The sequence below is a fragment of the Ostrinia nubilalis genome (genome assembly GCF_963855985.1).
Source record: "Ostrinia nubilalis chromosome W unlocalized genomic scaffold, ilOstNubi1.1 SUPER_W_unloc_1, whole genome shotgun sequence".
Taxonomy (NCBI): Eukaryota; Metazoa; Arthropoda; class Insecta; order Lepidoptera; family Crambidae; genus Ostrinia; species Ostrinia nubilalis.
In genome coordinates, this window is record NW_026973566.1 from 3,725,852 (window position 1) to 3,797,940 (window position 72,089).

The 72,089-nt window shown below is 38.8% G+C and overlaps 3 protein-coding genes across 3 annotated transcripts; 1 reads left to right on the forward strand and 2 right to left on the reverse strand.

Moving 5' to 3' along the window:
* Positions 1-17,826: 17,826 nt before the first annotated feature.
* LOC135087363 (putative nuclease HARBI1) lies at positions 17,827-19,590 on the forward strand. The gene is made up of 5 exons (XM_063982142.1): positions 17,827-18,342; positions 18,413-18,694; positions 18,849-19,236; positions 19,317-19,450; positions 19,540-19,590. The coding sequence occupies exons 1-4, from the start codon at positions 18,088-18,090 to the stop codon at positions 19,445-19,447; spliced, it is 1,056 nt and encodes a 351-aa protein (XP_063838212.1). The 5' UTR covers positions 17,827-18,087; the 3' UTR covers positions 19,448-19,450; positions 19,540-19,590.
* Positions 19,591-25,251: 5,661 nt separating this feature from the next.
* Positions 25,252-44,932, reverse strand: LOC135087327 (uncharacterized). Its single transcript, XM_063982125.1, has 3 exons — positions 42,947-44,932; positions 25,445-25,506; positions 25,252-25,384 (listed from the first exon to the last, which is right to left on the reverse strand). Exons 1-3 carry the CDS (start codon positions 44,930-44,932, stop codon positions 25,252-25,254), a joined length of 2,181 nt encoding a protein of 726 aa, XP_063838195.1.
* Positions 44,933-65,411: 20,479 nt separating this feature from the next.
* On the reverse strand, positions 65,412-66,819 carry LOC135087328 (tol-Pal system protein TolA-like). Its single transcript, XM_063982126.1, has 2 exons — positions 66,163-66,819; positions 65,412-65,540 (listed from the first exon to the last, which is right to left on the reverse strand). Exons 1-2 carry the CDS (start codon positions 66,817-66,819, stop codon positions 65,412-65,414), a joined length of 786 nt encoding a protein of 261 aa, XP_063838196.1.
* Positions 66,820-72,089: the final 5,270 nt, after the last annotated feature.

Sequence of the window (72,089 nt, forward strand, 5' to 3'; positions counted from 1 at the left end):
CTAAAATATTGTTATACTAATATTTTAGAAAAAAAAATATTTATATTAACTACCAAAATAATATTATAACAATTTTCACACATTGGAACGTTCTTGCAAATTAAGTTATAAGCCACTTTCAAACAAAAAGCCTTTTTAAAAACGTTTCAAGTACATTGGAACATTATTTTTATTTTATTCAGTCCAAAACCAATTAAAAGCATACGATCCAAATGGAATGTCACTTTTTAACATTTAAAATTAGTTATTTGTAAAACGTTCCAAAATGACTGGATCATTATTTTCATTGTATTCAGTCCAAAACGAATTAAAACATAACGTTCCAAATGGAATGTCACATTTTAAGATTTTATTTAGATCTTTTGGATCGTTTTATCATTGGGACCGCTTAATTATTTCATTAATTATTGTCGTAAGAGAGTCAGTGTCTTCAGCACTAGATAGGGTGACCCAAAATACCTAGCTTGGGCTCGAAAACTCAATTTTGACCACCTTGTGGGTTGGAACGTTGTAGCATAACTACGTCCAATTAAGGATGTTAAAAGTTCAGAAAAACCAAAATTATCTTTCAACAGTAATGTGATACCAGAGTTCGATTCCATGACCAAAGAACAGACAATATTTACATGGATCAATAAGATCGAAGAATGCGCAGAGATTTGTAACTGGGACGAACGAGAAATAATACATTACTCGCTCCCAAAATTGTCTGGTCTTGCTAGGTCATGGTATCGAGCTCTTGAGTCGATGAAACATAGTTGGACTGAATGGAAAAAGCTACTCATTGAAAATTTTCCTTGCCGCGAAGACTATGCCGAGCTTCTGACGGAGATGCTAAATAAACGCGTTCGTTACGGAGAATGTCTAGAACATTATTTCTATGCTAAAATCAATCTTCTGAATCGATGCAAAATAACCGGTAGACAGGCGGTAGACTGTTTAATACATGGCCTGGACGTACCGTTAAGATAGGCGCACAGTCAGCACAATTTTCACAACCAGACCAGGTTCATAAATATTTCAGATCAGTCAAAATAGGCAATATACGAGATGTTAGCGCTAAGAAAAATAGATTTGAGAAAAGTAGCACCACGATCAATAAGCAAAATGATCCCAAATCCGGAAGCAGCAACCCAATTAGGTGTTTCAATTGCAACCAATTAGGGCACCCAAGCTTCTTATGTGATAAACCTTTGGTGAAATGCGCAAACTGTGGTAGGATAGGGCATCAGTCTTTAAATTGCCATAGAGACAAAGCTGTTAAAGTCAATAATAGCTCTAATAATAATCAACTACCAGAGCCAACAACTAAAAATGAGAAACAGGTGTCGAAACTTAGTGTTGTACCAATTGAAGTCGAGGAGCCGATATGTGAACCTGACGTTACAGATAAAACCAATGATAAATATATAATGGAAGTTAAAGTTAATGATAAAGTCTTTCAATGTCATATGGATTTGGGTAGCCAGTGTTCGTTAATGAGGGAAACTGATGCTAAATCGTTAAATTTAAAACTTATCACTGACGTGGAACTCCCAATGCTAAGAGGTATTGGAGCAAATTTAGTTCAACCATTGGGTCTCATTGTCACGACAGTTGAAGTCCAAAATATCAAAGAAGTTGTCGACATATATGTGGTTGAGGACTATGTTTTGAACTATCCCGTCTTGCTTGGTCACTCCTTCACAGAGAGGCCAAACTTAATCATCACTAAAACACCGAATAAGATAATATTACATAAGAACCAAAACAATAAAGTTCATCTTATCTCTAAAAACGTTTCAACAATTCCTGTCAACGCCTTACGCGCTATTACGGTTAATTGTGAAACATTAACAGTAGGCCGAATCTATGTCAATGGAACGATTCGTGGTTCTGAAGGCAAAGAATACTATCTGCTGCCTGGGGAGTATAGCGTTGCTGATAATAGATGTGCTTTATTAGTACAAAACGTATCCAATAACGATATTGTTATAAAGGACAACGTACTTATAACGAGAGCTACCGAAATTCATATGACCTCAAACATTTGTGCAGTTTCAATTGGTACAACAGAAGTAGACGACACATTAAATTGCAACCCAAACTTGACAACCGAACAACGTTTGACTCTTCAAAATACGTTGGCTGAATATGGAGATTGTTTCTCAAGCGGTCTCAGAGATTTAGGCTATACTAAGGTAGGTGAGATGAATATAGAACTGGAAGACTCTGAACCAGTTGTGTATAGACCTTATCGTATGCCTCATTCCGAAAGATGCTTAGTTCGTGACATGATTCAGGAGATGGTTGAGGGAGACATTATAAGGGAATCGGCCTCACCCTACGCAAGTCCAATTGTTCTTGTAAAGAAAAAAACGGGTGATAGACGTCTGTGTGTGGACTACCGCGCATTGAATCGTAAGACTAAAAGGGATCATTACCCTTTACCTCGTATAGAAGATCAATTGGACTTGCTAGCGGGTAACAATTTATTTATATCACTGGATCTGGCCTCTGGGTATTACCAAATACCAATTGCTGAAAGTTCACGCCAGAAAACAGCATTCGTAACCCCAGATGGCCAGTTCGAGTATAATCGGATGCCTTTTGGGCTCGTCAACGCTCCATCCGTTTTTCAGAGGACAATTAACAAAATATTGTCAGAGGCTAAAATAAAGTACGCTCTAGTCTATATGGACGACATTTTAATACCATGTAGAGACTTCGATGAGGGTTTAGCTCGACTGAAAGAAGTACTATACTTACTGAGAGAGGGTGGATTGACGCTTAAGATGAGTAAATGCAACTTCTTCTTTGAAAAAGTCGATTTCCTAGGCTTTGAGGTTAGTGCAAACGGCATACGGCCAGGTTAAAAAAAAGTGTGAAGCCGTTTCGAGATTCCCAACACCGAAAAATCAACATGAGTTGCGTCAATTTTTGGGTTTATCAGGATTCTTTAGAAGGTTTATTCAGGGCTACGCGCTAATAGCAGCCCCTTTGACGGATTTATTAAAAAAGGATGTGGGGTGGGTGTGGAGTGAATCTCAAGATAAATCCTTTACCCATATCAAAAATTTGCTATCCAAACGACCACTACTAGCTATTTACGACCCGAAACTTGAGACTCAGCTCCACACCGATGCCAGCAAGAATGGCCTTGCTGGCATCCTACTCCAACGTAATCGCGATGGAGCCCTCCAACCTGTTTCGTACTTTAGTCGCAAAACAACACCAGAAGAGCAAAAGTACCATTCTTTTGAGCTCGAAACCCTTGCAGTTATTGCGTCATTACATCGGTTTCGCGTTTATCTGGTCGGCATCCCGTTCACTATTTTGACAGACTGCAATGCACTTAGATCCACACTCACAAAAAGGGACTTAATCCCACGTATTGCGCGATGGTGGATCCAACTCCAGGAATTTGATTGTACAATCGAGTATAGACCGGGGGCGAAAATGGCACATGTAGATGCCCTTAGCCGGAATCCGATTGAAACCAATTCGAACGAGTTACATATTCTGGACGTCTTGCCAGTCGAACCGGAACAAGACTGGATAACCACCGTGCAATCGGCCGACGAGGAAATTATTAGAATCAAAAATATTCTTAGTGATCCTAATAGCGAGCAAATAGTAGATATTCATGAGAATTTTAAACTTAAAAACGGTAGAGTCTATCGCATTGTAGGAAACGAATTGAAATGGGTCGTTCCCCGTGGGGCGCGTTGGCAAATTTTACAGAAAAACCACGATGACGTAGGACATTATGGCTATGAAAAAACGCTTGAACGTATTAAACAGCACTTTTGGTTCAAGCGTATGAGGCGGTTCGTAAAAAAATACGTTACGGCTTGTTTGGAATGCGCTCATCACAAGGCACTGGGCGGGAAACGTGAAGGCGAGCTGCACCCGATCGAAAAATGCAGCGTGCCGTTTCACACTCTTCACGCTGACCACCTGGGTCCCTTTATAAAAAGTAAAACTGGAAATTGCTATTTACTGGTAGTGATTGATGGCTTCACCAAATTTATTAATATAACACCTGTTAAAAATACAAAATCGCTGACCACCATCAAAGTCTTGAAGGATCACATTAGCTTCTTTGGAGTTCCGACCCGCCTCATCTCGGACAGGGGTTCTAGTTTCACTAGCAAAACATACAAAGACTTCGTATCTGAATATGGAATAAAACATATCCTGAATGCGGTCGCAACTCCAAGGGCTAATGGTCAAGTGGAGCGATTTAACAGGACAATAACGGAAGCATTAGCTACATCGAACCACGGTAAAGATGAAAAAACTTGGGATGAGCGAATTCGAGACATTCAAATAGGATTAAACGGTTCATAAAACCACCCAAAAATCACCATCCGAGCTTTTATTCGGGTTCAACATAAATCACAGAACACAGGGGATATTGAGTACCGTATTGAATGATACCCTTAATATTGTTCCAACTGACGAATTAGAATCTCTTAGAGAGGAGGCCACAAATCGTATCCAAATACAGCAACAAAAAGATATATAACAGACACAGAAAACCAAGCAGAAAGTACAAGGTAGGTGATTTAGTACGCATCGAGAGGAAATTTCCACATGACGGACAGTCACAGAAATTAGTAGTGAAATATCAAGGTCCATATCGCATCATTAAAGTGCTTGAACACGATAGGTTTGTAGTAGAGGATACACCTCTGTCGCGTAAAAACGGCCGACGTTACGAAGGAATTGTGGCTATAGACAAAGTTCAACCGTGGATGAGCTTTGACCGTGATTTCAGTAGTGGTTCGAACGATGAGGGAGATGACAATGAGCTAGCAGATGATAGGTCCAATGTGCGTGACATCGATGAAGTAGAGAATAATGATGAATAACAAGATGTATGTAAATTAGTTTAATATTATAAAATAACAATCATATTTTGTTTATAATTAAATTGATTATTTTTAATTAAGTAGTAATTCGCTTACTTTATGTTTATACAATAAAATTACGTTATTTATACGCGAAGGGACTCGCTTATTACAGGAAGGCCGAGCTGTTAGGTTAATTATATTCACATCTGTATATTTTTTTATTATATTTAAATATTCATATTGGTACTACCGTTCTATTCATGAATAAATAAATAAATAAATAAATAAATAAATAAATTCATGTAGTAACTTCCGGATGGATTCGATAAATTATTTGCTTTATAGTTACAAATATATATTAAGTAATTTTAAAATGAATTATTAAAACACTAAAAATGATCATGTTTAATATTGAATACAAATAGTTTTTATTATAATTTAAGATGGAGTTGAATGTTATTTTAGTAATTAATGTCGGAACTTCCGGTTACCGACTTTGGTGAATTCTGGCTGTAAAATAGACTGTTAAAAATTATAGAATAATTATTTTTATCACTATTACACAATTTTAAAGAAATAAGTCTATTTTCAATACTTTAATAAAATGTATTACTATTTATTTCATAAAAGTTCACTTGTTCCGTTTCCGGCCACGCGATATCGAAAAACAACCGCCATTTTTGCAACCAGAATTCACGGCATTCTTTCGCGGACTTCGGTCCTATTAACTTGTGATTCTGAAATAACGAGGATAAGCTACGATAAGATTTTCATAATCATGTATATGTGGTAAAAAAAGCGAATAAAATCGTTTGTTCCTGAATTTGTGTTTGGACTTTTTGGCTGCCGCCAAAACATTATTGAAGTGTTACATAGCCCTGGCTACTTCTATGTTCTTAAATGTTGTGTCGATTTTAGAAAATACTACATCCCATCTCGTTAACTACAAGCAGTTTTCTCAATTGTTAGGTCGGATCCGGAATATCGTAGCCGTGGCCTATTAGAAACCGGTTTCTGTTCTGAGTAGTCCCTGGGAATTAGGTAGTGCGATAGTTCTGGGTGGTGCAGTAGGATCTGGCCGTGTGTAGCTAAGAGTATGAAGTCATTGGTTGACTTATGCCCGTTTTCACCATCAATCCCTAATTTTTAAGTGACCCGTATGAAAACAAATTTCCTGTTATGTGTTACCATAGGGGTCACTTAAAAATTAAGGATTGATGGTGAAAACGGGCATTAGGCTCCCGAGGTAGGGTATCAAAATGTGGGCCGCAATTGTGATACCTGGGACTCATTCGATTTTTAAAGTAATTTTTGGCAATGATGATGTACCACATGGTCTTAGTGACTTCAATGTAGCAATTATTAGTAATTGTGAATAGTAGTGATTGGATTTCTAAAAGCTAGGTAGTTTCTCATAGATAGCTATGGTTACTAGTTAGTATCACTAGACATCTACTTGGATGGCTTTTATTTTAAAGAGTGGATAGAGTATAGGAAACTAGTTGTAGAAAGAGTATCTAGTAGTACTTACAGTTAAGTTTCCTCATTTCTGAAAGCACATAAGTTGCTTAAAATAGAGGACCGTGTCATTTATTTTTTCTTTTTTTTCCTACTTGGCTACCGCACATTCTATGATGGCATAGCATTTACCAGCTACTTTCGATTTGCTTCGTGACACCAAATTACAAAATGTAGTACCGACCGAGTAGTAAATACCGAGTATCATATAATAAAATAATAAATAAAATCATTTATTTGAACATGCTTACAATTTGTATATTTTAAAGACTGTAAACGCTTGAAAAGGAGGCTGACAATAGTGACTGAGTTTCTTGCGCTGCTTCTTCTCAGCACTGGCCCATTTATTGTCCCGAAGCAGTGGTAGGGTTAATATTGGGACGTGTAAAAGTGCTTTTTTAAAGCCTATTTGCAAAAATAAATGAATTTTATTTTAATTTTACAGATTGGTGCATATTCTGTCGCATGCGACGTGCAAAAGTTCTTGTTCTTAGAGTTTTATTTTTATTTAATTTTTCTTTATTCAGAAAACCACAGCTCTTATACATAACAGCAGCATAATAATAATACAAAAGTTATGTTAATTATTATTGCTACATTTAGTTTTAGACTTTACATATTTTTTACAACTCATATACCATGACAGTAACAATACAATAAATAAATGTCAGGATACAAAATTTGAATTGCAAATGTCAAAAAAAAAAAACTTTTGAATTAATTGTAAATGTCAAATTAAGTTACATTACCGATTTTTTTTTTATTTGTGTTGAGCGGCTATTCTAGTTCAATAAAGTCCTAGTATCACTGCGACCGTTATCGATCTATTGTGATCGCCGCTGTTTTCCTTACAGTTCGCCTCCGAGTCCTGCATCCATTAGGAAGTGCAGTATCTTTTGGGGGGCGATATGTTTTACATCTTGTGGGCTTAGGATGTGTTTGCCCAGGTGTAAGCTCCGCTTGCGCATCAGAGGTCCGCAGTCCGTGAGAATGTGTAGTGGCGTTTCATCTGCCTCTTGGCACATCCTGCACGTTCTTGTTTCGGACAGTCCCATAGTGGACAAGTGCTTGTTTAAGCTGCAGTGTCCAGTGAGGGCTCGAACTAAGATGCGCATTTTGGTCCTACTCAGTCCTATGATCTGCTTAGAGCTTTTTCTATCATAGGCTTTTATGAGAGCTTTGGAATGAGTTAATCCTGGCGTGTCTGACCATGCCATAAAGGATTTGTTTAAATAGATGTTCTCCAGGGTCATTCGAGCGAGACTTTTGGGAACACCACAAAAGGGTTCTGGACCATATTGTGTTCCCTCCGCTCCCGCTCTGGCTAGTTCGTCGGCATTTTCATTGCCCTCGATTCCCGCATGACCTGGAACCCATCTCAGCGTTACTCTGTTCCGTTCTCCTAGAGTATTTAGTCGACTCATGCAGTTTTCTACCAACTTTGAGGTGATTAAGTTGGAGTTTAAGGCCAGCAGCGCGGCCTGACTGTCTGAGTTAATGTAAATTATGTGGTTGGCATAATTTTTTCGCAGGTTAGCTTCCGCACATTCAATAATGGCGTAGACTTCTGCCTGAAAGATAGAGGCAAATTTGCCCAGGCTTTGAGATAGCCTAAGCTTCGGCTGCTCTCCATACACGCCAAAGCCTACGTTAGGGCCCATTTTTGACCCATCAGTAAACCATATAAGGCTGCCCTTCTCACAGGTGACTTGCTTGTTCAGCCAGTCCTCCCTGTGTGGTATTTCCACTTTGTAGTTCTTTTGGAAGCTACAACTTGGAACCATGATGTCAGAAGTCATGCAAAGAGTAGGTGTGCTCTTTATAGCCTCCAGTAATGTTCTCATTCTCTGGGATATGCAATGGAAGCCCCCCTGAGCGTCTATCCTGTAGGCACTTGCCTCCGCCTCCTTAGCAATGTGCATACTTAGGGGCGTTAGGCACAGTAGTGCGTTCAGGGCCGCCCCAGGTGCGGTTGACATTGCCCCAGTTGCCATGAGACAGGCAAGCCTTTGCAGACTACCTAGTTTATCTGTTACTGTCTTTTGGCTGGTTTTGTGATACCACACTACAGAGGCGTACGATATAGTCGGCCTCACGATAGTGGTATACAGCCATAAGACAGATCGGGGATTCAAGCCCCAATTGTTGCCCATCATGCGGCTACAGGAGCCTAAGGCAATTTTTGCCTTTTGTATGATGTTATTAAGGTGAGTATTCCATGTAAGTTTCTGGTCGATAGTGACGCCCAGATATTTGACTTCGGTGGAAAACTCGATCTCTTTTCCATTTAGAGAGGGTTTGACTAGTTTGTTCAACTGTCTACGCCTGGTAAATGGAATAATGACAGTTTTATCAGCGTTAACTGATAAACTGTTTCTTTTGCACCACCCACCTATGGTGTTTAGCGCTCTTTGCATTATGGAAGATATTGTACTTTGGCAGAAGCCCCTTACTATGACAACAAGGTCGTCAGCGTACCCTTGAGTGTCAATGTTGAGGTCGGCCATTTTATACAGTAGTGTATCAACCGCCAGAGTCCAGAGAAGGGGCGAAAGCACGCCCCCTTGCGGGCATCCTCTGGTGGTTGTAACTTCCATAGTGGTTTGAAGCAGAGATACCTTAGCTCTCCTGTTGGAGAGCATCGACTCCACCCATCTCGTGGTCGTCAGGTCAAGGCTTTTTGCAACCAGACCTTCGACCAGCAGTGTAGTAGGAGTGTTGTCAAAAGCTCCCTCTATGTCTAGAAATGCGCAAAGCGCGATTTCCTTGTCTTCCAGTGCCTTTTCGACCCTGTCAATCAGGCTGATCAGGGCTGTTTCCGTAGATTTACCTCTGCGGTAGGCATGCGGTACATTACCGATGTCACATCATTCTATTATTTAAAAGGTCATTCACTGTATAATACATTTTAAATAACAAAAAGTCATAAACTGTACTTTTAAAATTTGTATACATACAATGTAATAGTCTCATACGTTGGTAATTTAATTCAAATGTAATAAAGCACAGTTATAGAGCTTTGCGGGGCAATACCTTTAAAACCTTGATAGTAGTCTGAAAATACCTTATCACGTCAAACTGATGTTGATTATTGCTGAAGGGGTCTCATCTGCTCTATTGGGTGACGATCTGGGCTAGCATGGGAGAGCTGTGGGGGTCTTATCTACCATTGTGGATAATGATCCCGCACAATGTATTTTGTTAGTGGAATAAGTGACTTATGACTTATACAAGACTCATGACTTGCGACTATGACTGGTAGAGCTGTGGGGGTCTTATCTACCATTGTGGATAATGATTACCGCACGACACACGACTTGCGTATGACTGTGACTGGCTCCCGTGTGGAGCGCTCCTGTGTGGAGCGGGGCTCCTGTGTGGAGCGGGGCTCCTGTGTGGGGCGGGGCTCCTGTGTGGGGCGCTCCTATGTGGAGGTGACTTATGACTATGATTAGGCTCCTGTGTGGAGCGGGGCTCCTGTGTGGAGCGGGGCTCCTGTGTGGGGCGGGGCTCCTGTGTGGGGCGCTCCTGTGTGGAGGTGACTTATGACTATGATTAGGCTCCTGTGTGGAGCGCTCCTGTGTGGAGCGGGGCTCCTGTGTGGGGCGCTCCTGTGTGGAGGTGACTTATGACTGTGACTGGCTCCTGTGTGGAGGTGACTTATGACTGCGACTGGCTCCTGTGTGGAGGTGACTTATGACTGCGACTGGCTCCTGTGTGGAGATGACTTATGACTGTGACGGGCTCCCGTGTGGAGCGGAGCTCCTGTGTGGGGCGGAGGCTCCTGTGTGGAGCGGGGGCTCCTGTGTGGAGCGGAGGCTCCCTTGTAGAGCAGAGGCTGCCTTGGGTAGCGGTGGCTGCCTCGGGTAACACCGGGTTGGGCAACCTGCGCTAGGTATTCGGTAACTAGTGTCAATTTTGTGTATAGAAGATATAAAATACAATTTTAGTTTTATTGAAGAATTTCCTTTGTGTTGATCATTTATAAGACCTTTGAGTAGTATGAAATCTTTGAGTAGTATGAACCCTTTGAGTAGTATGAACCCTTTGAGTAGTATGAACCCTTTGAGTAGTATGTACCCTTTGAGTAGTATGTACCCTTTGAGTAGTATGTACCCTTTGAGTAGTATGTACCCTTTGAGTAGTATGAACCCTTTGAGTAAGTAGTATAAAAACTCTGAGTAGAAAGGACTTTCATTTTTGAAGTCAGGTTTGGCCGAGCAATATAATCCATAAATTTTATCTCATTTGCAGATGATTCTCAAGAGTACTCATCACCCAAGGACGTGTGAAGCGTCAGGAAGGCCGTGTCGTAGAATATTGATTGTCATGTAATTACTTAGTAATCATTTTAATAAAAATAAAACCAAATAATAATAACAACATTAATTTTAAATGTAATAAATTATAATTTGATTTATTGTAAATGTCTAGTTATGTTATAAAATAGTTTGCAGTAAGTAAAAGGAGTTGTATTGACCGTACCGAGACAGGTCGGGTGCTACCTGCTAGCCGGTTTGGGTGGGGATGGCTGTATAAAAGAACGAGCACGACCGTAGTCGTGGCATTCTGGCCTTACCCGCCGCTCGGTATTAGGCATGGAAATGATTGCTATTTTTCATTCATTTTCATTCTATGAAATGATGATTTTTTTTCATATGATTTCACATGCGAAATTTCACAGGCAATGATTTTTATTCGCAGTGTTTTAATGTAGCTCTTTCATTTAATGAAGTATGAATTATGAAGAATTGCTAATTAGCTAAAATATGAAATATAACAATATCTGTTTCATTTATGTCGCACAACAAAAAACTAACAGTTTCACAGCACATTGATAACCGCGCGACTAATGAAAATCATTCATTTCATCTGCCTGCTATCTAATGAAATCACACGAATCATGACAAGGAAATCTAAACCTTACACCTTTGAGTTTAAAGTTCATATTTAAAATGCCCAGATTCGTCCGTCATCACATCTCTTGTCCTTTTCTAACACGCACATGATCAAATCATTCCTTCTTACTCGCTCGGTCGCTTCGCAGAGCTGCGCTCACGAACTTCGCTCGAATGAATGAATGAAATTCATGTGATTCGTGATTTCGTTGATTATGAAATTATAGCAGTCTATGTGAAGTAAAATAGCAGGTGTGATTAATGAAATTCATTTCATATGATTTTTCACCTGCTATTCATGAAATGTTCCATGCCTACTCGGTATTGTTGTCTCGGTCCTGTGTGTGAGACTGCTCGAATATTGTTATTATTGTATTCTTACCGAAATACAACAATCTATAGTGAAAAAACTATACATCGTTTTATTTAACTTCCTGGTGAAACATAATGTCTTGCCCCTTCTGACCGTTCTCCGACATATTATTTGAAACACCGGAAGTTTTAAGATATTTATTAATTTTAACATTATGAATAATATAACGAAAGCAGCAATTTTGCAGTGAACATGCTACGCCATGTTCAACAATATTGAAATAATTTATGGTTAAAATGTTATGAATTAATAAAATTTCCTGAGATGGATTAATACAAACCGGAAATTCCTAATTCAGTACTGACAATCTCATTATAGAAACTCAATAATATAATAATTCGTCCATCCTGACGAAATTTGATACCACTCAAATTTTCTTATTAATAAATTAGCATAATTATTCATGATCATCATAATTTGTATTGAAGTAAATTGCTACTTTTATACAGTGCAAACATACTCATCTGATTTAAAAAAAAAAAAAATAGAATGCTTCTATAAAAATATAGTTGTAAATTATTTATGACTAGCGGCCGCCCGCGACTTCGTGCGCGTGGATCTCGTTTTACCCCCCCTTCATCTATCTTACGCGGTTCAGATTTTTTCATACAAATGTTTTTTCCCGCTAACTCCCGTTCCCGTGAGATTTTTGCAATATCCTGTTGTAACTAAGCTGTAAGTTTACTAAGGTACCTGCATGCCAAATTTCAAGAGTCTATCTTACGCGGTTTAGTTTTTTTCATACAAATGTTTTTTCCCGCTAACTCCCGTTCCCGTGGGAATTTTGCAATATCCTGTTGCAACTAAGCTTTAAGTTTACTAAGGTACCTGCATGCCAAATTTCAAGAGTATATCTTACGCGGTTTAGATTTTTTCATACAAATGTTTTTTCCCACTAACTCCCGTTCCCATGGGAATTTTGCAATATCCTGTTGTAACTAAGCTTTAAGTTTACTAAGGTACCTGCATGCCAAATTTCAAGCGTCTAACTTAAGCGGTTTAGATTTTTCGTACAAAACGGATTTTCCCGCTAATTCCCGTTCCCGTGGGAATTCCTAAGTATCCTATAACCTGCCCAGGAGTATGAAGAATAATTATACCAAGTTTCGTTAAAATCCGTCAAGTGGTTTTTGTTTCTATAAGGAACATACAGACAGACAGACAGACAGACAGACAGACAGACAGACAGACAAAAATTTTACTGATTGCATTTTTGGCATCAGTATCGATCACTAATCACCCCGTGATAGTTATTTTGAAAATATATTTCATGTACAGAATTGACCTCTCTACAGATTTATTATAAGTATAGATTAAATGAAATTTAAAATAAATGTGATGCAGAAAAATGATGAAATAGAAAAATAAATTAATTGATCCTGTGGACTGAAGACTTCAGCAACGCTTCAGTCGTTTTCGTGTCGCTGCGACGGTGCGCTCCATTCCTGGTGTCCTGAAATCCATAAAAAAAATCCATTTTAATATCACATACTTTTTTTCTATAATTTTACGTAATTACTGTTAATAAAATGTCTAGTATTTAGTGTAAATAATGTAAAATTCAAACATTTATATTGTAATAATGAAAATATGATTAAAATATTTAATGTAAATAATAAATAAAATATGTGGACTGTAGTAATTATATAGCTTATTAATTAAATATAGCTTTTTAATTATTGTAAATGATTATAATATAAGTTAATATGAATTTATTTTATTATGTACATAATTATAATAAAAATTGTATTTTACTTGAACAACACCTGGCTTTTTAATAAAATAATGCTAATCAACATAATCAACGCCTTGTTAAGACGGCCATACAACACCATAATTTATTAACCCAATATTCCTTTACGATCAACACCAAGGCCAAACATTTTTGTAACCTATTATTTAATTCAACTTTGGTGGCCCAATTCAACGCCCAAATGTAGACGGCCCTTCAACGTCTTATAAGACGGCCTTTCAACGCCCTTATAGGCGGCCCATTAATTATGGTGGCCTTGCTTTATATACAAAATTATCTCACCCCTCTATTGATCAAAACTTAATTTTAATCAAAACTTAATTTCTAATGCAATGGATACATTATGGAAAATATACATAAATGGCGATAGACTATCCTTCTAATAAATCAATTAATTCCTCAGTGCTATCGACTTGAGATTCATGAGTATCGCTTGAACAATCAAGATCATCATCAACAAATTTTCTTAGTGAATCCGAGGCAACAGTAGCTTGATACTTTTTATACCCCTTAAGACCTTTGATTGATGTAATGATGTACCGATCATTTCCTAATACCTTTTTAATCTTATATGGACCACTGTACTTTTCTTTTAGTTTCCTAACTGCATCTTTGTTCTTATCCTGAGCTCCTTTCCATAAAACTAAATCACCCGATTTGTAAATAGTTGGAGGTTTTCGCTTCGCATCGAATCGTTTTTTCATTGATTCAGAAACCTTTTTAATGTTACTAGATGCTATTTCCCGATTTTGAATAATTGTTTCTTCAGTGTCAAACGTGTTTGTGGATAAGCCTTGTAATATTGAACGAATAGCGTGGAATATTAAACGAAATGGCGCGAACCCTGTCGTAGAGTTAACGGTATTGTTAATACCCCAAGTAACTTTGTTAATACATTTATCCCATTCATGCTCATCTATGGTACTCTTATTAATGGCCTCTAAGAGAGTTCGGTTGAAGCGTTCTGTACGAGCACACTCGACATTTTATATTTCGCCGACACCGCATTTTACCGTCAACGCTTAACTCAATTGTTGTATAATTTTCAGTGCAATAAACACGCTCATCGGTGACGGACACTTTCATTTAACATTCCGCTCCCGAACAACTTATCCTATTTGTACTCAACTACTACATTCTAACTTAACTACATCAACATATTACTACTTACCACCAAGTGTAAGGGAACTAACCCCTACATTTCTTCGAGCCGGATCTTTCATCAGAACCTAAAGTGTGAACGTGTGTGATTAGTGATAAATCTGCGGTAGCGAATCGGTTTGTCTGGCCTCCCGGAAGAGGGAATCCCCGGGCAAATTGAGAGTGCGCACATATCGTAGAGGCATCTCTACCACATACCACACCACCGGAACAACAGTTCAACAACATCTCAACATCTGAAGCCACCAACTTTAACAACATGGAAAAATTACTTCAGAAACAACAACTCGTAACGGAGGGGATCGAGAAGATCGTGGTCAACTTTAAAAAGGACACCTCACGCCGCAAGACACCGGAGTACGCCCAAAAACGCCTGGAAGCTCTGGAGTCGCTATGGAGTGAGTTTGAAATCAATCATAAACAACTTTTACTGTCTGTAGACCAATCAGACGACTACTTTACTACCAACGCTTATCAAACTTTGAAAAGGACGTACCTATCCATGAAGGACGCCCTCCAAAAACTTTTGGAATCCAACATAACCGCTGAACAAACCGAGGCTGGAACATTGTCGAAATCGGACGAACTCATCAACCTACAGAACACCAACTTTCGAGCCTTCTCTCGTATGGTTTGCAACATTGACATTGAATCCATCACCGAGAAGTGGGAACTCGAAGACAAGCTACAAATGCTACAATCCCGTTGGAGAGTCATCGACGATACACATTGGCAAATTGACAATGTTTTAATCGGTACCGACTTAAACTACGAAGAACAATTTTCAAAACATGAAGCAGAGTTTGAAACCACCAAACGAGAACTGCATCGCAAACTGAATGCTACCACCCACCAGCAACGCTCTCTGCCGCCCATCGAGATACCCACATTCACCGGAAACTATGCTCAGTGGCCAACTTTTATGGATTTATATTGTGAAGCAATCCACAATAATGCCATGCTAACACAGGGCCAAAAAATGCAACATCTCAAGGGAAAGCTCAGAGGCGAAGCAGAGCGCATTGTTCAACACCTAACTGTGTCAGCAGAAAACTATGAAGCCTGTTGGGAAATCCTTACCCACCGCTATAACAACAAACAACTACTTTTTACAAGACAAATCCAAACTTTCATGAATCAACCATCGATACAACAACAAACCTCGTACGAATTGAAACGACTCTACGACACCAGTTTGGAAACTATACATGCAATACACAACTTGGGTATTGAAACAATAACATGGGACCCCATCCTTGTTCACATATCGTCAGTTGCAGGTTCACTTGGGGTAACTGACAAAATACGGTTTTTGAGTTAAATATACAGCTTTTCTTAGTTTTTTCTGCTCTTTCGAATGGTATACGTAAAAAAAATCTAGCTTTAAAAAAATTACAACTACACGGACATTTTCAGGTGTGAACTTTTCAGATTTCCTTCACAATTTTGGTGTAACTGACATTGTAATAATTTTACCAGGTTGAATTGGTGTATCTGTAATAATGTAAAAATTTTGCTACAAAACTTTGCAATTACACTGATTTGCTAAGGTTTATAACATTAAATAAAATAGGAATTTAGAAAGTTTTAAGGCATATTACATTATTATTATACCAGCAGTATCAGTTAAAGAAGATAAAGTTAGCTCAACAAAAGAAAATATTGAAATTGAGCAAACTATCCAGCCAACTAGGCGTCACTGCGCGTTGCTAACATTAACCTGTTGTTACTCTGTTACCTTTACTGTTGTAGTACTCATGACCTTAATTCAACATTGCTATAAAGAGGTGGGAAATTAAATCCATTTTGTTTTCAGTTTAAGTTTACCCCTAGAGCTAAATACGGTATTGGTAAGTCAAAGCTTAAAAAAATATTGAAATTACATAGTTTCACAGTAATACTTTAGTTATTTCAATATTTCTGTCTTAAAAAAATTAAATACACATATTTTCTTAATTTTCGTGGCTTTTTAAACATTTTTTAATGAATAAAATAAAAGTTACTTGTAATAAAATTTAAAAAAATAATAAGAAAACGACAAAATGTTACTTTTTACATGAATTCTCTTATTTTTTAATACTTTTACATAAATTATACACCAACTAAGTAAACAAAACCCAGCAAATGCATCAAATTATTTTAATTTGGGCAGTACTTACACCAATTTGACCTATGTTTTTTCCAAAAGTATGGTTTAAAATTAGTGTAACTGTCAAAAGTACAAAAATACATTGGTGTAACTGCAATTTATTTCCTTAACTAAGACATATTAGATAATTCTTTTTATTTAATCTAAAACCGCGTAGAATTCTAAGCATTTCTGTAAAAACAGATCCAAAAAAGGTTAAATAGGAAAAAAGTTATGTCCGATTTAAGACGAAAAAAAACTTTAAACGGCTCTACTGAAAAACTGTATTTTGTCAGTTACCCCAAGTGAACCTGCAACTGACGATATTGACTACCAAACTTGACTCCGAGACATACGCTTCATACATGGAAACTAGAAAACAACCGAGAGAACTCCCTAGCCTTGACGAATTCATGGAGTTTCTACAACGTAAATTTACCGCTTTGGAACCTATAAACAAGAAAAAACAACAAAACACATCTGCTGCAAAACCTACTCCATCGAAGGACAACACTTCAACCTCGCCTAGAACACCATATGCGAGTACTTCAAACAAACCTAAAAACTATTTCGGCAAAAGTTATCACGTCAACGCCGAAAGAATTTGTCCATTGTGCAAAAGCGACCATTTTCTGCTTTATTGCCAATCGTTCAAGCAAATGTCATCGGAGACGAAGTTGAAAACAAGTTCGCAACTTAACATATGCACTAATTGCATGATTTGCATGTACTCACACAATGGCAAGAAGTGCACCTCAATCAAACGATGCCGCGTTTGCAACAATCAACACCACACTTCATTGCACGACGTATTGCGAGAAGTGGACTCATCAAATTCGCCGACAAACGCGACACCGCAACTACCTACGACCTCCACGAAGTCACAACGCAAGGCGAATCATGTTACCGGCGATTACAATGAAGTTTTACTTGCTACAGCCCAACTAAAAATTAGGTCAGCTGATGGAACCTACCTAAAACTGAGATGTTTGCTTGATCAAGGATCACAAATAAACTTGATAACAGAATCAGCTGCTCAACGTCTAGGGCTGCAACGTAGAAAACAAAACGCAACTATATCTGGAATTGGATTTTCGACCAATCAAAGTAACGGTACGATTCAGCTTGTGTGTGAATCACTATTTGGAGACTACCGGTCTTATTCATAATCATTTTTCACATTTTATCAAATGCTTATTAGAGGTTTATAAAACGTTTGATAAAAATTGTTATTCATAATCGTCATTTAGCGCTAAAATCCTCTTATAACTGTGTGATAAGTTATCGAGAGCTCGGGCCTTGTTTAAAGCTCTAATAAACCTATTTTAACCTAACTTTTATAAATGTCATTTCATATGAATGTCACTTCGTTGGTTTATTTATTCAAAATATCCTTGCTGTGATCCTTGCTTGTGAAAATGAATGCTATAAATGCAATTGTGCATTTAGCCAATAATGCCGACCCAGCGCGACGTAGAAAGCTCTACCGCCAACGAAGCAACCCATTCGATTTGCGGGACCTAAATTTTAAAATAAAATATAGGTTCAATAAGGACACAGTGCGCACCATCATAGATTTGGTGGAAGATGATCTGGTTCAGAGCGCTAGAGGTGGTGGCACGTGTCCTGAACTGCAAGTTTTAGTGGCCATAAGATGTTGGGGACGTCGTGAGGTAAGCACAAAAAAGTGTTTTATTTTATCCCTTTGTCGTGGCTGCTATAATTATTTTCATACATTTTCAGGTACAAGATGATGCTGGTGACCTCCATGGCCTAAGTCAGCCGACAGTGAGCCGGATATGCGCCAGAGTCGCGCATGCAATCGCGAATAAGGCAAATTCCTTCATCAAAATGCCTATCACTATAGGAGAGCAGGAAAGAATTAGTGCCAAATTTAGAGCAATTAAAAATTTTCCTGGGGTGATAGGAGCCATAGATTGCACCCACATTAAAATTAAAAAAACCGGAGGTGACATGGCCCAGTACTATATTAATAGAAAAGGCTATTATTCCCTGAATGTTCAGGTAAAATATATTTTGATTTTATACAGTTTACAACAGAGAAAGATTTGTTTTAATAATGTCTATAATTTTTACTTTGTATGATCTAAATTTTAGCAACATTCAACACTATATTATTGGATGGATTACCTACAGGATACTGTTTTTTTTATTTTAGGTTGTCTGTGATGCTGACCTCAAAATAATGGATATAGTGGCTAGATGGCGAGGCAGTACACATGACAGTCGAATTTTTATGGAGAGCAATATAAAACAACGATTTGAGGATAGGCAGTTTAGAGGACGCCTTATTGGCGATTCGGGCTACCCTCTTCTGCCATATCTATTTACACCTATTTTAAGGCCTAGTCGTCCAGAAGAAGAAGCATACAATAATGCTCACATCTCAACTAGGAACACTGTTGAAAGGTGTTTTGGGGTGTGGAAGCAGCGGTTCCAATGCCTACTCCATGGCTTACCAGTAAGCCTCCAAAATGGAAAAGCTGTGATCATAGCATTGGCTGTATTACATAATATAGCCATTGATATGAATGACACATTGTTAGGTAAATGTTATCAATTTGACTGTACATAAGGAATACAAATCTTTATGACAAAATGTTGACAAATTCATAATATTTTTCAGAACAACATATGGAGCAGGTCCCTGAAACTCCGCAACTTTCGACGGAGAACAGTGTTCACGACAACCGACCTTCATTGTTGAGGCGTAGGTCGCAGTTGATACTACAAAATTTTATAAATCAACATTTTTGAATGGTACTAAAATACATTTTGATAAATTCCAACGATTTACTTTTATGTAATGTCATTTGAGTTCATGAAAATGTTGTATTTTAATTTTTCAGATACTGTTCCTGGCATCTTAATGAAAATAAAAAGAATATTTGATTGAAAAATACCTGTATTTCAATTTTCAGTCCAATTTGTTACTATCACAAAAACAAAACCTGTAGTTCTCTTTAAAAAAGCAATTATTCTGCAAAAATTCAAAACAAATTACTTTATATCACTAATTTAAGTACAATTAGTTTCAACAAACTTACTTATTAAAAATCACAGTTCAATTCTTTAAAACAAAGAAATTGCTTAAGTATAAACGTTTCTATTCGGAGGTTATCAACCTTCTACATTTAAAACAAAATAACCATAATTTACACTATTATTATAAAGGCGAATGTTTGTGACTAGGCATATGTGTATTTACTTTATATCACTAATTTAAGTACAATTATTAAACTTACTTACTAAAAATCACAGTTCAATTCTTATAAACAAATAAATTGCTAAAACAGATAGATTATATAGTCTCGAATAACATATAGGCTTCTTTTTATCCTGGAAAAATGCACAGATCCTGTAGGTTACAGAAATAGTAGTCTACGCAGGCGGAGTCGTGGGCAACAGCTAGTTAATAGTAATCTCAAACTCTTATTAAGTTATGACTAGTAAACATATTCATAGCCGTCTAAATATATTGCAGAAACACAATCAAAATGCGGATTGGAACTGCATAAAATACAAATTAAAAACAAACAGAAGTAAGGGAGGAACTAACTTATTATTTAGAATCTGTTAGTACTTGAAAAACTTTAACATCAAAAGACTTATTATTCTTTATTAATGTGAGTGTAATATTTAAGTTTTTCCTGTAATAATTGATGCTCAAGATCCAAGTTTCTCCCTTTCTTCCGTTCGTTTTCCATTTGAACTTCATGCAGTTCAATCCGGCATTTTGATTCTGTTTCTGCAATTTCGGAAATCCTAACTTTGCTTAAATCAATTAAGCCTTCTTTGTTTAACAGTTTCCTTTTTTTTTTGATTGCTGGTGCTTTAAAATTAGGTTTTGCTTTATTTTCTTTTGCCTCTACTTTTTTATTTTCTTTATCTTCCAATATGCCTCTAGTAGTACAAGCATGTGTATCTTCTATTTCTTCATCAAGTACCACCAATTCATATTGGATTTCTTCATTATTTATCAATTCCTGATCTTGCGTATTTTGAGTTGATTCCTCCTCTTGAATGTTAATTAATTCACTTTTATTTGAGTCCGAGTCAAATCTGTTAACATCGACTACAAATTCATTGGGCAACCAAGATGCTATATCATCAGCCCTATCGTCAGGCACTGATAATGGTGGACCACCGCCAGTTTTAATTTGAGCCTGCCTAGCAATGGTCTTGTCTTTCTTCGCACTGATTTTTATGAGGCTCCATTGCGATTTTAACTGGGTAATGGAGCGGTTCATACCAGCGCACATTGAATTAAACCTGAAAAAGAAATGACAGGATTTTGAATTACAGGTAAAGGCAAAATTTTATATTGAAGGCAGAAATCAAAAGATGTACCAACGTTGTTTGTAAATCAGCCCAAGCCGCAACCTTCCGTTTATTCGTGTTAGTGTCTGTATTTTTATTTTCGATTGCATTTACTCTTTCTTTCACCAACTCTTTCAGCAAATACTGAAAAGCAAACACTAGGCGTCAAACATAAATAAAACCATGCTACAAAAATTAGTAGGCACTTTATCAGGCTAAAAATAAGTACTACCTTATCTTCCTCCAACCAGTTTTCTGATCGTTGCCTTTTAGGCGGTCTGTTCTCCTTCGTCATGGACATAATTAGTATCCGATGTAACTAGCCGGGTCGTCGTAAGAGCTTATTGCAGAGTACAGGGTAAGAGGTACAGAATCCAGAACATACAATCCCAAGTTTTATAAAAGTTTGATAAAACTTGGGAGTTGATCGAAAAAACCGAAAACTTTATTAAATTTTCGTGCCAAATGTCAATGTCAGTAAGTAAAACGTCACAGCTGCCAATTTTTTGTTTTTTTTTTCTGCGATTTGTCTATGATTTTACATGGTCCATCAAGTTAAATCACCAAAAAAGCTGTTTTCGTTCATTCTTTTTGTATAGTCTGTGGAAAGAAAATATTAAACTCTGTTTTAGCTATCAAAGGTTTATAAACGATTATGAATAACGTTTTTTATCAGAGGTTTATAAGAGTGTTTTAAGCCTATCAAACGTTTTAGCTAATGTAGGTTTTAAACCTATATTAGCATTTTATTATGAATAAGACCGTACACGTTTACAACTGAAGCACTCATCATGTCCAAAATGATGACCAACCTCCCCAACTACACATTTGACAAGCAACAATGGCCTCATCTACGCAACATCAACTTGGCCGATCCAGATTACAATGTTTCTCGGCCAATTGATATCTTACTGGATGCTGGTATCTATGCAGATATCATCATGGCGGGCATACTACGAGGTTCTCCGGAAGCACCCATTGCACAACAAACTAAACTTGGGTGGGTGTTGATGGGAAACGTCAAAACTTTCAACTGCCACGTCATTCTCAACAACATTGACGATATTTCACGATTCTGGGAAATGGAGGAAATCATGGAAACACGCCCTGAGTCACCAGATGGTCACTATTGTGAAACTCTATACAACAACACTACACGCCGACGGGACGATGGGCGCTATGAAGTGAAAATCCCCATGAAACCGAATTATGAACAACATTTGGGCACAACAAAGCCACAAGCCATTGCCCAGTTCAAACAACTAGAGAAACGACTAGCTAAGGATGAACAGCTGGCTTTAAAGCTACAAAGCATTCATTCATGAATACCTGGAACTTAATCACATGAAGAAATGCACAATATCACGCGAGCCCAGCTGTATTCTACCTCATCATGGAGTCGTCAGACCCGATTCCACTACTACTAAACTCCGTGTCGTTTTCAACGCTTCTACCAACACATCGTCAGGTCACAGCCTCAACGCGTTGATGGAAGGTGGCCCAAACATTCAACAAGATCTTCAAGCTATCATTATGCGCTGGAGAACCTATCAGTTCGTGTACACAGCTGACATCGAGAAGTTCTACAGGCAAATACTAGTACGTGAAGAAGATCAACACTTACAAAAAATCGTGTGGCGAGATTCGACAGCAGACCTTATCACAGAGTACCAACTTTGCACTGTTACATACGGTACGAAGGCTGCGCCATTCTTAGCCATGCGCACTATTAAACAACTTATCAAGGATGATGGTCATGAGTACCCTCTCGCCTCCAACATTTTGGAACATCAATTGTACGTGGATGACTTGCTGGGCGGAAGCAACACAATCGAAGTGGCGCAAGCGACACAAACTGAACTTATCAACATGATGAAAGGCGGATGATTCAACCTTCGCAAATGGGCTAGTAATAGTCCTTCATTACTACAAAACTTACCTGAAAATCTCATCAATCAAAACATGATCAACTTTAAACATGCGGAAACAAACAAAACACTCGGTATTAACTGGAATCCGAGCACAGATCAATTTACATTCAAACACAACGAAGACGGCAAGGCTGACGTCACAACAAAACGGGGATTGCTATCGGACATATCCAAACTGTACGACCCACTTGGATGGCTATCACCTGTAACTGTGAAAGCTAAATTACTATTTCAACAAACATGGTCTTCAGAATTAACCTGGGATGAACCCCTTCCTGAAAACATACAAAGAGACTGGCATAAATTTCGACAAGAACTTCCCCAAATCGATAACATACAAATAAATCGATGTATGGGAAATACGTCACAGACATTTGTACTTCACGGATTCAGCGACGTATCTGAGAAGGCCTATGCGTGCGCTATATACTGTAAAACAACCGATGCACAAGGAAAACACATCATCGAGTTAGTAGCTGGAAAAAACAAACTTGCCCCACTGAGAAAACCTATTTCATTACCAAAACTGGAACTCTGTGGCGCCGAGCTCCTATCGAGACTAATGAAAAAGACCTATGGTCTTTTTCATTAGTCTCGATAAACATTCAGAATTTAACTGTTTACGGATGGACTGACTCAACTGTGGTACTGGGATGGTTACATGGCGACCCGTCTCGTTGGAAAACCTTCGTTTCTAATCGAGTGGTGAAAATAACAGAAACCATGCCTGCTGCCTGTTGGAAACATTTAAAATCCGAAGACAACCCTGTGGACTGTGCCAGCAGAGGACTGACACCATCACAACTCATATCACATCCCCTTTGGTGGAAAGGCCCCCTCTGGCTAAACAGCAACGAACATCCAAAACAAGAAACATTTCATACTGATGCTGAACTGAAAAAGATAAAACAAGTTTGTGTGTCTCAACAATCCGCGCCATTAATTGAGTCACTTCTACATAACAATAGCTCTATGGCGCGTGTAACACGAATCCTAAGTTGGATATTTCGATTCATAAACAATGCACGTGACGTCAAAAATGCCAAACAAACATCGTACTTAACAACGAGTGACCTGAAAACCGCACAAAATGCAATTACACCGGTCAACAAAAAAGAAAATTTTTTTTGCGCATGGATTTTACTTATTATATTCTGATTATATAAGTATATTTATATAAAAAAGTGCGATTACAAATCGAAAATATTTGCTTTTTAAGAAGTTATAGCGATTTGAATTTTCCATCTTCATAGTAGAATGTCTCTAAAGATGCACGTCCCATTCTCATTGTGATATATTTATAAATAATTATGGGGGCTTATTCGCAAGAACAAGGGGCACGCTTTCATCAAAATATAGTGAGATTTGAGAGACGACGTTACCAAGGCCAGTATACTGAAAGCATGATAGGGTTAGATTTTTATGCAAAAAATCTTCTATGGAACATGACAGGAAATTAGAACTTTTCATTTTTAATAAATATTTGGACTCTATTTTAAATCTTCTCTTGTGAGAATGAATCTTAAATGGATGTTTGGTATGTTTTAATAATTAGAAAGAATGAAAGAAAGAAAGAAAAAAAAATATTTGGCAACAAATTGAATCATCTCTATGTTCATGTTTCATACATTCATTGATATGAATTTTTCTATTTTTTACACATAAAAGCAAATTCAGAACAATTTTTTGTTGTTATTCTTAATTCTAGGTCATAAACCAATAAAAATAAGCTATGCATAACCCGTGCGCAAAAATGCTGTAGACAGTTGTTATCAAGGCAATACAAATTAATCACTTCGCTGACGATATTGCACAATTAAATAAACACAATCGGGTGAGATCAACTAGCAGCATTCTCAGTTTGAACCCCATCCTGGATGAAAACAAACTCCTACGTGTCGGTGGGCGACTGGGAAACGCAAACTTGAGTCAAGAACAAAAACATCCTATTATCTTGCCCTACAATGACAAGTTAACGGAGTTATTGATTGATCAAGCTCACAAGACGACCCTACACGGAGGAGCCAGATTAACTCTAACGTATCTACGCAATAGATATTGGATAATCAGTGGCCTACGAGCAGTGAAGAAACAACTTTCACGGTGCATCACGTGTCATCGCTTCAAATCTGCACCCAACCATCAACTCATGGCAGACTTACCACCAGAACGTGTCACCCCATCCCGACCGTTCACTCACACCGGTGTTGATTTCACTGGACATGTGGAAGTCAAAGCAAATAAAGGCAGAGGCATCAAGACATTGAAAGCCTACGTAGCGGTGTTCGTATGCTTGTGTACGAAAGCTCTTCACCTCGAACTGGTGTCCGATCTCAGCACAGCTGCCTTCTTGAACGCCTTGAAACGTTTCTGTGCCCGTAGAGGAAAGCCCCAACACATATACAGCGATAAAGGCACGAACTTTGTGGGCGCGGCACGGACTCTGGAAAAGCAACGAAGTGAGGCACTGGAATATTACATAAACAATGACGTCATCACTAACCTGTCTGAGTGGGGCATTGAATGGCATTTCAATGCTCCTTCCTGGCCCACGGCTGGCGGTCTCTGGGAAGCAGCGGTCAAGAGTCTCAAACATCATCTCAAACGAGTACTCGGGGACTGTACAAGCTAGCGCGTGTACACGTTCGTTTAACGAGTGCATACCTACTATTTGAAGTGAAGCTACCACTCATAAACAATGAACAATACGAACTCAACCGCATCATTCCTATACCACAAATAACTGAAAACAGAGAGAAACATATTGAACCTACATCAGAATACCTCGCTGTCAACCTAAGGAGAGACATGATAGTACTTCTAGAAGAGCGAGATGTAACATCCTGCATATCATTGCAAGATAACAAACTATTATGTGTTATAAATCAACCTATTTATAACATAAAAGTCGCCGACACATTGTGTGAGGCGCAATTATTAAACAATGGCAACTTATCGACATGCCGTACAAGAGTATCAAATTGCAACGACAAGTGGGTGCGATTACACAATCGCGGCGCGTGGCTATTCTCCTGTTGCGAAGACTGCACTACGCGCATTTTCTGTACAGCTGGAGTTACGTCACAACACCTACGCGGCACGGGAATCTTATCACTCGGCCTCGGTTGCATGCTGAAAGGAGACAGTTTCATCATTCACGCGCGCAATGACTACCACAGTGAACTAAAACTAACAACAAGCGAAGAAACAATGTACATACGCGAATCGAGCATAAACCACATACTCACTGACTTCAATCACACATTTGTCCCTGAAGACCACAAGGAAGCTCTAACATTACTGAAAAACAAAATTGACAACATCAAGGAACAACAAGAAGCTTTAAGTGTTCAATCACTCACACACGAGAAACACAATTACGTATTGTACTCTGTAATGGGATTCATCATTGCTGCATTCCTTGTGTGGGGGACTCTACGCTTAAGAAGAAGGTATCGAGGCTGCAGCGTGAACCGTCGAGAGCAGCAAGACTCGAGCAGCGCCGCGCAGCCGCTACGCACGAGGCACAGCGAGCAGACCGCGGATATCGATAGTGTAGACGAGGTGATCGTATCTGCTGCTCGTAAACTAGATAAGGCGTCATCGCCATAAACTTTTATTTTTCTTCTTTTCTTAAAATTTGGCAGCATGTACGAGCACACTCGACATTTTATTATATTTCGCCGACACCGCATTTTACCGTCAACGCTTAACTCAATTGTTGTATAATTTTCAGTGCAATAAACACGCTCATCGGTGACGGACACTTTCATTTAACATTCCGCTCCCGAACAACTTATCCTATTTGTACTCAACTACTACATTCTAACTTAACTACATCAACATATTACTACTTACCACCAAGTGTAAGGGAATTATCCCCTACACGTTCAACTTGGCCATTTGATCTTGGAGAAGCTATGGAGTTGGTGACATGTTTTATTTGGTAAGTCAAACAAAATTGCTTAAATCGTTTGCTGGTAAACGCAGCACCGCTGTCAGAAATGATTCGCTTAGGGTAGCCAAAATTACTAAAAATCTCTTCTAACCTTTGTTCCGCTTCCACGGATTTTGTGGTTTTTGTGGATCGTGCCCAGACGAATTTTGTGAAGGAATCTACTACCACAAATAGATAGGAAAAACCGTTACTGCTTTTGCAAAATGGACCTAAATGGTCAATGTGTAAAGTATGCATTGGTTCTGCAACTTTTTCGATTGGGTGAAGGCATCCTTCTTGTCTACCATACTGACCTCGTTTAAAGAGACAATCTATACATGCATCTACATATTTTCTAATGAAACGAGTCATGCGTGGAAACCAACAATTTTCTTTAACTAGTTTTTCGCATTTTTTTAGTCCTGGATGACCTATGTCATCATGATATTTGCGCATAAAATTCCAACGTGCGGCTTTAGGTACCACTAGTCTCATCTGTCCTATTCCTAATTTTCTATATACCTTGTCATATAAAATAGTGTAATTATTAATGATATCTGGATTATCATCACCACTGCAAAGTTTCTCTTTGATAATTCGAATTGCCTCATCCTGGTTTTGCAAACACACTACCCAGTCGAATATATCGAGCACTTGTACATGGGATACGTCTAATGGAGATCTACTTAATGCATCTACGTGCTTGTGGCTGGTACCAGGTTTATGAATTATGTTCATATCGTATTCCTGAATACTAAGCCACCATCTCGCAATCCTAGGCAGAAGATCCTTTTTTTCAAACGTGTCTTACGGCGATACAGTCGGTAACAACTTTAAAATGAATGCCTGCTAAATAAACTCTAAACCGTCTCAATGTCTCAACCACAGCTAGCGTCTCGAGTTCAAAAGAATGATATAAAGCTTCCTCTTTGCTGGTTTTACGGCTAAAATAGGCTACAGGTCGAAGCGCATTTTCGTGCTTTTGTAATAGAATGCCTGCTAAACCCTTACTAGAGGCATCTGTGTGCACTTCAGTTTCCGCTCGGGGATTATACACTGCTAAAATTGGCCTACTAGTCAAAATTGATTTTAAGTTATCGAACGACTTTTGCTGTTCTTCGCCCCAATTCCAAGTAAAATCTTTTTTCAAAAGTTTATAAAGATCATGTGTTACAGACGCATAATTTTGAACAAATTTTCTGAAGTAACTCGTTAAGCCTAAAAACATTCTAAGTTCATGGACATTGGTTGGTTCTTTGTATTTTGTAACCGCTTCGATTTTCTTTTCCCTCGGCCGTATACCTGCTTCACATATGTCATATTCGAGATAATCAATCCGAGTTTGAAGGAACGTGCATTTTTCAATATTCAAAGTTAGCTTTGCATCACGTAAAATTTGTAATACTTGCTCTAAAACCACTAGGCCCTCTTTTTCCGTAACGCTTGGAATAAGTAGGTCATCAACATACGGCAAAACTTTATCAAATCTTAATGGTCCTAAAACTTTATCCATTAGCCGTTGGAATACGCACGGTGAATTGGCCAAACCAAAGGGCATACGCAAAAATTCGTAATGCCCTTCTGGTGTTACGAACCCTGTCTTAGAAATGGAATTACTGCTCATGGGAATCTGATAAAATCCTTGTGATAAGTCTAAGCTAGTGAAGAATTTCTTGCCGGAAAGTTTTTCAACTTGTTCCTCTATTATGGGTAATGGATATTTATCCTTAATTGTCATGCTATTTAATTTCCTATAGTCAATACATAGTCTATAATCCCCTCCCTTTTTTCTAACCAAGATAATGGGACTTGCATATTCCGAAGTGGACTCCTGTATGACTTTATTTTCTAACAAATCATCAATTTTTGCTCTGACTATCTCTTTTTCGGCCATAGATAAACGGTAAGGACGATAACAAACGGGTTTTTCTGTATTTAACTCGATAACCATTTCAATTTTATCCGTGCATCCTAACTCTGTAGTATTCTTAGAAAAACAATCACTGTACTTTGTTAGCAATTCTAATAGTTTATTTTTAACAAGTGGATCTGAACTACCGCAATTTACCTTATCGGTGTCAATAGTGAAAACTGAATTGTCAGACCGAATATCAGAATACCTTTCCTCAGCGAGAAATTCTTTTTCATCACATAACAATGCTCTAGCTAAGATTTGTCCCTTTTTTAATGATAATGGCCGCTGTGATGTATTGGTAATTTCTAAGATTTGTTCTTTGCCGTTAATGATACTAGCAGGAAAAGTATAATTTACCCCTTCATAATGCCTAGTACAAGAATCAATAAATAAAACATCATTTAAGGTAGCATCCGATACGATACCGACTGACATGACGTGATTTGGTGGTATTTCAGTGTCATCTTTACATTTTATTGGAAATTTCAGAATTTCATCGCAATACAAGTCCGATTTAAATACCTCTGATGTTAAAGATTCCTTTTTAGAAATTGTAAATTCAGTACCAGATATAGTAAAAACATAATCTGGGTCATTAATAATTGGTTGACCTAATGTAACATCCATGTCAGCCATAGACACATCAGTTACAATAAGCTTTGTTTCGAATTTGTTATCATCTATATCAACATTTACATCTACAACTCCTTTTGCAGGAACTGGAGTACCACCAAAACCACCAATGAACATGATATCACAAACCTTTATACGCAAACCAAGTTTCTGACAAAATTGAGAGTTAACTACGTTAATTTTGGCCCCCGAATCAAAATAAGCTCTAGTAGGTGTATCATTTAACAATATAGTTTTAAAATAAATGCTGTTTACCTCAGAGACCATGTGAACAGTTTCACTAGGCGCAGTTACAGTCGTTGATGAAGAAGTGCTTGGCTTAAACCAACATTTATCTGACTGATGGCCAAATTTTTTGCAGTGCACACAATTAAGATTGTTCCTATTTTCCTGGCACCTTTTTACAGTGTGACCAGTCTTTTGGCATAAAAAGCAGATTACCTGCTTTCTTGGTTCTATGTTGCGATTATATCTAGAGTCACGTGATACTTCGTTAGTAGCCTGACTTTCAAATCGGAAGGGAATCCTAGGTTTTATTTCTTCCATTGCCGATAAAAATTTAGAATACAAATCACTTGGTGAGGTATAATTTCCTGCGCGAGCTGCCGTCCGCATGTGAGCCGGTAATCCATCAATTATGCACGCAACAGCCTTTTCATTATATAATTCAAGTCTATTAAGCAGTGTCAACTTTTTATAAAAGTACTGAGTCATATTTTCGTTAACCGACTTTCGTTTACTCAACATATCACGAAGTAGTTCGACATAATCATCTCGTCTTGGAAATGCCTGAAGGAGTTCATGTTTCCACTCACTCCAAGACAAGTCATAATTAGACAAAGACGTGTGCCATACTTTGGCCATACCCGACAGCCGTGATTGCATAAAGTATGATTTTGTATTATCTGACCAGCCATAGATTTTACCCAACTGCTCTATTTTATTTATCCAATTAGTCACAAATATATCGTTTTTCTCAGGATCAAAGAGAGGTATAAGGTCAGCTTAGGTTGCCACATTATCATAAAGAAATGGAACGGACTCACCGCGACATCTTCGTTTCTCCCGTACAGGTGCGGCGCCGGTGGACGATTCAGAGCTCGTGTCCGTACTTGGGTCGTATCTCCGAGGCCGCCATCGTTTTGCAGAAGATGCATCATCTTCAGTTTCTTGTGAAGCCCTTTTACGCCTTGACGTGGACATCCCACTTCTGAAAATTGTTAAACCTCGAATTAGACACACCACAATTATAATAAATAAACACACATAGCAATAAGTATTTTTATTTGCCAAGGACAAAATGACTGTAATATTATAATAACTTATTTATTTTAACACCTCTAATCGATTATGAATCTTATAATTCTCCTCGAAATAAATGCATAACAATTAACATAACGGTTTGCCAAATTATTTTACACAACACATAGAAAAGGAACCTCAATTTTCTATTTTAACTGCACAGCAATATAACATTATTCTAATTATGATATTGAGTCAAAATAAAATACTTATCTCGGACAGCGTGACTGCTTGACTTGGAATACTATAATGCCCCCAGTCTCCCATCCGACCTCACTTTTATATCTTTCCAAGATGGCGTTTCCCTCAGTGTCCATCGGACCGGAAACTGTCCGTTATTATTAAATTTAATTATTCTTTATTAACTAAACAATTATAATTTTAAACAGTAAGTGATAATTTATATTTATACAATTTTATAAATTATTAATAAGATAAATGTGTGAAATTGTAACTATCTCAATAAACTACGTCATTTCCCAAAATTACAAAGTTATTATAAATCCTAGTTTGATTTAAATATCAACTTATCAGTTATTTCAATATATTCCAATATATTTATATGCATTAATAAATATTTAAAACAATTTTACGGGATAGATTAATATATTATTTGAAACACCGGAAGTTTTAAGATATTAATTAATTTTAACATTATGAATAATATAACGAAAGCAGCAATTTTGCAGTGAACATGCTTCGCCATGTTCAACAATATTGAAATAATTTATGGTTAAAATGTTATGAATTAATAAAATTTCCTGAGATGGATTAATACAAACCGGAAATTCCTAATTCAGTACTGACAATCTCATTAGCTACTCATTATAGAAACTCAATAATATCCTCCTGAGACCCCCGGTGTCACTCGTGACACTTGTGTATATATTTTTTTTACAGCGCCATTTATTAGTATTTATGAAAATTAATAAAAGTGTGTGAAACGTTGGAATATGTCACATATCCAAAAAATTGCTATGCCTCGCACGAAAGGGTTTTTGATTTTGTAAACATTAATTGAAATTTTGAATTCGCGCGACCTCCGACATGACACATTCCAAAAAAAGAAAATATTATTTAAAACAAGTTTTTTGGTATTGTTTTGTGTTTTCTGTGTGCTACGGTAATATATCTCTCAGATTGTGCGATAAAACTATTAAAATGTTTCTATTGTAATAAGTATTTTCGTCAATTAATTCGAGTGTCACTGGTGACACTTTGGGCACTCGTGATTTGAAATATGGTCCTTTTTAGGATTGTCTGATGGTAACGTCAAGTCAATTTTATGCAACTTTGATGATACTGATGATGAAAAAATTGATGCTCCATCCTCAGATATCATCCTCTCCCTGGATATCATCCAAGACCAGAGTACTTGTCAATACCAATCAAATGAGTCAAAACTCGACAGAGTTACATCGTTTAGTCACAGAGTTTCTATGGCTACCTTCCGTCTCCATCATCAGATCAGCTCCATGACCTCATTATATTGAAGTCTCATCTGAGTTACATGTCTATGCAAAATTTCAGCTCAATCGGTTGGCAGGAAGTAGCTCTAATTCAGCTTCCAAGATTTTACTCAAACATACATTCACACATTTATAGCAAGTTAAATTAAAGTTTGTAGTAACAAGTTCAATAAAAGCTGTTAAAAAGTAAATCTTATATGATTCTAAACAATTGCAGATCAATTTGAAACTGAAATCACCTATTTTACCATACCTGAAGTAATTAAAATATTAATTAATTTAATGTCTTTGAAACCCGTAGTGTCACTGGTGACACCCCCCATTTTGGCGTATGTAGGGGGGCTAGATTTTTTTTCGCATTTTTTGTTAGTTGTACATATTAAACTTAGCCTGCCTTCCAAAATTCAAGACAATCCGACAATTTTTAGGGGTCTGGGTCTCAGGAGGATATAATACGTTACATGTTGGTCCTCAAAAACAAAAGAAATGAGCACCAAATATTCAATATTGTGATACTTTTTTAAATAATTCGATTTGTATAAATTATTTTTTGTCTATATCAAATAATCTTCAAAATAATTATGTTATGGTACTTATTTTTATTAAGTTGTAGTCAAAGGATGGAAACTATTTAAAGTCACTTGATGTTCAAAGATTTTTTTTTATTAAAAAAGCATACTTAACACGTTCACACTGCGTTATCGGGTCGAATTGACCTTAGGTGCTGGATGCGTTGGTGCGGGATGGATATATTCGGTCTTTTCAGTAGTACGAAAGATAAATATTGTTTTGCAATTGTTTCGTCAAACACAGTAAATATTTGGAAAAAAAAAACTTATCAATTCCTTACGACCCGATGTCGCACTAAAAGTAAACAAATATCGTTTAGTGCTTTTATCGTGTCTAATCAACCCGTTGACAGATGACTTTGTGGTCTCTGATCACGGTCGAGATCGGTATACTAAGAGAAAATCAACCTTGCGATTTGAAAAAAATAAAGAGGTAAAAATTATGATATCGGGTTCGCCTCTAGTCCCAAACTAAGCAAAGCTTGTAATTTAAACAAACATGGCAATGTACCATTCTGCTTGCTTATTGGCCGCTAAGCCCTTGGCCAACTCAGTAACCAATGACGGACGATTGTCACTCAACCACAAAGTACCGCGTAAATTAAAAGATATTTTTTAATTAAAAATATTAACCAATAATATTTTTTGTTAGATCAAATATATTTTAAAGTTAAGTTATACATAGATCGAAATGTAATATTAGGTGATCAATATTAAAAGGCAAACTTGATATAAAAATCATCAAATTAACAAAATTAAAGATCAATAACTAAAAAAGAGGATCAAATATTATTTTTGTTTACCAAATATTAAAAGAGTGTGTTAAACATAAATATTATGTTACCTTTAATGAAGATCATTTATAATTTATCCGTAGATCAACTAATATAGACCCAATAATTAATATAAAGATAAAATATAATAAAAAACATCATTTATTTTTAAAAGTGCACATACAAAAAAGATCAATTAGTTTTTAGAGGATCAAATAATAGGTTCTATATTGGCTCACATAAAATTCTAAATCCTATTCTTTGTCTTACTACCGATTTGTGTTCATAATAATCTCTCTTCATAATTTTATTTTTCATACTTTTTTTATTCATACATTTTTATTACTACCATCGGAGCTCATAACAGTTAGTAATCATAATTTTTTTATCAATACTGTTACTACCAAGAACCATTTTAAATACATAATTTTTATTTTCAGATCTTTTTTCTTCATAACATTCATTGATCATATTGTTTTAATTAATAATGTTGTTACTAAGAACATACTTCAACTCATAATGTTGTTGTTCAGAATAATTTACTTTATAACAGACATACTCGTATCTTTAAAAAAATCATATATAATTTAATAGAGTAGATAAGCATGCAGAGCATGCAGCATGAAAGCAAGCATGCAGCATGCATTGGTATCTCCTCGTCTCCGGCGCTGCGGGATGTGCAGCCCTTCCGCCCTTGCGTAACGAGGCTCAGGCACCCACGCTTGCTTTCGCAGCTTCGGCTTTTTGGATCGCCATCGGCGCCTTCGGCGCCTCGGCGACCAGCCTCAGCCGCTCCAGCTCACCCGGGCGCCTGAGCCTCGTTACAGCGGGCGAGGGCTGCCCTCCCTCCGCGCCTCCGGCTTTTAAATTACACTCTAGGGGTAGGGCAGACAAGACTACGTGGAGTCGGTTTTGGAGCGATTCGTTTCTGTCACGTTAGTTTTGTGGCACAAAATATTGCCTGTTTTGGACCATTTCAAATTAATTTAATGTTAAAATACGATTTAATACGAATATAGACATCATGGTTTTCAATAATATGGAATACACTTATGAGTAATCAGTTTATGAAAACAAATATTAGGATACATCACATTTATGAATATTATAGTTATTTATTCGAATAATTATGAGTTTCGATCATTAGTATAGAAAAATATATGAAAACAAATATTAGTAAAAACTAAGTGTATGATTAGTGATATTATGAATATCAATGATTATGTTTTTAAATATGTAGGTTTTAAATTTTTTATGAAGAATGATCATTATGGTATCAAATTGTATGAGAAATATTTTCGGACCTCCAATGATAGGAATTAAAAAGTTATGTAAGAAAATGCGCTACCCAAATAATATTGTCCCGTTAAAAATTATTATTCTAATGTGCCCAAAATTCAAGTTTCTGTGACTGACTACCGTACAGTCAGTCACAGAAACTTTTGTCACCATGACAGAAATTAGTAGTTGACATACTGTGACAAAAGTCACCCGTGCGCGCGCGCCTTACTACCTGCTCTGCCTGCACTTGTACCTACTTGGTAACAGGGATAATAAGGATATGAAGTTTCGGTTATGGATACGGTCACGGATATGAAATCATTTCAGATTATCCGAAAGTTTCGGATAATTTCGGTTACGGAATTATTAGAATTTCAAAAATGTAGGTATAATACAAATAGCAAGATGCTGCGTGAGCGTGACCCACATAGCTACTTTATGTACCAACTAAGACGACACCTATGTATGATAAAGGTAAAACAGGCTGGCATATTAGATGGTGCCAGCGAATGCCAGACAAGTTGGTAACAAATATTAAGATTTAAGGTACAATTCCAAGACGGGCCGCAGACCGCAAACTGCAAAACTATGAAATCGGCAGCGCGGCATTGCAGCTGCGGCGTGTATACTGCAGATTTCATAGAGTTTTGCAGTTTGGAATTGTACCCTTAGACTCCGCCTTTATCCGAAACTATCCGTAACTTTTGAATCAGTTTCGGTTACGGTTATGGATATTTTTTATTTCAGATATCCTATAGTTACGGTTACGGTTACGGATATCCATAACATCCCTGCTTGGTAAGATGGCCCTCTCCGTCCCGCTCATACCTTTTAAAATGGCTTCTCCACCTCACTTAAGCCAGAAACTTGAATTTTGGGCACATTAGAATAATATTTTTAACCAAGGTAGATAAAGTTAAAAACGGGATTATTTCCAATAAACAAAAATTGTCGACAATTACAGCAAGATTTTACAAAGTGTTATACCATTTTGAAATCCTTACTAAATGCGCCAAATTATGACGTCACTTGCCATACTCGCGTAGTACAATTTTTTTTCAGTACAGTCAGTTTAATAGTGTCCGACCGAATGTTCGGTTTCGGTTTCGTTTTCGGTTGAGTTTCGGTAAAAACACGAGTTTCGGTTTAGTTTCGTTTTCGGCGGCAAACTTGCCGAAACTACGACCGAAACCGAATGTGCATTCGGGAGTTTCCGCGCTGTTATCGGTCATGTTCGGCGCGTTGAATGAGTGGATGAATCCGATCAGAGCCAATGTCGTGATTCGCTCGCTTGTTTGTTTGCTGTTAGTTTTGTTTTGTTGTGGTGGCGAGTTTTCGAGTGATTTATTTTGAATTTGGTAAATTTTATCTCGTTTTATGTCGTTATAACATAAGAGCGGGTGTAAACATAAAAAAAATATTCAATATGACTGATAAAAGTATAATCAAGTTTAATCTAACTTATAATTTTTTTTTGGTTCGCAAATGCTATACGTAAACAAATATTAGTTACTAAGTAGTTAGTAATGACTATAGTGCATTTCATGCTGATAATAAGTATTATGGATTCAGAGTTTCAAAGTTCATTTTAGTATTTATCACCAACGTATCCAAGTGGCAAGTAGGTACATTAGATACTAACTTACGTACTACCAATTTTGTTTTGAGAAATTATTAAGGTAAAAGACCCGACCATGGGACGGGTTATGTAGATGTCCTGAATAATGCGAGTAATTAAAAAAAATTCTAGACTATAAATCCTTCTTTTTCTTTTTTAATACATAATTTGATACCTTTTAGAGTAAAAAGGCACTGCATAAGTTCAATTTTAATGCAATTTAAAGAGAAAACAATAAAGACTGACTGATTATAATAACGTTTTCTTTATTTTTCCCTCAAAATATGAGCCTTGTAAGGAAGTTTCGGTTTCGGCCGAAATAGACACCGTTGCCGAAATTCGTTTTCGGTTTCGGTTTCGGTCGTAAAACTAGTTTCGGTCGGACACTACAGTTTAAACTAGGCAAAATTTTTATTTTGATTTTTTTTTTGGGAATAATGTATTTTTTTCATCCAAGTTGGAGCAGCTGGTTTTGTAATTTTGATAAAAATTTAGAGAAGCATTATTCAGGGTTACATAACAAAAACAAAATTTGGAAAAAGTGAAGATTTGTGGCAACACGATTGTAGGCGATGTAGGTCGATGGGTGAACGAAAGATGATGAGAAGATGAAATGAAAGTCAGATTTGTTGTAGAAAAACCGAAAGGCGCGTCCGGGGGTGCGTACGTGGGGTGCGTGACAGTTTATACAGTGTGTCCGGGCTTGTAGTGATCAAACTTAAATGGCGTAATCTATAGACAATTTTATCGATGAAAATACTTCAAATTTGGGGCTTGACCCATTTTTCGCAAAATTACGAGGATTTAAGTTTTTAATTTTTAGTTTTCACCTCTTCCTTCAAAAACAAGTGAAAACGTGGGTAACTTAACATTAATAAGCAAATATTTGATATCATGCGATAGTCAATAAAATTATCTATTAGTAGAAGTAGAAAACGGACACAAGTTTCATACATTTTATGGAAGTAAGAATGGATTGAATTAGAAAAAGACATGATTTTTTTCACTTCTTTTTCAGTTATTTTCCAACACAAGAAAAACCAGGTCGTTAAGGTATGTTTTATTTGCATTGTATTATTAGTATTTGAGCTATTCTACAAAACGAATGCAAATTTATTAGTCTACGTCTATTAGTTTTGACGTAATTGTTGAACAAAGATACCCCTTCCCAGCCGGTTCCATAGCGCGTCGGAATAGGTTGTGCGATTCTTTCAGGCAGTGCATTTTCGCATGTTAGCAGCGCTATGAAACCGGCTGGGAAGGGGTATCTTTGTTCAACAATTACGTCGAAACTAATAGACGTAGACTAATAAATTTACATTCGTTTTGTAGAATAGCTCAAATACTAATAATACAATGCAAATAAAACATACCTTAACGACCTGGTTTTTCTTGTGTTGGAAAATAACTGAAAAAGAAGTGAAAAAAATCATGTCTTTTTCTAATTCAATCCATTCTTACTTCCATAAAATGTATGAAACTTGCGTCCGTTTTCTACTTCTACTAATAGATAATTTTATTGACTATCGCATGATATCAAATATTTGCTTATTAATGTTAAGTTACCCACGTTTTCACTTGTTTTTGAAGGAAGAGGTGAAAACTAAAAATTAAAAACTTAAATCCTCGTAATTTTGCGAAAAATGGGTCAAACCCCAAATTTGAAGTATTTTCATCGATAAAATTGTCCATAGATTACGCCATTAAAGTTTGATCACTACAAGCCCGGACACACTGTATAAGTTTACATGATATAAATTCATTTCAATAACTTTCATATTGTATAATAAACGTATGTTATAATAACACTTGATATAATTTTTTTAACATATAATGTTTACTTCATATAATAAATCATTTCTAATAATATCATTTCAGATACCAATCACAACGCATAAAGACATTTGATATAAACCTTACTTAATCTAAGACTCATTTGATGTAATTTTGTTTGATATAAATATTATTTCACATAACCATTACTTGTAATAAATATTATTTGTTATACTCTTTAATTGATATAATTTCTGATAGATATAACTTTAAATATGTTCTTCTTTAGCTTGACTTATAAATGACTTTAGTGACAAAAACGAATCGCCGTAAAACCGACTCCACGTAGTCTTGTCTGCCCTACCCCTAGAGTGTAATTTAGAAGCGCGTAGGCACGGAGGGGCGAGGCGGCCCGCGGGCTGAGGAGCAGGTGGAAAGCCATCTGCGACGATTAGCACGCGAGGGACCGCCAGAGCCCCGCAGTGCCGGAGCCGTGACAGAAGTCTCAAGTTTTTAGTCAAATTTGCATGCTGCATGCCTGCATGCCTGCTTGCTTGCCTGCTTGCCTGCTTGCTTGCTTGCTTGCTTGCTTGCTTGCCTGCTTGCTTGCTTGCTTGCTTGCCTGCTTGCTTGCCTGCTTGCTAGCTTGCTTGCCTGCTTGCTTGCCTGCATGCTAGCTTGCTTGCTAGCTTGCTTGCTTGCTCGCTTGCTTGCTTGCTGCATGCAATGATTATTATAACAAATGAACTTGATATAAAATTATTATTGTTATATGATTTAAGTTTTATAGGAAAATAATTTTATCTCATTTGATTGTTCGACATTTTATTTTTATATGATTTGAATGTTATTTGTTTTAAATAGTATACATTGTAAGTTTTATAGAAAATATTCATTAAATCAAACCATTTTATATCAGTTAATAGTTATTTGTCTTAAAATTATTCGTTTTAAAATTATATTATTCGTTTATTATTGTAAATAATTATTATATTAAACTATTTTATATAATTTGATGTTATATCCTCTAAGTATTATATGATATGTAATTATATCATACATTACACACCCGCGTACGTGCGTTCGCGGAAGTTGTTGGATCACGACTGGGGCGGCTCTCGGCCGCGTGTGCGGCGCGGTGGGCCGCGAGTGGCTTCTGACCATAAAAGGACAGAGGCCTCCGGCCAATCAGCGGGCCACAGTAGATAAATCAAACAGTACGGAAGGTGACGGAAGCTTCATACAAACGCTCGAAATCAGACTCACGCACACAGACGCACGCTTTACACGAGCTCTAAGCGAACCTCGCAGTCCATCCGTCGCGAGTGTCGCGCGTTGTGTTTTTAATAATAATTTTATTGCAAGCACTGTCCGCTGTATTTTTAAAAACATGCCACGAGTGTATTGCGTAGTATACGGCTGCTTGAACTCGGCATCTTCAAAACCAGAACTTTCATTTTTTAAACTTCGTAATAATTCTGAATTGTAAAAATTATTAAATATTACTTTTTAAATAAAGTTCTTACATCTCATTTAGTAATAGTTCTTTTTAAATTACGTAATTACGCTTTTTAACAATTTATGTGTTCTATTTGATAAAGTAATTTGCTCCGCACGCTTTTGTACTAAGTGATGAACTGTATTTAAAATGAGGCAATAGCTATGTGAAAGTAAGTATCCGGTATTTTATTTATGAGAATAGAATATCTTCTACCGGCCTCTAATAGTACTTTTAATCAATTTATTCGATTATGTATTCGATTTTTATAGAACCTCATTAACGTTTTATTTTTTTGTTAACTACTTAGTCAATTAATTTATTCCATTAGGTATTTGATAATTAAAAAACCTAAATAAACGTTTTAATAAATAAGTAAGTCAGAACCTTATTAATTTTATAAAGATTAAGAGTGCCAACCCTAACACTCAGTTGAAGTGTAGGTATTTAACTCGCCGAAAGGGCTGAGTTTCCGTACTGCTTTAGCTCATATATCTACTGTGAGCGGGCCGCATCGCTAACGGCTAGCTCTAGCATGTTCTAGGCGCGACAATATTATTACCTACGCGCACCCGGAGTTGCGTATTATTTATTGATACCAAACCAAACATAAACATGTAGGTAAACAACCGTAACATCCAAATGGGATATAAAACATTCAGTTTGGTAAGTATAGGTAAGTAATTGCAGATACATATAGCATTTTAAAGACATAAATTTCAGTTACTAAAAAAGGCAAATGGCAGGACTAAGTTAAGACAATTAGAACTTAATAATAATTAGCTTAAAATAGGTAAAATCAGATACACATTATAATCAAAAGGAAATATAGTAGGTAAGATATGTAAATTAGTTTAATTGCAAGTAAAAATAAGTATCTTACGTAAATCTATCGGCTACTAATAAGGGAGAGTCCCCTAATTTGGACCAGTTTTTTTCAATCCTATTTTACACATAGTTTTCTTTTGTTTTTGCTAATATCCATGGTATATAATAAAAGATACATTATTCAACTTACTATTTCATAAGTATTAATTAACATGATTGTTGTATATTTGGCACAAATCAACAAAGTACGAGTTTAGAGCTTCGGTCCAATTTAGCCAACCGGTTCGATAATTTGTACCCTCAGATCATAGAAAGAGAATAGATATGAAGTCGCGCGTAACTACAACGAGAACCAGTGTCCCCACATTTCCCCCACCACAGCTCCCACACACACATTCAACTGTGTAAAAACAAAGCGACTGTGAGTCTACGACAACATGTGCAACCGGCTTAAAAGTGCTGTGATTGGCCAGAAGGCGTGCCTTATGGCCAATCAATGGCCGCGTTACGTGACGCACACTAAGAAAATGCTAGTGAGAGAACAAAGATAAAATGGAGTCGATAAGATATCGATACTTTAAATCGCTAGGGGCAAGGCTCGAAACTAGTTTCACAAAATGCTTATGTATGAAAACCTTTTTATTATTATACGTTATTATTAACTACTATCACGCATTTACTTTTTAATTATGGCGATCTGCGTAACGCATATGTTTATCAAAAATAATGCCTATATTAGGCTTTCAACTAGCTCTTATAGTAATTACATAGTTAACAGTTACTAATTACTTCTACTGTTATTATTTTTTTTGTAAAATCTTATAATCGCAAGTAACACATCATTTTTTTATTTAAAATTACAAAATAGAAAATTATAATTTACTTCTATTTATCGATAATAGGAAACCGCATTAGAACACGAGCACGGCACTATGTTACGACCGGCACATGCGGCCGTACTGTGTATTTTCACACGACAGTGGATATCGGAAGAAATTAAATACATTGCGCAGTAGTTGAGCATGACATAAAGTGGTTGCTAACTAAATCGTCAATGTACAAGTGTGTTAGAATTTTTATCACCACTGATTTCGATATCGCAGTAACTGTTACGGCACTGAATTCGTTCGTAAAAATGTTTAGTTTTTTTTATTTATAAGCAAAATACCAATGGATTTGCAATACTTACATGTAGTAAATGACTCCATTGTTCCTGTAGTTCTTCGTTTCACTTGTTTTATTGCACGTAACGACGCATTATCCAAAATATCGGAGAACATTTCCTTAGTACGACTGAATCGCGACTAACCTAGCTACGCGGCCGATGTTCGTTTCTGGGCATATCGCGGAGACACGCGCCACGCCCCCGTTTCACATCTATTCCCTTCTATGATCTGAGTTTGTACCACAGGGTTACTAAATTGGATTTCAATAAATTTCAAGCCTATAAAAAAACTATGGCAAAATATTATACGATACATTCTTAACAAATTAGGAAACGAAAAGGAACAGTAGTTAATAACATAGACAATCGATATTGTTTTAGACGTTATCACGATTTTGAGTACAAGTTTTGTAATTCCAATTATCGTAACGCACACTTGTACCTAATCTACTTTGCCAGTCTTTTGCTTTCATTTATTGTTAGTCAAACATAACTACGCTATTATAACTTCAAAATATGATTTACTAAAAAAAAATTCAAAATCCTTTGGTAAAGTTCCATACAACTTGATGTGGTACAATTTAGCCGACTAGGTGATAGTGCTTTTAAAAAATCGGTAAAAAATATAGCTTATAAATACCGAAAAATGTTTCAAATAATTGCAATCCACACTAATTTACGCTTCTAAATAATACATTAGAAACACCCTGTAATTAAATTTAACAAAATTACAAACTAAACATGTATTGTCAAAAGTTACTTGAAAACAATGAAAAAATACTTTTCAAAATAAAACACACGTGTTTGTTGTCACGGCAAAAACCACATGGCCGATATTAATTGATTTTAGTTGTGTATCGCTGAGTGTTGCAATTACAGACATTCAACAAATACTTTACGAAATATGAGGGTGGTACAATTTACCCGGCGGTACAATATACCGAACTCTCCCCTACCTACTACTGGTGGCCATCGTTAACATCCTCCCCCCTAGTGTCGGCTTTGCGACACTCATTACCCAACAGTACAGCTACGCGCGTCACTGGTCGCTTCATCACACCGCTACTGGTCCTAACATCTACTACCCTAACTCGGCCGTCCTTACCTGGATAGACGTTTTCAATCACTCCCTTACGCCAATGGTTTCGGGGTGAAGCGGGATCAACAACGACTACTACATCTCCTACTTGTATCGGTACACTTTCGCGTTGCCATTTTGGGCGTGGGATAAGTGTTGGCAATACCTCTTTCACCCAGCGGTTCCAGAAGAGATCAGCGAGGCGTTGCGCGGTTCTCCACTGCTTTCGCAGATATAAATCTCCGTCATTGAAGACACCTGGTAGGGGCAAGTTTGATGGCGATCCGATCAGGAAGTGATTAGGTGTTAATGCTTCTTGGCTATGCGGATCTACTGATACGTGCGTTAGAGGGCGACTGTTCACCATATTCTCTACTTCCGCCATTAGCGTTGTAAGAACTTCCTCCTTCGGTGATCTCTCTTTGAGTACAGCCTTGAGCGCGGTCTTGACACTGCGTATTAGGCGTTCCCATGCACCTCCCATATGGGGGCTCACTGGAGGTATGAAGTGCCAGTCTACGCCTTTGTTGACTGCTTGCATAGCTACAGCATCTTGGTCCAGTTCTCGAAAGGCCTTTACAAGTTCGCTGTCTGCGCCTCGCATATTCGTTCCATTGTCCGAGTATATAGATTTCGGCCATCCTCGGCGTGCTGCCATCCTGCGAAGTGCCATTATAAGTGCGTCAGCTGTTAGGGACGCTACAAGTTCAATATGAACAGCGCGTACTGTCAAGCACGTGAACAGCACTCCGTATCGTTGCAGCTTTTGTCGGCCGGCGGTGATCTCGATGGGGCCGAACAGGTCAAGTCCACAAATTGTGAATGGTCGCTGATGGTGGGTTAATCTAGCTTCGGGCAGGTCTCCAAGCCTAGGCGGATTTGGCATTGCTTTGCGTATGCGGCAGACATTACATTGGCTGGCAACCGTGCGAACAGTGGGGCGCAATCGGAGAAGCCAGTACTTTTGGCGCAGCTCATTCACCACCAGTTCGTTGCATGAGTGTGCGGCGCGGACGTGATAGTGCTTCACTATGAGTCTCGCGGTCTCATGTCGTCCATCTAGAATGGCAGGATTCTTTACCTCGTCACTCACAGCCTTCGCGGCGTCTATACGGCCGCCAACCCTCAGCAAACCGTCGTTGTCCAGGTACGGGGTGAGTGACCGCAGTCTGCTATCGGCTCTCAGTGGTTTGTCCTGCTTGAGAAGGTTAATTTCTTCTTGAAAGCTTTGCTCTTGTGCATGACGTATCAGAAGCTTCTCCGCCTTTTGCATCAGCTCATCGGTTACAACGGTAAGTTTCTTCTTTTTGCATTTTTCTATGAACAATAAGACAGTTGCAGTGGCACGCAGCAAACGCAACCAGCTGGAGAAGCGTTGGGGATCTGGTACTGGTAGGTCGTTTTTCTTATTCATTTCATGTAATAAATTTACTTTTTCCAAGATGTCATCACTAATCTTTACCTCTTTCACAGGGTCTCGCGGCCATAGCGCGCGCTCGTCACGAAGAAACAGAGGACCGGTGAACCACACACAGTCTCTGCTCAGCTCGCAGTCGGCGATGTTCTTTGTAATCAAGTCAGCTACATTCAGTTCGGAAGAAACGTAATTCCACTCGGAAATTTTGCTCAACTCATCGATCTCTCCGAGTCTGTTAGCAATAAAAGTCTTGTAGCTTCTTGATTCGTTTCTTATCCAGTGCAACACCGTTGTAGAGTCAGTCCAATAAAAGGTGGCAGTGGGTTGCAGGCGGTGCTCCTTTTTAATGCCATCTGCCAGACGACATCCAAGTAACGCGCCCTGCAACTCAAGTCTAGGTATTGTTGTGGATTTCGACGGCGGTGTCACTCTGCTCTTACTGCTTATAAAGGAAACGACCACTTTGCCGTCGTCGCACCTTTTTCGCCAGTAAGCCACCGCGGCGTAGGCGTGCGGGGATGCGTCACAGAACACGTGTAGTTCTAGCCCCGTCTCACTCGCACTCATGTCTTCGGTAATAGGGCTCGCGTCCTGCGGTATCGTCGTAGCGTTCGTAGATGCAGCTAGGCTCTCGTAGTCGCTCGCAGTCGTAGCAGTGTTTTGTTCGAGACGGTTACTCGTAGCAAAATACCATCTGGGTATGCGCAAGTTGTCAACCTTTTTTAACTGCTCCATCCATTCGCGAAAATAGCAAAATAAATCATCATTGATTTCGTCGTCCCATTTAATATTTAATTTCCAAGTCTGTTGAATTAATATTTTACCTTTAATCGTGACAGGGCCTAAATAACCATGAATATCGAAAATGGACATAACAATGCGTAGAACCTCGCGTTTAGTAGGGATTCGTGTGAAATTCAAAATGTCTGCAGGTATGCGTTTCAAAGATAGGTCAAAGGCTAACTCGTCAGAGACCGGGTACCAAAGTAATCCAAGTGTGCGCTCGGGGGAATTACTCACCATATTCTTCTCTGCATTCCCGCTCAAATCTTCCTTTGGCACATCTTCGAGTACTTCAGGGGCATTACTTATCCAGTTTCTCATATGAAAACCTCCTTGTTGGTGGATGTACGATACCTCTTGCACCATCTTCTTCGCGCTGCCTGGATCTTGCAAACTGTCAATATAATTGTGCAGGACGACTACAAATCGGCCGAGCGGAACCCTAAAAATATCAATAGAAACCGCAGTAAATACGTATACGCAACTATAGCTATAGATATGTAATAAATCATCGGCGCTCGGAAAGTACCAAAAAAGACAGAGACAGCGCGAGCGCGCAAAGGACAGCGATAGTACGCGCGCCCGCGATAACCGCCCTTAGCGCATACGCAATAAGGCTCATATCCGGACGCCTTATAGTTTGTTTACGACTCCCGCGAGTTCGAGTAAGTACTTGCGTATTCCCGAATACGGGCGGACCGCGTATTATTCTAGAAAATAGGCGGGCTTTTATCCCAACTAATATTATAAATGCGAAAGTAACTCTGTCTGTCTGTCTGTCTGTCTGTCTGTCTGTCTGTCTGTCTGTTACGCTTTCCCGCTTAAACCTCGCAACCGATTTTGATGAAATTTGGCATAGAGATAGTTTGAGTCCCGGGAAAGAACATAGGATAGTTTTTATCCCGGTTTTTGAAACAGGGACGCGCGCGATAAAGTTTTTCTGTGACAGACAAAATTCCACGCGGGCGAAGCCGCGGGCGGAAAGCTAGTGGGTATATAAACCGGCTGCCGGGCCGAACCTAGCATAGTCTCTTCCAAGTAACCGAAGTGAATAGTCTTCTGAAACCAACCGAAGAGAATAGTCTCAAGACAGTCTACGAAGAACAGTCTACTCTCACCGAGCGCATAGTGAAGATAGTTAATAGAAGAACGACTACAGCATAGACCTCGGACACCGTTATAGCATAGCGACTTCGGATACCGTATAGACCGGACTCCTACAGCGTGTGACATCGACCGCACCGTGTTCACCGTATAGAACGTCATTCCGCACACCGTATAGAAGCCACGAGGAACGAAGACGTGGCAACGATCCACCACCGATTATAGTATAGTAGTGCAGCGATTGGAGACACCGTCAGCGGAGCTTCTACAGTCTACAGTCCACCGCTCTCCGTTCACCGCATCCATACAGCCCACTCCGCTCATCTACTCCAGTCACAGTTATCTGGCCTCCGATAGTTCCGTACAGTTTTCTAGCCGGATAATAAACAGTCCTGCACATTTTTCTGGTCCTTCGAGCCGGATCGTTGTCTTTTACCTCGAAGACATAGAACCTTCGAGAACACCGAAGCGGCCTTCGTGAAGTGGCATAGTATAGCACAAATAGAAGATGCCTGTGACAAGATCGAAGAAAGGCAAGGTGAAAACATCACAGCCCGCTACTACACCGCCGATGACGTCATCACCGGAGCCGACTATGGAACACATGACGTCATCACAGTCCGATACCGCGCAGGAGGAATTAATTCAGTTGGAGCCTCCATCCGTAACAGACGTCACAGGAGAAGAACAACGCTCGACTGCTTCACCGCGAGAACCACTCGCGCATACCGATTGCGCCCGTCGATTAGCCGAGGCGGAGGCAGAGATAGCCCGCCTGAAATTAGAGCTTGCCATCGCCCGCCGCAAGTTAATAGAAATAGAGGGGTCCGAAGATGAACAGGGTGACTCGGCGTCTTTGAAAGGAGATGGCGACTTACAACCGCCATCCCCTGTAGCCGTAACCGCACCGCAGCCGACATCATCGAAGCAATTAATAGATCTCACAGAACTCGCGACAGCCATCGCAACCGCAGCGCGCACCGGACAGCAACAACAGTATGTGGCAGAATTGCCGAACTACAGTGGCGCGCACTACGATTGGCTCGCATTCAAAGCAGCCTACAATGAAACTGCGAGTTTCTTCAGCGAAACAGAGAACATCGCACGACTCCGGCGGTCACTTACAGGCAGAGCAAAGGAAGCCGTGACCTCCTTGCTAATAGTGAACGCGAAGGCGCAAGACATTATGCGCACACTAGAAATGCGCTTTGGCCGGCCGGACTCTATAGCCCTGTTCGAGATCGATAGTTTGCGGCGCCTACAGAGACTCGTCGACTCGCCGCAACAGATTTGTGTGTTCACCAGTAGAATTCAAAACAGCGTAGCAACTCTCCGTGCTCTTGGGCGAACACACTACCTCTACAACCCCGAGATAGTCTACAGTTTAACCGACAAGTTAACTCCAGCACTACGCTACCGCTGGTATGACTTCGCATGGGAGCACACAGAGGAGGAACCGGACCTCATAAAGTTCAGCCGCTTCATCGAGCACGAGGCCGAGAAGTGTGCCAAGTTCGCCGCTCCCGAACCGATCTTCGGAGAAGATAGATACCGACACAGCAAACCACAGAACACCCAGCGTGTATTTCACATCGAAGAAAAAAGAAGAATACAGAGATCGTCGTGCCCAGTGTGCGACGGCAACCACTCCGTCACCGACTGCTACAGAATGAAACGAGCCGACAGCAGCGACCGCTGGGAAATCGCAAAACAGAACCGCCTATGCTTCCGCTGTCTTCAACCCTGGAACAGAGCACATAGGTGCCCAGGGATTCTGTGCAAAGTAAATGGGTGCAGAAAGACACACCATAAGTTGTTGCACCACGAAACCGTTACGCCTACCGAAAAAGTGAACGCAATAGTTTCGCCTACGCACGTCGATGAAATTGCCGATAGAAATCCGTCAGGCGCTCATCGAGACCTCAGAACAAAGATTATTAGAAATCGAACATCATCGCAAAACCGGCAGGAGTCATCGCAGAATAGAAACCGACGGGAGTCATCGATCTTTCCATACCGGCGGGAGGCACCATGGCGTGATAATAGAAGAGAACACCATAGAAAGTCCGTCAACCGCACATCGTCCGTTTCACGCCAAACCTCCAGCGTCAACCTATAGAAGATGCAGTAACGAACTGGAGATTGAAGACTCCAGTACCGGCAGCTACAGTACCGCAAGATAGTCACCGAAGCAGTTATCTTCGTCACCGTTTCGCCGAGCAGAGACAGCAGTCGTCCTGCTAGCTGTTTTTCTGCATCGACGAGTCCGTCGCTGCACGGCGGGAGTATGTGCAGGACGACTACAAATCGGCCGAGCGGAACCCTAAAAATATCAATAGAAACCGCAGTAAATACGTATACGCAACTATAGCTATAGATATGTAATAAATCATCGGCGCTCGGCAAGTACCAAAAAAGACAGAGACAGCGCGAGCGCGCAAAGGACAGCGATAGTACGCGCGCCCGCGATAACCGCCCTTAGCGCATACGCAATAAGGCTCATATCCGGACGCCTTATAGTTTGTTTACGACTCCCGCGAGTTCGAGTAAGTACTTGCGTATTCCCGAATACGGGCGGACCGCGTATTATTCTAGAAAATAGGCGGGCTTTTATGGGTATATAAACCGGCTGCCGGGCCGAACCTAGCATAGTCTCTTCCAAGTAACCGAAGTGAATAGTCTTCTGAAACCAACCGAAGAGAATAGTCTCAAGACAGTCTACGAAGAACAGTCTACTCTCACCGAGCGCATAGTGAAGATAGTTAATAGAAGAACGACTACAGCATAGACCTCGGACACCGTTATAGCATAGCGACTTCGGATACCGTATAGACCGGACTCCTACAGCGTGTGACATCGACCGCACCGTGTTCACCGTATAGAACGTCATTCCGCACACCGTATAGAAGCCACGAGGAACGAAGACGTGGCAACGATCCACCACCGATTATAGTATAGTAGTGCAGCGATTGGAGACACCGTCAGCGGAGCTTCTACAGTCTACAGTCCACCGCTCTCCGTTCACCGCATCCATACAGCCCACTCCGCTCATCTACTCCAGTCACAGTTATCTGGCCTCCGATAGTTCCGTACAGTTTTTAGCCGGATAAATAAACAGTCCTACACAATAATCATCCATATATTGACTTGTATTTATGGCGTGAACGGCTGTTGGCATTTTGTCTTGGAATCTAGATGCATTTTTGGATTGATTTATGTACTGCGCTACAAACGGAGAGCAATTCGCGCCAAAAATAAGTGAAGTCATTGCATATTTCTGTACAGGTTGACCATCCCTGCCTTTCCATAAGAATCTTAACGCGTGTTGATCTTCGTCTCTAATTTTTATACACAAAAACATGTCTTTTATATCGCCTACCACGGCCACTGGGTACTCGCGGAATCGACTCATAATTCCATACAACGAGTTCAATAAGTCAGGGCCATGCAATAAAAAGTCATTAAGTAATGACCGTCAATAAGTTTACTTGTATTATCTCAATTGCATTATGTATCAAAATACACTTAATTAGTGAAATAAATGTGTAAATATCGTGTACAAGTGTTTGCAAAACTGGACTTTGTGTAAACACATAGTTATAAGGAGATAAAATCGGCGACCAAATTGACAGCTACGACCAACGTACAAAATTAAATCGGAGCCACCGTTTAAACCAGGGGAGTACTGTTTTCAAATACTGTTTACTTTAGGTCTAAATATTTTAAATATTAATTTTGTATTTCAAAATAATTGATATTGCAATCTGTTTGAGGTTATATTTTTGTGGTTTTCAATCATTAAACATTGCTTTGTCACTTTCTTTATGGGAAGTAAATTGCAATCAAACAGTACAACAATATACTCCACAAACCTCATGAAAGTGAGATTCTATACAATTCATTACGATTCGGCTCTGTTGTGCCTCTCTTTACTTGACAATAAGTGGAAGTAAAGTTGAAGATAACAACACCTTGGCCGCAGACAAACTTACTCAGCACACTCAACAATATACTTTTTGACACCCCACACATCTTTTGTTTGTTTGATTGTGTAAATTGTTAATAGTAAGATGTAATTTTAAACCTTGTTGAAAGCTAAAAATATTACCCGCAGAAAAAAAATACAGTATAGTTTTCAATATTACTATTTGATTAATAATAATTTATAAAAAACTTTTCATGATAGTTGCATTTTGTGGAGTTAAAATTATAACTAAAGCTTAAAATTTCAAATTATAACTGTTATAACTCGTACCCCCTATTTTGCATAAATATCCACTGTACACTTCCTTTGGATAATTTCAGACAAAAACCACATTCAACATGCTCACACGCAGAGCAGCGGCACAAGCCATTGAGCTGAAACTTAGGAGGGCACTCGAGGAACTGAAACAGAGTCAGGAAAGCTGTAACCAACTCATTAGGGAAAGAGAAGAGAGTGAGGAGAAAATTACCTATATAATAAAAAAAAATACTGAACTGAAACAAGAATTGGCAGAACTGCATGGCCGTCTCCAGGAGGTAACCGAACACCGTGATGAACTACTGCATACAATCAGTACCTTCGAGCAGTGCAGCAATATCTTTGAGCAGACCTTGATGCGCAACAATGAGTTAGAAGCTGAACTGAGGGACGCCAATAAGACCATACTGCACTTCGAAGAGGAAAGAAAGCAGCAGGAGTTCACACACACTCTGAACCTATACGAAGAGCTAATTGGAAGCCCTGGTGGACGTGCAGTGCTTCCAGACCTAAATGTATCTTGCGACACCAAATTATCTGAGAACATTAGTCAGCCATTAACTTTTTCTAGTAGAAATAAATTTAAAAAATATGTTAAAATTAATAGGTTTATATCTAAAACAAAAAAATTAATAAAACAGCAAGAACAGTTTCACAAAAATATTCTGTTAAGGAAAAAGAATTTAGATTTAGTGGACAGTTTAGAAATCTACCACAGTAAATTAGTAGAGAGTAGGTCCACTCATAACTTGGACGTTGAAAGGTTGCAGGCTGAAATCACAAACTTGCATGACTCGCTTGCATCCATAACAGCTAAATATAATTCAGCCAGGGAACAAATTAACGAACATATCCTGGCAGCAAACAATCTCTTAGATCTAGGTAATCCTACTACGGATTTTAAATCTCTGCCAAATATACCAATGCCAGTAAGTCAGCAACAAACTGATGGCGGCTTGCGGCCTTCAATGTCTGCAAAAACTGAATTTTTAAATGTAAAAAAGTCAAACAATGTAGTGTTATTCTCAGATAGGCTAGGAGTTGGTTATGGCCCTATATTGCATAAAAAATTAAATTGCAAAATTACAAATAATTGTATGCCTGACGCATCCTTTAGTCTATTAATAAATGACATAAAAAAATGTAAACAATTACATAGCAAATCTATTTTAATTTTAATGTTTGGAAACAGCCAGAATATTAGTAGGAAAAATATTTTGCATAATTTTTCCACGCTGGCCAGCCTTAATGTTGAAAAGATATTTATTTGTGCCCTGCCATACTGTCAAAATGGCTCCTCAGATAATAACAAAAGTATTCACTCACTGAATACTTTATTATATAATTTGACTGTTCGTCATAGCGACAAGTTTGTCTTTTTCGACACTAATAAATTTATTAATAACTAGCGGCCGCCCGCGACTTCGTACGCGTGGCGTGGATCCCGTTTTACCCCCTTCATCTATCTTACGCGGTTTAGATTTTTTCATACAAATGTTTTTTCCCGCTAACTCCCGTTCCCGTGGGAATTTTGCAATATCCTGTTGTAACTAACCTTTAAGTTTACTAAGGTACTTGCATGCCAAATTTCAAGCGTCTAACTTAAGCGGTTTAGATTTTTCATACAAAAGGACTTTCCCGCTAATTCCCGTTCCCGTGGGAATTCCTATGTATACTATAACCTGCCCAGGAGTATGAAGAATAATTGTACCAAGTTTCGTTAAAATCCGTCGAGTAGTTTTTGTTTCTATAAGGAACATACAGACAGACAGACAGACAGACAGACAGAAAGACAGACAGACAAAAATTTTACTGATTGCATTTTTGGCATCAGTATCGATCACTAATCACCCCCTGATAGTTATTTTGAAAATATATTTCATGTACAGAATTGCCTCTCTACAGATTTATTATAAGTATAGATAAGTTCTTAATGACAGGCAGTTCTTTACACCTGCCCCAAAGCATGAAATTAAAACTTGCTACTTTGTTAGCATATAATATTAACTGTGTTACTAACACAAAACTTATTAAACATTTTGATATTATTAGTAGAAATACTAATATTTCTGTGACGACCTCTGATTTAAACTGAAAGGGACGACAACAGACAGGTCTTTAAAAGGTTTTAATATTGTTCATCAAAATTTACAAGGCCTGGCTGGCAAAGAATTAGAATTAGAATTGTTTTTAAAAAAGTACAATGTTCACGTATTATGCATAACAGAACATTGGCTGAAAAAATATGAATTAATGTTTTATATAGGTAATTATACCTAAAGTTTGTAGTTCGTTCACCAGGGAGTCGGCTATTAGAGGGGGGTCACTCATACTATTAAATAACCAATTTAAATGCAAAGAAAGGAAAGATATTGTTTCACTCTCAGTCGAACGAACTATTGAGCTTGCGTGTGCAGAGCTAGAGCAGTATACAGGGTGTCCCGTAATGTAACGTCAAGCCGGAACTGGGTGTTGAGGCAAGTCTGTTGTGCTGGTTATCAGAAAAATATAAAAAAAAATCTATGTGGCATATTTTAAAAATAATAGGCATTTAAAAAAAATCCAAAAATTCTACTCCAGGTGACGGTCCTTTTACTCGTGTTGCCACAAATCTTCACTTTTACCAAAATTTTTTTTTGTTTTGTAACCCTGAATAATGCTTCTCTAAATTGTTATCAAAATTACAAAACCAGCTGCTCCAACTTGGATGAAAAAAATACATTATTCCCAAAAAAAATATCAAAATAAAAATTTTGCCTGGTTTAAACTGACTGTACTGAAAAAAAATTGTACTACGCGAGTGTGGCAAGTGACGTCATAATTTGGCGCATTTAGTAAGGATTCCAAAATGGTATAACACTTTGTAAAATCTTGCTGTAATTGTCGACAATTTTTGTTTATTGGAAATAATCCCGTTTTTAACTTTATCTACCTTGGTTAAAAATATTATTCTAATGTGCCCAAAATTCAAGTTTCTGGCTTAAGTGAGGTGGAGAAGCCATTTTAAAAGGTATGAGCGGGACGGAGAGGGCCATCTTACTAAGCAGGGATGTTATGGATATCCGTAACCGTAACCGAAACTATCGGATATCCGAAATAAAAAAAGTTGTCTGGCATTCGCTGGCACCATCTAATATGCCAGCCTGTTTTAACTTTATCATACATAGGTGTCGTCTTATTTGGTACATAAAGTAGCTATGTGGGTCACGCTCACGCAGCATCTTGCTATTTGTATTATACCTACATTTTTGAAATTCTAATAATTCCGTAACCGAAATTATCCGAAACTTTCGGATAATCTGAAATGATTTCATATCCGTGACCGTAACCGAAACCGGTATAATATTATTCTAATATCCGTAACCGTATCCATAACCGAAACTTCATATCCTTATTATCCCTGTTACCAAGTACAAGTGCAGGCAGAGCAGGTAGTAAAGGCGCGCGCGCACGGGTGACTTTTGTCACAGTATGTCAACTACTAATTACTGTCATGGTGACAAAAGTTTCTGTGACTGACTGTACGGTAGTCAGTCCCAGAAACTTGAATTTTGGGCACATTAGAATAATAATTTTTAACCAAGGTAGATAAAGTTAAAAACGGGACTATTTCCAAAAAACCAAAAATTGTCGACAATTACAGCAAAAATTTACCAAGTGTTATACCATTTTGGAATCCTTACTAAATGCGCCAAATTATGACGTCACTTGCCACACTCGCGTAGTACATTTTTTTTTCAGTACAGTCAGTTTAAACTAGACAAAATTTTTATTTTGATATTTTTTTTGGGAATAATGTATTTTTTTCATCCAAGCTGGAGCAGCTGGTTTTGTAATTTTGATAACAATTTGGAGAACCATTATTCAGGGTTACATAACAAAAAAAAAATTTGGAAAAAGTGAAGATTTGTGGCAACACGAGCAAAAGGACCGTCACCTGGAGTAGAATTTTTTGATTTTTTTTAAATGCCTATTATTTTTAAAATATGCCACATAGATTTTTTTTTATATTTTTCTGATAACCAGCACAACTTGCCTCAACACCCAGTTCCGGCTTGACGTTACATTACGGGACACCCTGTATAATTATAAGTGTGTACAAGCCCCCATCTGCAAATTACCAATTATTCGAATCCACTATGGAGGAAGTCTTAAAAAAGGTATTTAAATCAAATAAGAAAGTGGTTGTATGTGGAGATTTTAATATAGATTTATTAGATAATACTCAATATAAAATAAGATTCTTAAACCTGTTTAAATCTTTTAACTTATTAACACTTAAGGACTCGCTAATGGGTCTAACGGACCCAGTACTTCAATTTTTGTGTAATAACTTTTCAGTTTTGACGTTTGCGATGTTGTCGCTCTTAGTACCTTTCCACGACAGTGTAGCACGGCCAATAACGGCCGTACTCGTCAAATACTCCACTGCATGTGAGTGTTACAAACGAAAAAGGTGTTTTTGAGTCCGCTGGACCCGGTATTCAAAGTGATTTTTTTAATGTTCTATGCTAATTTCACATTAATTGTTATTTGTTATAAGTAGGCAAATCATAGTAGTTTACGAAAATATACATGGTATTTTTAAAAATAATTAATTACAGAAATTTTCAAAATTAACCTTCATTTTGCCAAAAAACCTTAATTTTTTTAAATAAGTTGTTATTTTAGAAAAAAAGCAATAAATAACACTATTTGGTTTACTATTGTGTTTCTTTAAATCATATTATCCTTCTAATAAAATAGTTTTCACTTTTATTAGGTGTTTTTGAAAAATACATAGGATTTTATATACTGGGTCCAACGCACCCGGTAGCGAGTACGGATGTTACAAATTAAGGCGCGAGTCCTTAAGTGTTAAACCTCTTCAATGAGCCTACTAGAATCACTCCAACATCAGCTACTTGCTTAGATAATATTTTTTGTAACTGTAATATTCAGTGTAAATCAATAATTAATTGCCTTAGTTCAGATCATAGTGGACAATTGGCCACATTTGAACACCATCATGTCCCTAGTACAGTGGATGTTGTTTGTAGGCCAATAACAACTAATCGAATTGACAAATTCAAGAAAAACATTTGTGATAGTATTGATAAACTTATAATAAATGACAATAATGTTGATCGAATGTATGAGGATCTATTCAGTGTAGTGAGTGATGAGTTCAAAACCACATTCCCACAGAAAAAGATCCGAATAAATTCGATAAAATGTAAATTTGACGACTGGGCTACAACCGGCATTCACAAGAGTAGAAATAAAATGTATGAATTATATAGACTTAAAGCTGATACGCAAGATCCGAATGTTATAGAATACGTTAAAAATTACTCGAAAATATTTAAAAAGGTTTGTGTGGCTGCTTAATCGAATCATCTTCGAGACATGATTTTAAATTCTAATAATAAAGCTAAGGCTACTTGGAACATAATAAATAAACAAACATGTAAAAATAAATCGAAGGATAACACCTTCTCACTGAAAGTCGGGAATGAAGTAATAAATTCAGATACAGATGTTGCAACCACATTTGAGACATTCTTCTCAAACATTGCGTCCGAAACAACTAAAGCATTGAATTCATCGCCAATTCTTGCAGAGTCTCTCTTAAAATCTAATGTCACCGAGTGCAAGTCTCTACTCCAGTTCAGGCATATAGATTGTAATACAGTAATTAAAACCTTCAGAGAATTGAATATGAAAAAAACCGAGGACCTTTGGGAAATCTCTGTCAGTATTATTGGGACAATTATTGACACCATAGCTCCTCACCTTGCATTCATTTTTAACACATACATTGATCAAGGTTGCTTTCCTAGTTTAATGAAATTAAGTAAAATAATCCCATTGTTTAAGGCTGGTGATAAATGTGACCCCTCTAATTTTCGGCCGATTTCTATTTTACCAGTACTTAGCAAAATTTTTGAGAAAATTATATTTCATCAACTTCTTTCTCATTTTATTTTCAACAAATTACTTCACAATAAACAATTTGGTTTTACCAAAGGTAGAAGTACTACTGACGCTGGAGTAGCACTACTGAAACACGTCTTTGATGCTTGGGAGAGTAAAAAAGACGCTGTTGGTATTTTTTGTGACCTTTCAAAAGCGTTTGATTGTGTAGACCACCAAACCTTACTAAAAAAATTGCGACATTATGGTGTTTCGGATGAGGCACTTGATCTGTTGAACTCGTATCTCACAGGCAGAAAGCAAAAAGTTTGTATTAATGGAACTGAGTCTTCTGGAGCACCTCTTACCATGGGTGTGCCGCAGGGATCGATATTGGGACCTTTGCTATTTCTTATTTATATTAATGACCTTCCCTACTTTGTAAAAGATCTATGTGATATTGTGTTATTTGCTGATGACACATCTCTCATTTTCAAAGTTGATAGAGGTAAAGTAAACCTTGATGATATAAATGACACACTCTCACAGGTTTTGCATTGGTTTACTGTTAACAACTTATTGTTAAATGCAAACAAAACTAAGTGCATTAAATTTACCTTACCTAATGTGAGGCAGGTTCCCACACAATTGATGGTGAAGAATGAACCATTAAATAGCATAAGTTCCACAACATTCTTGGGAATCACTTTAGACTCTAAACTTCAGTGGGGTCCTCATATTGAAACCTTGTCAGCAAGGCTCAGTTCAGCTGCTTTTGCAGTGAGAAAGATAAGGCAATTAACTGACATTGAAACGGCAAGGCTAGTTTATTTTAGCTATTTTCATAGTATAATGTCATACGGCATATTGTTGTGGGGCTCAGCTGCGGACATTGAAACTGTGTTCGTTCTGCAGAAGAGAGCAGTGCGGGCCATTTATAACCTTGGACCCCGATTTTCCTTGAGAGAATTCTTTAAGGAGATTAATATACTGACAGTAGCTTCACAGTTCATTTATGAAAACCTTTTATATGTTCGCAAAAATATAGAGCAATTTACTAGAAAGAGTGATTTACACAAGTTCAATACAAGAAACAAAAATAAACTTGCCGTTCCAAATTTCAGACTGCACAAGATTGGTAATTCATTTATGGGGAAATGTATTAAACTTTTCAATAAATTACCACAAACTGTTGTAGAATTGCCCATTCATAAATTTAAAGCACATATCAAAAGCACCTTAATGAAAAAGGGCTACTATAAAGTTGATGATTATAATATAAAGGATAAAAATGTTTGGAATGTTTAACTACCTAGCTCGCATTAATACTTATGACTATAATTTGTATATTTTAAAGACTGTAAAACCTTGAAAAGGAGGCTGACAATAGTGACTGAGTTTCTTGCGCTGCTTCTTCTCAGCACTGGCCCATTTATTGTCCCGAAGCAGTGGTAGGGTTAATATTGGGACGTGTAAAAGCGCTTTTTTAAAGCCTATTTGCAAAAATAAATGAATTTTATGAATTTTATTTTTATCTAAAATCTCAATCGCAAGTAATTCGTCTTTGTTTCTACGCGGTTTACTCATTATTCCTAAAGACTCCAATGAGAAATAATTTCTGACTAACTCATGCAATTGTACATCATGTTCGTTTTGATCGTGTTGTAAACAAAATAACCTATTCTCTAAATTGCCTAAACACTCGGGGTCGAGCTAGGGTTGCCAGGTCCAAAATCACAAAAGCCGGACTTTGTGCTTCATTTGGCCGGACATTTTACCCTAAAAGCCGGACATGTGACGGGGGGGGGGGGTGCAATTAGTGTCAGCTCATACTATCATCATCGGACTCATCGGTTGCTAACCAACATCCTGATGCGTGCGCTTAATATGATTCTGTGGCTCGACTTTCGCCTGGCGCGGCAACCAAAATAAAAAGCCTAACAAAAGCCGGACAGGCCGGACAAGGCAATATTTGGCCGGACAAGTCCCTAAAAAGCCAAACATGTCCGGCTAAAGCCGGACGCCTGGCAACCCTAGGTCGAGCGCGCGCGCCACCGTAGGTATGCCTTCGGCGTCGGCAGGCGCGTGGGGCCCGAGAGGGAGCGGCTCGCACGCACCGAGCGCGAGCGAGACCGCGCTACCGGCCAGCGCGTCGGAATGCGCATGGGGCCCAAGCGGGGGCTGCTCGCACGCACCGAGTGCGAGCGGGACCGCGCTACCGACTAGGACGTCGACACAATCACACGAAGCGACGTTTTGAGTCGGTTCGCGGCGGAATTCGAAACACAAGTTAGTGGTGAAGCGAACAGATGAATTGTTTACCTTGTTCGTAGTCCCGTGCACGCACCATCCTAGGCTCGTTTTCGTGATGTATGGCTCACCAGATTTCCCCTTTATACACACAGTAGGAGCAATCAAATCATAATTATCTTGCCCAATTAATAACATTGGCTGGGCGTCACATTTGCACAAATCAATATTTACAGATTTATATTTACACCAATCAATATTAGGTACACATTGCAATGGCAAATTGAGTTCGGAAATTTTTCTTGCTTGTAACTTAAAACGCTTACTGTCTCTATTTGCGATTTCGAAGTTCACAATTTCCGTCTCACATGTCAGTTCGTTAGAGTCCCATGCACCACGAGCGCGCATGGTATGAGGTACTCCATGCAGTCCGACCTCATCCGCGAGTCGCGACGCGATTAACGTGACGGTCGAACCGTCGTCTAGTAAAGCGTGCGTGTGCATACTGCCTTTCGGACCGAACACTGTAACCGGCACTATTTTCAGTAATACTTGAGGCACGTTTTTGCACTCAAGCGCGGTATTTTTTTTATTTATTTATTTATTAAGGCATACACAACAGGTAACAATCAAGGGATACAACGGTAGTTACAAATAATTGCAATTATTACAGAATAATGCTTATAAATCTAGATTGCAACCTAAAAACGTGTACACACAGCATGCAATAACAATCACGTAAACATTGTGTTATAGAGGTAAAAGTAACACAAAAGTAAGCTGCGCCTATGAATTACCCATAAAGACAAGTAATGCACAGGTGCAACCCGTTCGCTATAAAATCATAAAAGTTAAACAATAGTAACAATATTGAACAGGTGGGCGGGCAGGTATAAAGAGGTCAAAAGGTCTCGCAAAGGAAAATAAAAACAAATAATATTGCGTTAGAATTCACAAGTTTCACTATATACTTACTACTCACAATAGCAAACAAGCAAAGAGAGAACAGTAGCTCAGCCGAGGATACGTTTGACGGTTCGTCGAAAGGTATTATGATTCGCTACAAATATATCGAGTGTAGCGTACTGATCCGCTACCTCTTCCGCTACCGCTTATCATCTTGCGCCAGCGCCTAAAGTGGCATGATGATCAGGCGATTTCACCATCTACCCATAGCTACGACAGCGCGCCGGCCTGCGCTCCGCCTACGCACAATATGGATGCGTGCGCGCTTTTGTCTTAAGCCACGCCTCCTCGACCGCACGCAACATGGCTGCGCGTGCGCTTTTGTTTAGCGCCCCGTCGGGTCCAAACGACGTCACAAGTGGGCAGTGCCCACACTCGTATCTCCAAGATGGCCGCAACATTTTGTTGCTGCACGCCACCTCCACTTCCACGCATATAAAAGGACGACGAGCCACGGGACGACGACTTAAGGTCTGTGCAGGAAGTGTGAGCAAACACCGGACTGGCGTAAGTCAACACTGGACGGATGCAGGTTTTGTAAATTGTCAACTTATTTCTAAGTGACAATTTACTTTTCCTTCCAACTAGGTGGTAGAGTCGGTGGATGTAGTGGTTCGCACGGTTCAAGACGCGTCTGAGGTGCGGAGCGAACGATAATCTCTGGTCGAGAGTGACACCTAAATACTTGGCCTCACTTTTCCAAGGAATAGTTTGGTCAAATAAGGTGAGATGGGTGGGGACATTAGGACGAGTGCGAACCGGAGGACGTTTCGCAGACAAAGCCCTAGAAAAGTACACTGCTGCACTTTTTTCGGGATTTACCTCGATACGCCACTTCCTGAACCATTCGCCTAATTGTGTGACTGCGCGTTGGAGCGCCAAGATGACGTAATTCCGATTACGTCCGGACTTGTAGAGTGCGGTGTCGTCCGCAAAGAGGGCTAAATCCGTATTCGGATATTTGGGGATGTCATTGACGTACAATGAAAAGAGGATGGGCGAGAGCACGGAGCCCTGGGGGACTCCGGCTCTTATGGGGCGGGGGGAGGAGAGGGAGCCATCTACTCGGTAACGAAAGGTGCGATTCGATAAAAAGTCACGTAAGATGTGCACGAGACTGTCCGGCACACCGAGTTCGTAAAGCTTGTAAATCAAGCCATTGTGCCAGACTTTATCGAATGCCTTCGCTACGTCGAAGAATAGCACTCCTGTCCCTACGGGTGGCTTAGCAGTGAGGCCGCTAAGTATGTGCTCCGTTAAGCGGTGCACCTGTTGTACGCAGGAATGTGAGGCGCGGAAGCCAAACTGTTCGTTTATTAAGAGATTATTAGAAAAAACATAATCTCTTAATCGAGAGACAATTATACGTTCGTATAACTTACCCATGGTCTTTAAGAGACTGATGGGTCTGTAGCTTGTGGGGTCAGCCAGTTTCTTACCGGGCTTCGGGATGCCAATGACTTCTGCCTCTTTCCACGCGTCGGGAAAGATGCAGTGAGACATAGCCGCGTTGAAAATAGCAACCAAGAGGTATACTAGGGGGGCGGGCAGGGCCCTCCAAAACAAATTCTTACGCCGAGCCGCGGATGCCCCGTGGTTCGTGCGTAATACGAATCTCCATAGAGATTTCGAGATCCCATCGATTGATCACTTTATGAAAGAAGCCTCTCGCCGCTACTTTGATAAAGCGATCAACCACAAGAACCCTCTTATCGTTAGCGCCGCCACGTATACACCCCAGAAAGATGTCGCTGCCCAATACCGACGACCTAGGCATGTCCTAGACGACCCGGACGATCCTATTACCGAATTTCTGAACACAGACATCACTGCCTTAAGCACGCCAACTACTCCACAACACAGTAGCTCGTTACACCGTACTCGCCGGCGAGTACGAGGCCCTGCTTTCCATTTCGGACGGTACAGACATGTACCGGGCCGGTTCTCCCCTATCCGTCCCCCGGACACGGCCTGAGCCGAGGTCCGAGCCTACCGTGGCGCCCTCAGGCCGCGTCCGTAGTCCCCTCGATCGGGCCCACTAGAGTGAGCCCGCCGTAGGCTGGACTTTGGTCCAACACCGCGGTGGGCAACCCTCTAGTTGGGTTCGCCACTGATCGGGCGCCTTATGCGCTCGATACGGCCCGATCGCGAACGTCGGTCTGCGACCGACGCGGACGAGCCTGGGCTTCGCTTCGCGAAGCCCACACTCGGCCTCGTCGGCACGCGCACCGACGATCGCCAAACGGCTAGAGTACCTTCTGTACTCGCCACTCTGCCCGGTGAAGCTGGAAAAGCTCCTCAAGCTACCAGCGCGCGTCCCTTCAAAAAAAAAAAAAAAAAAAAAAAAGGGACGACGACTCACTTCGCGCGCGCCTTTACATTCACTTGTTTTGATTTGAGTACTTGTTGTAAATATTATAAAATCGTAAATTATAACCGATCACAGTGAGACTTGTTTCATTTAAATAAATAAATTCCACGATAAATTATTATCACACAATAGTAAAATTTATAGTAAATAAAAAGTAGGTAACACCTAGGTCACACTACACACTACACCTAGGAAACCTATACGAGGTTACTATTCTGCAGCAATTCGTTGTATAGCAGCCGACACATGCGTATAACAGGGTTATAAAAAGAAGTATTGTTCTTATAAACATGCAAAACAAATGTTTTCATACGATGGCGAGATATAATTCTAGCGTCAAGATTCAACAGAGAAAGTAAGTTAGGGGAATCAAATATGGAGTGTAAAATTTTGTGCAAATGAAAAAGATCTTGCTGTTTTCGTCGTATCTCAAGCGACGTCATTTTAAAACGCAAAAGTCTGTCATGGTACGATAAAAGTTTACGATTGAGTCCTAATCTGTAAGCGAGTATTTTGAGGCATTTATTTTGAACGTTCTCAATCCTTTTGCAATGTACTGCATAGCTCGGGGACCACACCACCGAGCAGTATTCCAAACAACTTCTAACAAGACTGTAATAAATACAGATAAGGCTTTGGGGTTTGCTGAGGTGTTTGGTTGTTCTAGCAACGAAACCAAGAGTTTTAAGACTCTTAGATATAACGTGGTCATAGTGGTCCCTGAAAGTCAGCTGATCATCAAACATAACGCCGAGGTCCCTGACTACAGTGGACCGCTGTAGTACTTGGCCGTCAATCCGGTAGTCAAAGATCTTTTTGTGTTTCGTCTTTTTAGTAAACGAGATGATGTAACACTTGCTGACACTAAGATACATTAGATTACGCCGACACCATGTCGAGATGCTATCGAGATCTCGCTGAAGCCTATGACAATCGTTAATGTTATTAATGGTCGTGAAAACTTTAAGATCGTCAGCATAGAGAAGACACGGAGAAACCAGATTATCTGCCAAGTCATTTATGAATATTAATACTTATCAGCTAGGATATTGCTTTTCTCTGGAAGACACTACAGGTGTGTGTTCATTAATGATACCGTTAAGCGCATCGTAGAAATTTGCAACCACCACGTCAACGTCCGCGTCACTGAGTAGGTCAGACCAAGCAGTGTTGCTGAGCGAGCCACGGAGTTTGATGTAATTACATTTATTAAAATTCAGTCTATGGTTGGTCTTATTTTTCAATTTTCTGAATCCATTCCTGATATTAATCTCAGCATATAAAGGTGGATGATGTATATCTATCCGTGTGAGAGGGTCAGCCTCGTGTACTGTAATGCAATTACTATTGCACAACACAAGATCTAGGTACCTGTGGTTCTTATTAGGGATACTAATATACTGGGTCAGGTCACAAAGTGCCATGGTGTCCAAGAGGAGGTGTGATTTTTGGTCATTTGATATACCAGGAGCCATGGAAATTGAGGTAGGTGAAAAGGTCCAAGAAAGGCTGGGAACATTAAAATCGCCAAAAATTATGTTAATTGAGTTGCTACGTGTGGCGGACAAAACTCTTTGACAATTAGTGTAGAAACTTTTTAAGGAATCCATGGGTAAATCAGGAGGCAAATAACAGACGCATAAATTAATCTCTGAGGCATCTTTATCATTGCTGCGCGGCAAAATAGTAATCCAGATATCCTCGACTGGGCCATCCCAAGACTTACGCCGAATTACATCAAAACTTTTATTAATCGCTAATAGAACACCTCCACCCTCAACTTTGTTCACGAATGTACTTTCTCGGTCTCTACGAAATACATTATAACGTTGATCAAATAACTCACTATCAAATACGCCAGAGTTGAGGTTGGTTTCCGTGAGACAGATTATATCATAATTACAGTTAAGTGAATTCAGAAGTAATTCGGTTAATTTAGACCGAATCCTATTTACATTTTGATAGTATAATATTATCATTAGATAAGTGGGTCAGACAGAACAAAATATAAAATTTCTAGGATATAATTAAAACAAAAAATAATAAAGTAACAACACATAATATTTAGATTATTTTATTTAAGCAAGCACTATCCTTAATTACAATGGCTGGTGATGATTCATTTTTCCGTACATAAACGCGACCAAACTTGACCCACACGAATAGGTACTCCCGTTCCTTGGCTAATTTCCTAGCAGCTGCATAAAGGCTTTTACACTCTGGTGCAAGATGTTCAGCTAGATAGATGATGCGAGTTTCCCCTGGCATGTCCAAGTTCCTGGTACTCAGCGGCTCGCCCTTGTGTGTTTTGTTGTATCTTTTATAAGCTGATAGTACATGGTCGCGGTGTCGCTCTGATGGAAGTGTAACAAGTATATTGCGCGGTCTTTTCGACGAGTTATCCATTTTAGCCACTCTACGAACCGCACATATATCACTGTCAGTGACTGGAGCCTTAATTTGGTCGCACAGTTTCTTTACTACTATTGAAAGATTCTCATTTTGTTTTTCAGGGATCATTTGTATCTCGAGATTGTGGCTTCTAGACGATTTTTCAAGAGTAATCATCCGTCTTCTTAGTTCAACCATTTCAGATTGCATCCGGTTGCTTTCAGTCTCCAGTGCTGTCACCCTCAAGTGAGCCTTCTGAATATCTGTTCTAATATCTTTTTGTTCAGCTGCCAAAAAGTCTGTAGTCTCTGTAAACTCCGATCTCAGCCGTTCGATTGCGCTCGATATTTCCTTTCGTATAGTTGAGTTAATTTCGCCTATTACAGATGCCCTGAGAGAATCAAGTTTCGTGTCCAGTAATTCACCAAACTGCTCATAGGTTATGACAGCGGCCGAAGTTACAGGTCGACGAGCGCCGGTGATGGCAGCCGCCGACGGCCCCACGATGGAGTTATCAAGCCTCATTTCGTCACAGGACATATTTGCGTCTTCACAAAGCACCTCGAATTGGTTACGTACAGGCGTACTGTCGTTTCTGCGCCGAGTATTTACGTTACTACAGGAGTGACATTTCCAGGCCTTATTCAAATCCGCTTGATGTCTTCCGTAGTAATCAGGGGTCATACCCAAACAGGCGAAGTGATACACACCACAGCACGTCACACAGTTAATCAATTCACCACGGGAAATAGTTTTATTGCAAGCTAAACAGTTCATTGTGACGAGTGTTTACTCTGTTTAACGATACAATGTCAATAAATAGTCCGCAAGGTAGGTAGAACACAACTAGTTTATGCAGCAGCGCTCAAGGAAAAATACACCGCACGCAGTACTAGGAGTATCGCAATAAGGACGAGAGTTGTTTGCAACGATCCACACGAACACCCAGGCAGCGATAACGACCGGGTTCGTTCGGCGCCGATTTCACACTTGTCAAACAACAGTCACATAAAGTCACAATTTTGGTAGAAAGTACTGCACTTTTTGTGGAATTTAATTCACCCTTAATTAGTCCACAACCCACGCTTCAAATTGATACTGTTAATGTCTTCAATATAGCACTTTTTACATGAACTTTGAATAAAATAGTAGGACGCAAATGTTTACGTTTTACCGTTTTTTTTTTTTTTTTTTTTTTTTTTTTGTATGATTCACTGTTTCACTTTCACTGAGTCGCTGTTGGTCGCGTTCTGCTGTCGTCTGCTGCTGGGGTCGCGGCTTCGACCAATGTAGAAGGCGATGGTGGCCGAGTCCGCAACCGTCGACGTCACACTCGGGGGCTGTGCACGTGGTATCGGCGTGTAGTGGTTTCAGGCATTTGAAACACAACTTCTGTGTACGTGCGAAGCGCCAGCGATCTTTTCGTAGGGCTCGCTTGAACTTTAGGCATTGTTCAAGCGAGTTTTTTTGTGTCTTGCAGAACTTGCACTTATCGCTGTTGTGTTCGTCGTTGGTAAACACGAGTACATTGTTGTGCGTGTTTCTAGTGTACTCTGGCTTACGTCGGGGCTCAGATTGATTTTGCCACGAAACTAACACCGGCTGCGGCGACCTTTTGCGCTTCTAGGTATAAAAAGTCCGATAGGCACTCTAACTTCGGCTTTTCGTTCACTTCACTGTTCGTGTACGCGTAGTCAGCCCACTTGGTTACGAGTAGCGTAGGTAACTTAGACACGATGAGAGTTACGAGTTCGGGGCTCTGGACAGTGGTTGTAGTTTTCTCAGTTGTGCCACTATTTTATTCATGACGATCTCAGGTCGGCCAAACCGAAGCTCCAACATATCGATAATTTCATTAGGTGATGTGCAATCAATTAATAATGAAGACACTGCGTCTTTGGCTTCGCCTCGTAGGCATTTACGAAGGCGCCACATGTTTTCAGTGTATGTGTATTTACATACCGCAGTGGACTCGTAATAAGCGTTGCGGAACTGTAGCCAGTCGAGGGGGTCACCGTAGTAGATGGGTAGATCTTTAGAGGTGGCCAATCTTGACAACAGCTGGTCGTTGAGGTTTGTTGCGGCAGCGTTGGAGATCGCACCTGTGAGTGCCGCCGCCAGCTCTTGGATATCAGTACGCTGCTGGGGCGCGGTGCAGGTGGCATTCTCCTCCCGACGTGTTGCTTCAACGTGTGTTGTGTCAAGCGAGGCCTCAACTTTCTCCGACGATGACATCACAGATCTCTCCGAGCCGAGCTCGGCAAGGTCGGCGTTCAGCTCCATATCAATGAGCGACTTACGAATCGCGGCTTTTTTCGCGGCGGCCTCCGCGGCGGCTTCAGCGGTGGCGTTCGCGGATGCTTCCGCGGCTTTTGCGGCCGCTTTCCTGGCGGCTTCTGCTGCTTCGATCGCTTCCAATTCGACTTCTGCCCTCTTTCGTGCAGCTTCAATTGTGAGTCGCCGTGCTGCAGAGGACGTGCGCGTGGACCGGCTGCACTCACTTTTCAGCATTTCACTCGCTACTTTCACGTCGGTGTCAACTTTATGTGCCTCGTTTTCGACCATCAACTGTCGGCGTGTTTTGACTCCGGCGCCGCGGGGGGTGCGAAGCAGAGACATGTTGACGTATCACTCACTCTTGGTTCACAATTATCGATGATTCGGCTCGTAGGACCACTTTGTAGGCGATGTAGGTCGATGGGTGAACGAAAGATGATGAGAAGATGAAATGAAAGTCAGATTTGTTGTAGAAAAACCGAAAGGCGCGTCCGGGGGTGCGTACGTGCGTTCGCGGAAGTTGTTGGATCACGACTGGGGCGGCTCTCGGCCGCGTGTGCGGCGCGGTGGGCCGCGAGTGGCTTCTGACCATAAAAGGACAGAGGCCTCCGGCCAATCAGCGGGCCGCATCGCTAACGGCTAGCTCTAGCATGTTCTAGGCGCGACAATATTATTACCTACGCGCACCCGGAGTTGCGTATTATTTATTGATACCAAACCAAACATAAACATGTAGGTAAACAACCGTAACATCCAAATGGGATATAAAACATTCAGTTTGGTAAGTATAGGTAAGTAATTGCAGATACATATAGCATTTTAAAGACATAAATTTCAGTTACTAAAAAAGGCAAATGGCAGGACTAAGTTAAGACAATTAGAACTTAATAATAATTAGCTTAAAATAGGTAAAATCAGATACACATTATAATCAAAAGTAAATATAGTAGGTAAGATATGTAAATTAGTTTAATTGCAAGTAAAATAAGTATCTTACGTAAATCTATCGGCTACTATACCTACTACTGGTGGCCATCGTTAACAACGAGTAAAAAGACCGTCACCGGGAGTAGAATTTTTTGATTTTTTTTAAATGCCTATTATTTCGACAAAATGCCACAAAGATTTTTTTTTATATTTTTCTGATAACCAGCATAACTTGCCTCAACACCCAGTTCCGGCTTGACGTTACATTACGGGATACCCTGTATATAAAATAATAAATCTAGTAAAAGCATCGATTATAACCAGCATGTGTGTGTTGCATGTATTGCTACGGACAAAAGGGCCTACGTGATCAAAGTGTGAAGCGTGTCAAAAGGTAAGTTTACCTTTTCTATCGGGTTTTAAAAAGCCTGGTTGTTAACCATCAGCCTACTTGACATAAGCACATTCAATGCAGGACGAAACGTACTTCTTGATGAACTTTCGGAAACCAAAAGTTTGCTTTTATCTTTTCTAAAATTTTCTCATGAGAGAAATGACCAATATCGTCATGATCCTGCTTAACGATTTGCCAACTAACCCCCTTTGGAACGACCCACCTATCACCATCAGTAGTAATACGATAAAGCTTTCCATTTTTGAGTTTCAAATTGGTTTTAATATCCGAAATGTCATTTAGTGCAGGGTCTTTTAAAAATCCCCATAATTCGCTGTACTTCAGAGTCAGAAATTTGTAACGTTGTGAAATGAAACACTCTTGTAGGTTGTTTAACTTGTATTTCAGCACCACTGATTTACACAATTCCGACATTATGACGTCAACCTAATAGTACCTCTCGCTTCGAACGGTCAAATCGAACTGACTGTCCAGCGGCATGCCAGCGATAAGGTAACTTCCCCTTCCATCAGTGAAAGTCGACCGGTTCAAAACGACTTATCGACGGCATGCCCCGGAACTAGTCAAATGCAATACTTATTTCATAATTAAGCTGTTTTTTGAATTTTTAAAATACTAAAATGTATACAATAAAAATCTAAAATAATAAAATTAAATAATAAATATGAAATAATTGGATGTAGTTGAAGGTCGTGGGTTCAATTCCCGCCTTAGGCAGTTCGATTTTTTCAAGTTATTTATAATTTTCCAATTAATTGGATGTAATACAAAATAAATTCTAAAATCATTCTAATGTCTGCACAATGCCTAGGAAGTAATCAAATAAAGTATTTTAATTTAATAATGGGTTTTTGGGATCTTCTAAAATACAATACAAATAGTAAAATTGTTGCAATAACTATTTAAAAGTATCCAATAATCTTATAAAATACAATATAAATTCTAAAATCATTACATTCGGCCATCCGACACCGTGATGCCTCCCGGCATTCACGTCTAATAAGGATTTATTCTAAAATCATTAATATTACTTTTCAAAACAATATGAAGCATATACAGGGTGTCCCGTAATGTAACGTCAAGCCGGAACTGGGTGTTGAGGCAAGTTGTGCTGGTTATCAGAAAAATATAAAAAAAAATCTATGTGGCATATTTTCAAAATAATAGGCATTTAAAAAAAATCTAAAAAAATTACTCCAGGTGACGGTCCTTTTACTCGTGTTGCCACAAATCTTCACTTTTTCCGAATTTTTTTTTGTTATGTAACCCTGAATAATGCTTCTCTAAATTGTTATCAAAATTACAAAACCAGCTGCTCCAGCTTGGATGAAAAAAATACATTATTCCCAAAAAAAATTCAAAATAAAAATTTTGCCTAGTTTAAACTAACTGCACTGAAAAAAAAATGTACTACGCGAGTGTGGCAAGTGACGTCATAATTTGGCGCATTTAGTAAGAATTCCAAAATGGTACAACACTTGGTAAATTTTTGCTGTAATTGTCGACAATTTTTGGTTTTTTGGAAATAGTCCCGTTTTTAACTTTATCTACCTTGGTTTAAAATTATTATTCTAATGTGCTCAAAATTAAAGTTTCTGTGACTGACTACCGTACAGTCAGTCACAGAAACTTTTGTTACCATGACAGTAATTAGTAGTTGACATACTGTGACAAAAGTCACCCGTGCGCGCGCGCCTTTACTACCTGCTCTGCCTGCACTTGTACTTGGTAACAGGGATAATAAGGATATGAAGTTTCGGTAACCGTATCCATAAGATACGGTTACGGATATTAGAATAATATTATACCGGTTTCGGTTACGGTCACGGATATGAAATCATTTCAGATTATCCGAAAGTTCAGGTTACGGAATTATTAGAATTTCAAAAATGTAGGTATAATACAAATAGCAAGATGCTGCGTGAGCGTGACCCACATAGCTACTTTATGTACCAACTAAGACGACACCTATGTATGATAAAGGTAAAACAGGCTGGCATATTAGATGGTGCCAGCGAATGCCAGACAAGTTGGTAACAAATATTAAGATTTAAGGTACAATTCCAAGACGGGCCGCAGACCGCAAACTGCAACCGCAAACTGCAAAACTATGAAATTGGCAGCGCGGCATTGCAGCTGCGGCGTGTATACTGCAGATTTCATAGAGTTTTGCAGTTTGGAATTGTACCCTTAGACTCCGCCTTTATCCGATACCGAACTATCCGTAACTTTTGAATCAGTTTCGGTTACGGTTATGGATATTTTTTTATTTCGGATATCCGATAGTTTCGGTTACGGTTACGGATATCCATAACATCCCATGCTTGGTAAGATGACCCTCTCCGTCCCGCTCATACCTATTAAAATGGCTTCTCCACCTCACTTAAGCCAGAAACATGAATTTTGGGCACATTAGAATTATATTTTTAACCAAGGTAGATAAAGTTAAAATCGGGATTATTTCCAATAAACAAAAATTGTCGACAATTACAGCAAGATTTTACAAAGTGTTATACCATTTTGGAATCCTTACTAAATGCGCCAAATTATGACGTCACTTGCCACACTCGCGTAGTACAATTTTTTTTTTCAGTACAGTCAGTTTAAACTAGGCGAAATTTTTATTTTGATATTTTTTTTGGGAATAATGTGTTTTTTTCATCCAAGTTGGAGCAGCTGGTTTTGTAATTATGATAACAATTTAGAGAAGCATTATTCAGGGTTACAAAATAAAAAAAAAATTTGGAAAAAGTGAAGATTTGTGGCAACACGAGTAAAAAGACCGTCACCGGGAGTAGAATTTTTTTATTTTTTTTTTAAATGCCTATTATTTTGACAAAATGCCACATAGTTTTTTTTATATTTTTCTGATAACCAGCACAACTTGCCTCAACACCCAGTTCCGGCTTGACGTTACATTACGGGACACCCTGTATAGTAGAATGATAAACAATTCTATGAGAACTTGTTAACAAGTGTTTTAACATTAATAATGCATTTTAGAAACTATATTCTTCATATTAAACCAGTAACAAATGTTAAGAAAGGGAGAAAAGTCTTTTAGGTACTTATACACACTATACATTTTCACCTAATCTATATTATTCGTAATGACTTATTTTATAACCAATAACGGATATTTGCATGAAATTCAGATATTAATCGTTTTACTTTATAATTTTCTCAAAACTTCTCATATCGAATATATTGGAAACTTCTCTTTTTAAATCCAAATTTTTATTTCACATAAATACACGTCCATTAGATGTTAGTACATAATCAATTTAATTACAGTGTATCTTGCCATGACTGCCATGTGAAAGTTAGTAAGTTTATAAGAACATGTCAAAACGTTAATATTATATCCAATTATATCCATTTGTAACCGTAATCTGGCAAATAATGAATTTTTTTTTTTTCAAATTCAAACATTTATTGCATAGAATAGGTATTTTACATATGAGATCTTATAATATAATTTACACAGTGCTTACTATTCTGCTAACATTTTTAGCATGCAAAATGGTCATTAAAAAAGTCATTAATGTTGTAGATACAGCAGTCTATCAGCCAATTTTTGAGATTTCGTATCATTGCATTAGTTGACCCTGTCTTAAATATCTCTGGGATTTTATTATAAATTTTTATGCACATACTGTAGCAGCTTTTTTTGTATAGCGAGGTTTTTGGAGAAAAATTTATTACAAGTCTGCTTGGAAATCTAGTATTTCTTGGGTATATATCCCTTGCCCTTAAAAATAGGTGAGGATGCTTTATAACAAACTTGAAGCTCTCTAGAATGTACATGCTAGGGACGGTAAGAATTCGCAGTTTAATGAATAGAGGCCTACAAGAGTCCTCTGCGACAGATAGCTCTAATACATTTTTTCTGTGCAATGAATACTCTCTGGACATCTGTACCGTTTCCCCAAATTAAGAGTCCGTAGTTAATGGTAGATACCACATAGGCGTAGTAAGCTGATAGCGTAATGCTCAGTGTTGTCTTATATGTCAAGCGGCGAAGGACGTAAGAAAATCTATTTACCTTGTTACAGACTTTGTCAATATGATTTTTAAAGTTTAAGCTTTCGTTTAATTCTATACCTAGGAATGTCATGATATTTGATTTTGTAATACTAAGATCATCATGTCTTAGCTGAAGGTCAATTTCCTTGCGTCCTTTTACATTAAATTGCACATATTTTGTTTTACATAAATTAACTTTAAGATTATTCATGTCAAGATATTCTATTATATGTTTAATTGTATT

What these genes read in the sequence shown, in the direction of transcription:
- LOC135087363 (XM_063982142.1), top strand. Translation starts at nt 18,088, where the DNA reads ATGAATGCTATAAATGCAATTGTGCATTTAGCCAATAATGCCGACCCA. An exon ending in GATGTTGGGGACGTCGTGAG is followed by an intron (nt 18,343 to 18,412) that starts GTAAGCACAAAA and finishes ATACATTTTCAG; the next exon opens with GTACAAGATGATGCTGGTGA. An exon ending in ATTATTCCCTGAATGTTCAG is followed by an intron (nt 18,695 to 18,848) that starts GTAAAATATATT and finishes TTTTTATTTTAG; the next exon opens with GTTGTCTGTGATGCTGACCT.
- LOC135087327 (XM_063982125.1), bottom strand. Translation starts at nt 44,932, where the DNA reads ATGGAGCAGTTAAAAAAGGTTGACAACTTGCGCATACCCAGATGGTAT. An exon ending in GGAACCGCTGGGTGAAAGAG is followed by an intron (nt 25,507 to 42,946) that starts GTATTGCCAACA and finishes GCTGCTTCCCAG; the next exon opens with AGACCGCCAGCCGTGGGCCA. An exon ending in TCAATGCCCCACTCAGACAG is followed by an intron (nt 25,385 to 25,444) that starts GTTAGTGATGAC and finishes TTGCTTTTCCAG; the next exon opens with AGTCCGTGCCGCGCCCACAA.
- LOC135087328 (XM_063982126.1), bottom strand. Translation starts at nt 66,819, where the DNA reads ATGTCTCTGCTTCGCACCCCCCGCGGCGCCGGAGTCAAAACACGCCGA. An exon ending in CTTATTACGAGTCCACTGCG is followed by an intron (nt 65,541 to 66,162) that starts GTATGTAAATAC and finishes CCACGTGCACAG; the next exon opens with CCCCCGAGTGTGACGTCGAC.